The sequence below is a fragment of the Sander lucioperca genome, chromosome 3 (genome assembly GCF_008315115.2).
Source record: "Sander lucioperca isolate FBNREF2018 chromosome 3, SLUC_FBN_1.2, whole genome shotgun sequence".
Lineage (NCBI taxonomy): Eukaryota > Metazoa > Chordata > Actinopteri > Perciformes > Percidae > Sander > Sander lucioperca.
This window is the reverse complement of record NC_050175.1, coordinates 32033303-32105391: the sequence shown is the minus strand read 5'-3', so window position 1 is coordinate 32105391 and position 72089 is coordinate 32033303. Positions and strand designations below refer to the sequence as shown.

Here is a 72089-nt window from a genome sequence, read left to right as displayed (position 1 = left end):
CCCAATTTTTTATAAAGATCCGGCATGGTGCAGGAATACTTTAAGCCCTGCAAATATCTAGACTACTTAAACCTGTCTCCAATTAGTCTGATTGGGTGAGCTTAAATTGACCATCATGGAACCGCTTTAGACTGACTTTTAGGTACATTCAAGTCAGGTGTTGGACTTTAATCTCCACATTTCTCAGTACTATTTATGGAACATGACTCAGGTTTGCAGTGTAATCTACAGTGGCCCTGATAGCTCAACACACTGCAAATTAAGAAAACATCATCACCAATTTGACAACACATGTGAAGCAATTAGATTTAACGCTGCATATACAGAAAACACAACATACTACAGAAGAATACTGGATGTTGAAAATCTGATTCTAAACTGGATTGCTGGCTTAAAAAGTTTAATAATACCAAAACTGTATGAAAAATGTGGAATATTTTAAATATCATATTCATATTGGTAAAAAATGTATTAAATGAGACAAAGTTATATCTCTAACAGCAAAGCTGAGCTGTGTTTACCTGGACAACAGTAATGCTGAGTCGCCCTACAGTGCCTATTGAGCCTCCAAACTGCAGCTGCCTGGCTGTCTGGGCATCCAGCTGGACCTGCTGCTGCTGCTGGGTGGGAGTGATCCTCAGGAAGTCCTGGGGAAGCTCCCCAATGTACACCTGAATATATACAAACAGGGATTCAGACGGACATGCTATGCAAAGACAAAAAACACACACACCTGAGATAGGGCAACACTAAAACTTTATATACCTAGATAAATGCACATATTTACTAGGGGTAGGAATCACCAGTCCTCACGATACAATATTTTTTAAATTTATTTAACCTTTATTTAACCAGGTAGCCCGTTGAGAACAAGTTCTCATTTGCAATGGCGACCTGGCCAAGAAAAGCGTGGGTGTGCAGGACAACTACAGTTTCACATTCAATACAATACAAGAATACAGAATACAATAGGCTACATAAAGTACAGAATTAAGTGGGCAGAATTAAGTGGGCAGAATACAATATACGTGAATAGACAGTCTAAATAAATACTGAGATGTAGTAAAGAGTTAGTGTACAGTTAGTGTAGAGTGTGGTCTAGAATAGTGATGTAGAACAGTAATAACACAATGTACATGAGTAGGCAGACTATATAAATGCTGAAATGTAGTAAAAAGTCAGTATACAATTGGTGCAGAAAGTGGTCTAGATAGTGATGTAGGTCTGTAGATGTACAATAATTTTATAACAATAAAGGTGGGGAGAAAAGTTGAGCATGCCAGGGAAGATGATTAGTGCAAAGGAGCGTAAACAGATATACAAACAGATATAAAAACAGTGCGAGGATGTACAACTGTGCGAGGATGTACAAAAGGGCAAGACAGTGCAAAGGGGCAAGATAGAGATAATGGAATAAGGGTGTGCAAAACAGAGCTTGTATCATATCAATACTTATGTCACAATACAATACAATATTATTGCGATTTTAAACATATTGCAATATTATGCGATATATTTCAAATTATGTCCCCAAAAGGAAACTTTGTCAACATCTGTTTTATCTAAAAAGATACATTTCTCTGTTTGTTCATCTCACTTCAATTTTATTGCTGCAAAATGGGATTGTCAAGAAGACATACTGACCAACACATATATAATAAAAGATTGATACTTCGTATCGATACAGTATTGCCATGGAAAACATCGTGATACTATGCTGTATCGATGCTGTATCCCCCACCCCTAATATTTACCTCCGCCAAGGAGATGTTTTTGACTTGGTTTGTTTGTTTGTCTGTCAGCAGGATTAGGGAAAAACTACTGGACCCATTTTCATGAAACTTAGTGGAAGGGAGCAAGCATGGGCAAAGGAAGGACCCATTAAGGTTTGCAGCAGATCCAAAACTTTTTATTTAAACGTGATGAAACTACAGATTAATTTAGCTGAGGTGATCCCCGAGCCCTACAACTGACAACCCACATGCCAACAGGTGAGGACTCTGACATCTTGCCAACAGACCAAGAGTCAGGGAGAGACAGAGGTAAGTAGTGATGAGTTACATTTACTACGTTAGCCTACATGTACTAAGTAATTGTTTAAGTAGTTTTAATGCTGCATAATTTTAACTCTTACCTAAATAGATTTGAGAAAAAAAAACATTACTTTTCTCTGTTACATTACTTAAGATTTATTAATTGTTTTATTCATGTATGCATGTTATGCTGGCACTCTGTTATCCTACTGCAGAATAATAACTAACTAACTAACTACCACATACGTTCTGCAGACAGGAATTGTTCTGGTGTATCCGTTAGCAGATTATCGGATCAGGAGAGGATGACGTGACTTTTAATCACAAACTGACCATAAATACAGGAGACATATGTTCACTGCCTTACCTTTACCCGAGGAGGTAATCATCTGTGGCTGAAATGAGTCATAATAAAATAAAAGAGGTGGGGGGAAAGGCAGTAGTGTGCTCGTATTCTTAAATTACTCACTACTCAAGTCACTCCTCCAGTAACGTTAACGTTAATCCAAGTGTTTGCCTTGATGAGTACTTTGACATCTAACGTTACTTAAGTACAGTTTTTTGCGTCTCTAAGTTACCCACCACCTAGTCCTAAAACTACTAACAGGCAACGGTTTCAGTAGTTTGGTAACTTTTAGAACAAGGTTACTGTTGTTGTCTTAACAGCCAGCACTGAATCAGAGCGGTGTATTGACGTTATGCTAACGTTATAGCTAACCCTAACCTACCATTATAGCTCGTTATAATACCGCTAACGTTAGGTGGTAGTGTCAGTGTTATAGACGGCTCTATGTGGCTGTACAGACTAAAGGTAGTTAACTGTCAGACATGTTGATAAACTGCAGTCTAACAACACAGAGCCCACTGTGTAACGTTACCTGTCCCCGCTGAGTGCTAATGGTGGTCGCCATGTTGTGTCTTTGCGTTGATTATCACGAGTCCTCTTTAATCAAAGACGCGTTCTTAACAAATCAAATGTTTAGTTAGACCGATGCTCGGATTAGACTTGACCCATGGATGTATAATAAAAATAACTTGACCAAGGAACCTCTAAGTTTAGTTTCCTTGGACCTGACCCGGAAGGTTTTTTTTTTTTGGTTTTTTTAAGAAATCTTTATTAACCGAGTTCCACATTCATGAGGAATGTCACTGCCCGATGTGAGCAAGGGGGTAAGCTTCTCCTCGGACCGCGAACCTCCTATGGCGCCATTTTAATGCTACAAAGCGATCACCCCCCGTTAGCATTCCATTGACTGCCATTCATTTTGGCGCCACTTTGACAGAGAATAACTTTACATCTGAAACGTTTAAAGACTCTGTTTGTCCATTGTTTATTTCTAAAGAAACACGATAATGTATAAAAGGCTCAATTACCTTGTATCTCACGTTATGGCTCTGTAGCAGACGTTTTTGTAAAAATAGGCTAACAATTGTGTCATAACCACGCGACTTACTGTCGCATAGTAGAGGAATTACCGTATAGTACAGGAGAAGCGTGCAGGCAGTTTCGTCTCACATTAGCTGTTTAAGTGTAATTACTAATGTTAACTAGCATTTTAGTTAGCAATAATTAGCCTGTGCCTATGTTATCCACTTACATATACCTACGCTCTCCGTCTCTGCAAGATTGGGAATGATTGAGATTTCTCTTGGCACAGCTACCAGAAGACTTACAACTTTCAGACACGTTGCTCACGTCACATTTACGTCGTCTCTCTCAGTTGGAGGCTGCGCAGTAACGCTCAGCGCTCACCGGAAAAGTGCTTCTAACGGCCTTCATTGGTCTCCGTCCAGAGCAACGGGATCTGTTGGTTCATTCTTATATACAGTCTATGGATGTGAGTCGAGTGCAGATGTGAGTCGCGCATTTTCTTAAACACATGCTTTTGGCTTGGTCTTTAAACATAACTTCTCACCTCATCGGTATTACATTTGGCATAATAAGGACATTCTCTTCAAAAACAAATCTTTATTTTTTGAAAACTGGTACAGGAATAATATTTTACTTGTTGGCCAACTCTTTGACATGAATGGCAGACTGTACAGTTATTCCGATTTTTTGCGGAAATTTCAAATTCCTGTTTCGGTTAAGGAGTATGCAATTGTCTTTGATGCAATTCCCTCTGCAATCAGAATGCTGCTGGGAGGCATTCATTTCCCATGGCCACTGACTCACAATATGGATGTATCTATACTGCTGTGGGGAGTTTATGCTTTTCTGCAGTGTGTCGGACTAAAAATAAAACAATTAGGACTTTATACCAAAAAGATATTGTTACTATTCCTTATATACAGGGGCGTAGCAAGCTTTTCAAAAGTGAGGGGGATGGATGTGATTTGTTTATTAACAATAAAAACGATGGATAATCGTACTGTTTGTTAACATGGGCAAACGGAGCATAATCTAATTACGTATGTGCTAATTTGCATAAATACCACAACAGATCTAAACATTGGGTATAGCCAGGTGAAAATGTCTTGTTGACATATAACAGAAAAAGACTTAATATTAAGGTCTGAATGGAACCCATTTAGGCTACCCATGAGCATTAATACATAGAGGCAGGAATTCGTACTTTAAACCAGCCTTTATTAATTAGCCTATTATTGCAGAGATGGGGTTTGGGGCTGGGTCCGTGGGACTGTTTCTGGGGGTTCACTTTTTATTTTACCTACCTTTTGTCTTCTGCATTCTCCTTACCCTTGTTCTTCCCTCAGACTCATCCCCCAGAAACAGTCCCACTGACTCAGCCCCAAACCCCATCTCTGCAATAATAATACTGGTTTAATACACTCAATAATCAATACTGGTTTAAAGCACTTCTTCCTGCCTCTATGTATTAATGCTCATGGGTAGCCTAATTGGGTTCCATTCAGACCTTTACATTAAGTCTTTTACTGTTATATGTCAACAAGACATTTTCACCAGGCTATACCCAATGTTTAGATCTGTTGTGCTATTTATGCAAATTAGCACATACGTAATTATATTATGATCCGTTTATCCGTTTATTATGAATGCTATAAAGTAGCTAATGTTATGGAACGTTATACTTCTTACATGGGAAACTACTCGTACATATTAGCTTTCATTTAACGTTGCTAGTGAAGTTAAAAAGGTGCAGTTACCTCCCATCCTGTAGTTACAACTGATAAACACACCATTTTCTAAATCTTTGCTAACGTTACACATATAGCTACAGTAACGGCATATAAAAAGAGATGAAAATGCCACCGGACATTAAACTTTACGAACACAAATGGCAAAAGACAACCTAGCTAGCTAGCTAACAGCCTAATGTTAAATGATAGGTTCAGTTAGCTAACGTTAGCTCGGGTTGTATCTACCTAATTACGATAGCAATTTGTACCAGCAGCAAAAAAAACGAGCCGAATCGGAGCTGCTGCAGCTAATGCCGAGAGCTCCCACTTAGCTAAAACAGCAGTTTTGGGGGCATATCATAAAGAGTGCCTTTGTGCCTCTTAACAGACACAAAATGCAATTAAAATGTCTGTGCAACATGAACAGGGCCCTTACATGACAACAAGATGTGTTTTCAACTCAGACATTGTTTTAATTCACCTACCCTGTTAGCTGCTAGCTGCCATCTGGGATGACCCAGGTAACAATTTTTGGTTCCCAGAACGTTCTGGGAACATTCGTTTTTGGTTGCGGGAACGTTCCCTGAAGGTTAGTTTTTGGTTCCCATGGAAAGTTTTCCTGACGTTTAGGGAACGTTACATCGACCCTTCCCAGAACGTTCTCAGAACATTCCCAGAACGTTCCTAACTTTGCAACCTTTAGAGAACGTTCCCCTAACGTTCCCCTACCGTTGTAACCTTTAGAGAACGTTCCCCTAACGTTATTTTTTACATTCCCATAACCTTTAAATAACTAATGACTGTGGTACCAATTTTATTATTAGTTTAAACTGTCTATGCATGAGCAGGAATGAATTATTATATATTGGCAGGAATGAAAGAACAGGCAACAGGCAAACTTGATGGGATTTAAAACTTTAATATAAAATTAACAAAATACAAAAAATATAAAAGGCCTAAAAAAATATAACAATCAGAAACTATACAAATAAGAAAAAAAAAGCAATGGAGTGGGATGTAGAGTGCAAATGTAGTGTGTTAGAATGTCTAAAAATACACAACGTGTTCGTTTGATTCCTGAGGACAAAGGAGAAGGCTAGGGTCCAATTGAAAGTTAAGCAAAAGGTTTAATAAACAACATGGTGAAAATGACAAGACAAAAAGCAAATGTTACACTGCAGCTGACAGTGTACTGATCTACGTTTCTCCCTGATGGAGTCACATAAAAACAGTCATGTGACTTGACAAAACAATACAAAACAATACATCAATAAAACACTGTAAGCAGTGGACTGCAAAAACATGCCTCCCCTTCGGGAGACACATTCAAACAGTCTTGAATCATTGGGGCTCAATTTTTTTAACTTTGTAGGGGGCGCTAGCGAGCCATTTTTGTGCGCCTATTCCCGAAACCCTTAAAATACGTAGATTTCCACCAGACTTGATGTGACCGCCAATTTTGGTGAGTTTTTGAATATGTTAAGCCCCTCAAAAAGCCAATTCTTTTGGTGTAATAATAATAATTCCTTCAGTTTCAATAGGGCCTTCGCCGCTGTCGGCGCTCGGGCCCTAATAACTAGGACTGCAAGCAGTTATGAACGGGGTCCAAGCCTCCCCGGCGCCAGTCCCCTCTGGCGCGAGTCGCCCCTGACGACGCTAAGAGCCCACGGAAGCGGAGCCCGCGAAAGGAGAACCCAAAGCACGATGGCGGCGAGGCAAAAGTCAGGAAATTTGACCAAGTGCGAGGTCCAAAGTCTGTAGTGAAATGCAATTGCAAATTTCCTCTTCATTGCGTAAAAGGCCATAACACTCCTACCTCAATTATAGCGCCCCCTAAAGGGCAATCATCACCAAATCTGGTGGAGACCCACAGAGTGGCATGTCGAACAATAATCTCAAGTTTTGTGATGATAGCATTTACTGCAGCAGAGATATTTCCATTGCAAATTATTCCCATTTAAATGCATTGACTTATTTGCCAATAGGCCTCTACATTCATTATAGCGCCCCCTAACGGACGATTTTCACCAAATTTGGTAGGGAGGCTCCGAGTGGGATGTCGAACAACAGTACCGAGTTTTGCTCCGATACCTATTGATTTGCCCGAGATATGCTAACGTTCGTGTTTTGTGGCTAGCTACGAAAATTAGTTTGCTTGCAAATTGCGAATGGTGTAACGTAACCAAATTATTTTGATAACTTTAGGTCAGGTCCATATGGAGATGCTACCTACCAAGTTTTGTGCCAATAGCTCGCACGGCCTAGGAGGAGATAGAAAAAGTTTGTTTTGTGCATTGCGCGATATTGCGAAAAAACTTCTTAGCGCAAATGGGCGAGGCCTATATCATAAGACTCAGATGGATTCAAGGAACACGTGTATGTAAGGGTTTCTAATCTGCGATGTAGACTGTGGGAGTTATAGGCAAAAGCACGTTTTATGTCATTATAGCGCCACCTAGTGGTCCATGTGTGTAATTTTTGGTAGGTAAGGTCCATGAGCCACTGTAAATTTTAAGTTGCTCACATTAGTGTAGTGGTGAATCCAAACCTGGGTCCCATAGGCCATGCCCACTTTGACGAATCAGTACCCAACTGTAGGCATGGCGTCAGGAGTGGGCCGAGATGGTACACTCAAAATTTCGTAAAAATCGGATGAGCCGTTCATGAGATATAAACTTTTTGTATTTGTAGCGCCCCCTAATGGCTAATTTTTGTAAAATTAGTTGGGGAGCATTAGAGGGTCATGACAAACAAGAATCTAAAGATTCACGATGATACCATTTATTTTGGCCGAGATATGGCAACGTTTGTGTCTTCGTAGCTAGCTACACAAATTTGTTTGTGCGTAATTTATGCAATTTTCATCAAAAATTCTTTTGATAACTTTTTGTCAGGTCGGTCTGGAGATGCTACGTACCAAGTTTCATGCAGATCGGTTGCACGGTCTAGGAGAAGTAAGAAAAAGCAGGTTTACGATAAATTGCGATTTTTCACGCATAAAAGTCTAGGCGGAAATGGGCGTGGCCTATATCACGTGATTCACTTGGATCCAGGGAACGCGTAGATGTATGGTTTTTGAATGTCGGGTGTACAGTGTGAGTTATAAGGCCAAACGCGTTTTTTCTGCTACCTAGTAGTGTAAGTGGCTGAATTTTCCTGCAGGGATCTGGACCAGTCCTGAAAACCATGTAGCAACCAGGCTGTAGCATCTGTTTTATCGGCTGAAGAATAATAATAATTAAAGCTGCAAGCAGCGATGGACGGGCCCTCGCTCCTCTGCGCGCATCGGGGTCACCGGCGGTCGCCGCTCCTTGCGACCGTGCATTTGCGCGGCACTCAGACACCGCAAATCGTCACCAATGAAAAGGGAACTCCCTGCTGCGTTCAATGATACCTCACACAAGACTCTACCTTAGATGGGTCAGCATTTATGAAAAGGGGCGTGGCTTGAACATAGGGGGCGGGTCAACCCATCACCAATTAAAAAGGAAGTCTCTGCTGAGTTCAATGATACCTCACACAAGGGTCTACCTTAATCGGTTCAAATGTTATGAAAGGGGGCGTGGCTTAAGCATAGGGGGCGGGCCAAAACATCACCAATGAAGAAGGACCTCTGCTGAGTTCATTGATACCTCACACAATGGTCAACCTTAAATCGTTCAAATGTTATGAATGAATGAATGTGGCCTGAGTAAGTGGGCGTGGTTATATTATAGGGGCCGGCTCATTATCACATGTAGACCACACATTCTAAGTTTCATGTAAATCGGATGATGTTTGTCATATAAGGCGCATTTCCTGTTGCCAGCGGGGGGCGCTATGACCAAAAGTCAAATATGGTCTGTAGGTGTCCTCAGGCCTGGACCCTTGTCAATCTTGAGAATTTTCGGGCAGATACGACAACGTACACTCAAGTTACAACAATTTATTTGTTCATCACTCAACACTCAAAATGGCCGCCACGCCACACCCACACCGTCAGACGAAAAGTTTTTCTTTTAATAACTTTTCATCTTTAAGGTGTTGGGATGATAGAGACCAAGTTTGAAGTACATCGGATGAAATCTCTAGGAGGAGTTCGTTAAAGTATAGCACCTTGACTTTTAGGCCTACTTCCTGTTGCCACTAGGGGGCGCTATGACTTTAAGTAAATATCGGCCTTTATTTGTCCTCAGGGTTGGACTCTTGTGAATCCTGAAAAGTTTCGAGCCAATTGGACAATGTACACTCGAGTTACACCCACTTCCTGTTTCGGCGGCGAAACGCACAAAATGGCCGCCCGGCCACGCCTTATGACGAAAAGTTTTTCTTTTAACAACTTTTCATCTTTAATGTCTTAAGATGGTACAGACCGAATTTGAAGTTGATCAGATGAAATCTCTAGGAGGAGTTCGTTAAAGTACGACATGTGGAAATGGCCAAAATCGCACTAATTTCGAACTTTCAATTCAAAATGGCGGACTTCCTGTTGGGTTTAGGGTATGGCTCCAATGACGTTTTGTGTGCGTCTTGACATGATACATATGTGTACCAAGTTTCGTGAGTCTACGTTAAACGCACTGCAGGGGCTCAATTTTTTTAACTTTGTAGGGGGCGCTAGCGAGCCATTTTTGCGCGCCTATTCCCGAAACCCTTAAAATACGTAAATGTTCACCAGACTTGATGCGACCGCCAAATTTGGTGAGTTTTTGAATATGTTAAGCCCCTCAAAAAGCCAATTCATTTGCCGGGAAAAAGAATAATAATAATTAAAGCTGCAAGCAGCGATGGACGGGCCCTCGCTCCTCTGCGCGCGTCGGGGTTACCGGCGGTCGCTGCTCCTTGCGACCGTGCATTTGCGCGGCACTCAGACACCGCAAATCGTCACCAATAAAAAGGGAACTCCCTGCTGCGTTCAATGATACCTCACACAAGACTCTACGTTAGATGGGTCAGCATTTATGAAAGGGGGCGTGGCTTAAGCATAGGGGGCGGGCCAAACATCACCAATGAAGAAGCAACTCTCTGCTGAGTTCAATGACACCTCACACAAGACCCTACCTTAAACGGTTAAAATGTTATGAAAGGGGGCGTGGCTTAAGCATAGGGGGCGGGCCAAACGATCACCAATGAAGAAGGAACTCTCTGCTGAGTTTAATGACACCTCACACAAGACTCTACCTTAGATGGATCAGCATTCATGAAAGGGGGCGTGGCTTAAGCATAGGGGGCGGGCCAAACCATCACCAATGAAGAAGCAACTCTCTGCTGAGTTCAATGACACCTCACACAAGACACACCTTAAACGGTACAAATGTTATGAAAGGGGGCGTGGCCTGAGTAAGTGGGTGTGGTTATATTATAGGGGCCGGCTCATTATCACATGTAAATTGGATGATGTTTGTCATATAAGGCGCATTTCCTGTTGCCAGGGGGGGGCGCTATGACCAAAAGTCAATTTTGGCCTGTAGGTGTCCTCAGGCCTGGACCCTTGTCAATCGTGAGAATTTTCGTGCAGATACGACAACGTACACTCAAGTTACTACAACTTCTTTGTTCATCCCTAAACACTCAAAATGGCCGCCACGCCACGCCCACACCGTCAGACGAAAAGTTTTTCTTTTAATAACTTTTCATCTTTAAGGTGTTGGGAAGTACATCGGATGAAATCTCTAGGAGGAGTTCGTTAAAGTATAGCACCTTGACTTTTAGGCCTACTTCCTGTTGCCACTAGGGGGCGCTATGACTTTAAGTAAATATCGGCCTTTATTTGTCCTCAGGGTTGGACTCTTATGAATCCTGAAAAGTTTCGAGCCAATCGGACAATGTACACTCGAGTTACACCCACTTCCTGTTTTGGCGGCGAAACGCACAAAATGGCCGCCCCGCCACGGCCATGCCCTATGACGAAAAGTTTTTCTTTTAACAACTTTTCATCTTTAATGTCTTAAGATGGCACAGACCGAATTTGAAGTTGATCGGATGAAATCTCTAGGAGGAGTTCGTTAAAGTACGACGTGGAAATGGCCAAAATCGCACTAATTTCGAACTTTCAATTCAAAATGGCGGACGTCCTGTTGGGTTTAGGGTATGGCTCCAGTGAGCTTTTTTGTACATCCTGACATGATACATATGTGTACCATGTTTCGTTAGTCTATGTTAAAGGTACTGCAGGAGCTGACTTTTTTTTAACATTGTAGGGGGCTCTAGAGAGCCATGTTTGTGCGCCTATTCCCGAAACCCTTAAAATACGAACATTTTAACCAGGCGTGATGTGACCGCGAATTTTGGTGAGTTTTTGAGTATGTTAAGCCCCTCAAAAAGGTGATTCATTTGCTGGAAGAAAGAAAGAAGGAATTAAAGCTGCAAGCAGCGTTGGACGGGCCCTCGCTCCTCTGTGCGCGTCGGGGTTACTGGCAGACGCCGCTCCTTGCAACCATACATTTGCGCGGCACTCAGACACTGCAAATCATCACCAATGAAAAGGGAACTCCCTGCTGAGTTCAATGATACCTCACACAAAACTCTACGTCATACAGTTTATTAGCTGTGAAAGGGAGCGTGGCTTAAGCATAGGGTTCGGGCCAAACCATGACCAATAACAAACAAACTCTCTGCTGAGTTCAATGATACCTCACACAAGACTCTACATCAAACGGGTCATTAGTTATGAAAAGGGGCGTGGCTAACGCATAGGGGGCAGGTCAAACCATCACCAATAAAAAAGGAACTCTCTGCTGAGTTCAATGATACCTCACACAACTTTCTCCTTCATCGCTAAACATTCAAAATGGCCGCCACACACACACACACCCTTTGACGAAAAGTTTTTCTTTTAATAACTTTTCATCTTTAAGGTGTTGAGTACAAACCAAATTTGAAGTCCATCGGATGAAATCTCTAGGAGGAGTTCGTTAAAGTATAGCACCTTGACTTTTAGGTCTAGGTCCTGTTGCCACTTTGAGCCAAAATCGGCGTGTATATGTCGGGGTTGGACTCTTATGAATCCTTTAAAGTTTCGAGCCAACTGGACAATATACACTCAAGTTACACCCACCTCCTGTTTCGATGGCGAAACACACAATTGGCCGAATGAAGTCGATTGGATGTAATCTCTAGGAGAAGTTTGTTAAAGTACGACGTGGAAATGGCCAAAATCACACTAATTTCTAACTTTCACTCAAAATAGCGGACTTCCTGTTGGGTTTAGGGTATGGCTCCAATGACGTTTTTTGTACGTCTTGACATGCTACATATGTGTACCAAGTTTCGTTAGTGTAGGTTAAATGTACTGCAGGGGCTGAATTTTCTTTAACTTTTTAGGGGGCGCTAGCGAGCCATTTTTGTGCGCCTATTCCCGAAAACTTCAAAATACGTAAATTTTCACCAGACTTGATGCGACCGCCAATTTTGGTGAGTTTTTGAGTATGTTAAGCCCCTCGAAAAGGTGATTCATTTGCCGTAATAATAATTCCTTCAGTTTCAATAGGGCATTCACCGCTGTCGGCGCTTGGGCCCTAATAAATAAAGTATCACCAAATACTAAAGCAGGATGAGATCATGGCTGTTGTTCACAATGTTGGTCCACTGGTCAGGGAAACAGACAGACTGCAGCCTGTAGGGACCCTGTATTCAATGAATACACAAACAGTATGAGTAGGCCACTGGTGTTTGATATTGGTCTGTGAGCACCTTCCGTTTGTATAGGGTTTGGTATTGTTTTTTTTTCCCTTTCTGATACCGGTGCTAAAACGATACTTTTAAAACAGTGCCTAAACAATACTTGAAAAAAAAGAAGAGCACAAAACAGTTAGTGACATTAAAGAACGGCTTGCTTATTGCTAAGGCCATATGGTAAAATTTAAATGATTTATTTGAAATGCAACAATGACTTATTTCACCAGTCAATTGCTGTTAAACAACAAAAAGAACCACTAGATAGCAGAAGGGTACTTTACAACAACATTGAATGCAGCATAAGCTTACGAGATGCAATTAGAAGCAGTATAGCGTCCCGTCGGTGTTGTTTCTCCGGCAGTGTCCATGATGTCTCAAAGGTCTCTAGTCTCCTCTGTGTCTTCAGCTGCAGACTGTTGGACGTCCCGGTTGGAATCCTTTCCAGTGAAATACAGCCACACGGTAGACCGTATAGCTGTCCGCATTTTAACCGTGTTTAAGCTAGCTACTAGCTAACGGTAAGCTAACGTTACCTGCTGCCAAGAGTAATGTTAATAAGCTTTATGTGCAGTGATGCTTCCGTTGCCTGTAATGTCCATTTCGGAACACCAGAGGGCAGCGCAGGCATTTAAGTGGCACTGAAATGAGGCATCGAAATCTGCGTTGTCATTCGGTCCGGTAAAAAAAATGGTCGTTTAGGAACTGGTGCCAGGTTTCGGATCCCAACCCTAGGTCTCTATAGGTCCACACAGAATTAATGTAATGTTGCCTGCAGCCTGAGTCAGTTCTTCACATGCCACACTAACCAACCTCTGCTTCTACAACTAGTCTGACCAATAAAAGGGGAAAAGGCTGATTTGTGCAAAACATTTGGCACCAGTTTATTCATCATTTAACTTAACACAGACTAGATCACATTTTGCCAAGAATTTCAGTGCAGATATATTAAAAAAAAATCATGCATACTAAATACACTGTAACAAAAGTCTCTCCTCTGTGGATTGTGAGTCTGATTCTCCACACAAAAGAGCAGAACAGCATCATGTGAATGCGGTGGTCAGTCGATAGGCTTAAAGTAAAAACAGATTTTTTTACACTGACGATAAATGTTACCTCCTCATAACATCACTCAAATGGAAACTCCCAAAGATGAACCCTTAGCTAGCCTAATTACTAATATCTAACAACATGTGATCACTAAAAGTGTTTCTAATTCAGGACACACACACACACACACACACACACACACACACACACACACACACACACACACACAAAGACAGATTAGCTGCTTACACACAAAAAACACAACACCACCAGAGGACAGGGGCACTGGGAGGACTGCTCCACAACACAGGAGATCCAAACTAAGGGAAAGGTCAGACTTGTGTCAAACTGATTTTGCAAAAATCCACTGGTTATGTAAGTCAGTTCTAGAAAAATAGATTCTGTAACGTGTAATGTAACTTTCCAACATGTTCAGGGGCTGTCTTTCTAGTGCCCCTGTTGCAGCACAGAGGACGTATGGGAAACAACAAAACAAAACCTCTTGGTAATCAATGCCAAACATAAGGTCAATGGTGAAATTGGAAGCATCAGAGAAGCGCAGAAGACAAGGACTGGACGATGAACTGTGATGCCACATCAACATGCTAGGGCAAACAGGAAGAGATCTAGAAAACAAAACAAAAAGAAAAACACAACAGGGAGACAAACCTAGGTTAAACTGCAATGGAACACACACAGGAGAGAGTAGAGAAACCAAGAATGATCATCTGTGTGTTACTGTCTAAACAGTCAGGGACAGAGTGAAGACGAGCCACATGCTACCAGGAACTGAGCTGGATGACAACAAAAGCAACACACATATAGCAGCCTGAATAAAATGGCAGCAGCACAGTCAGTGACAACATGCAGGACACACAGAGGTCTGGAACAGCAGCTCTACACACATCATGGAGTTGTGACTTTGTTGTACTGATCTGTTCTTATCAATTATCAAGTGTTAACTGGCACTTGAATTATGCAATTAAAAAACTAAGTATAAAAGTAAAATGTTCCATACTGTCAATGGATTTGGAAAATTATTTTCAAAAAGGTATTTAAAGTACCATACCAGTATAGTTTTGCACTAATATTACAGATTGATTGGATAAATCTGCATTGCTTAACTGCACAACGGAAATGCAACTTTGACAACAAAGAGGAATGCACACCTGATATACAAACTGAGGGATTAGAGCATTTGAGCAGGTTTCAAGAAATGAATGAAAACCAATGGCTGCCTAGAACAGAAGGGTAAAATCCCTGAAACTATACATCATGCATTTGACAATGGTCAGTAAAATCTAAAGTATACATGATTTTAAGTTAAGAATTACTTTCCATTTACACATGGATGTTTTGCCTCTTGTTTTCCCTACAAATGAACGGATGAGTCTGGTGATATTCTCTATACTTGATAGTCAACAAATCCCATGTGCAGCTTCAAACCAACAATGACCAGATCCTCCTAACAAGTATTGTGTGTATCATAGCCTGGTACAGCATATAATAAAACACATCAATGAGCCCCACTGTTGCACTGGGTGACATGTTCCTTCATCACCATGACAACACAGACACAGTACTTTATTTTTATTTATCAATCCCACACACACACCATCTTGCTGCAACGAATACTCACTACTGTAGGGCACCAAATGTGGATTAATCCGCCACTGAAAATAGTCCCTGACAAATGCACATTTCCTCCTGTTTTTTTGAAATAAAAAACTACAGTGGTCAGTTGTTTAAGGAAATGGTAGACCTATTTTAAATAAAACTGAATGTTTGGGGGCCCTTTCTTTCATGACGTGCATCTTCAGTAGGAACCAATGGGCTGAGAGCCACAATCAGACAGAGTAGGGAAGTCAAGAGTATTAAGAGACAGACTAACACATTGTTGGTTTTGGTCTTTTCATAGATTTTTTTTTAATTTTTTGACTTGGGCCTTCAAAACATGTCTTTTATTTTCAAGACATGCAGCCAGTGTGCCACAGTAAAAATGAAACAAGGTCCAGCCCACAGAGAAGAAACAGGAACTGTACCTGGCCAAATGGTAACCTATGGAGTGAGTGAAAGGACATGTTATATGAAGAGGTAGGTTCCTAGGTTTAAACTACAAAAACTGTAGTTTAGGTGATCCTCATTAACTTTTAAAAGGTACCAACAGGAAGGTGGCCTCAAATGGCTGCTGTTTGATGTATTACGTCAACACATAACACACTTCAAAGGTTACATTAACAAATGTAATGATGCATTTGTCAATGTAACAGCCATTATAACACTGTGTGTGGTGATTAACAGCAGATCCTGTTCAGGCCAGTATGGAAAGCCACTTTAACATTTAATCGAAACACACTCCTATCTGTAATTACATTTTAGATATCCATAATAGCATTTGTCTCAGTTCAAATTATATTTTCACCAGTCAGAACAGTAATGAAAGATATCCACAATAACATTCTTACTAGTAGAAATTGTGTATTAAGATATCTACAACTTTGATTGATCCAGTCTAGATACTAAATGTTACAATGGCTTGCCATAGACAGGAATGGTTTACAAGCAACTCATTATAACCTTACCACTAGTAATTCAATTCAATTTTATTTATAGTGTCAAATCACAACAAAAGTTATCTCAGGACTCTTTACAGATAGATTAGGTCTAGCCCACACTCTATAATTTACAAAGACCCAAACATTTCCCCTTAAGAGCAACAACACTTGTTTCATTTTTACTTCAGGCATTACTTCTATCTGTCCACACACACACACACACACACACACACACACACAGTCCCTGATACATAATCTTCATTTTTGTGCAATAGCAAACATGCTTTGGTATACAACATACCAAGACCCTTCCAGTGTTGATATAAAAGTGAGTGAATGGGACAATACTACACACAGCAGGGTGATTTTGGTGTAAATGCCCCTGGAGCGACAATACTACACACAACTGGGTGATTTTGGTGTAAATGCCCCTCAAGTGACAATACTACACACAACAGGGTTATTTTGGTGTAAATGCTCCTGGAGCAGTGACAGATTCATACCTGCATCACACATGGTTGTACTCTGACTCAATCTTTGGACTTGGACCTGGGATCAGTTTTAAAACTAGTTGTAGTACTAGAAATATGCCCAGGACAACACATAAGGTCACTATTTATTCACATAGAAAGACAGGACAAACGGACACATTTTGAAATTGACTTCTAGAATAAACTATGCTCCCTGTGTTTTTGGAAAATGAGTGATTTATTCAGATGAAGGCATGTATGACAGGGAGGGGTTCTATGATGGATCCTACACACACAGCCATGCCACACAGACACGTAGTACACATCACCAAAACAGGCAAGGAGAGGACACACATCAGGAGATCAAATGGAGTTGTTGGACTTTACATTTGTCTTTCAAAATAATTTCAATTCAGATAAATAATTTAGGCAATAAATAGTTCCCCAACACACAGGGGAAGTATAAAACCTATATAAAAATAGAAAAGGCATAATAGTTTAAATATACATCTAGTTCTATAAAAAAAAAACATGATTTCTTGCAAGTCTAAGCAACTGACAGGTTTGCCTTGAGCAATTGACACGTATATGAATTGTCCAATCACAGAAGAGATTCAGTGAGCGACACAGTGGTGTAGCCCTCAAGAGATCAGCTAGCCGCTAGCTAGCAGGACAGTAGCTGAGGGATGTTGATGAATTTTTACCAAACACCTGGATTCAAGGTAGAAACCAGCTAAAACCATAACATGTATTATACAAAGCATTCTATCTGCATCAGGCAGATGAGTGAAACGAGCCTGTGGTGTTTGGTTTGTATTGATACTTCTTACAGCTGAAACATGCTGTGTTTAGTTCTCTAAAAATGCCTATACTTAATGCAATTTGAACTGCATTAGAAAATGTCTTACTAACCTCCACATAAAGAAAAATACAATAAATGACAGACGTATTATATTCATGTCATACAGAAATCAATTCCAGACAGTGTTTGTATACAACACAATCCATACCCAAATGTGCAGCCATCCACCTGAGGCCACTTGATAAGTGTAAGCCATGCAACAGCTGCAGCAGACAGACAAGTCCCATTTAAACAAGCATTAATGTGTCATCTTTAGATGTAGCTCAGAAACAGGTGGCAGACTCTGTTCTCCCTCTAGCAACAGGGAGGTTAAACCTGACTTCAGTGACTTTAGCTCAGAGTGGAAACACCAAGATGTTCACACAGTTGCTGATCTAGACTCTGCCCTCACAACACGCATGCACGCTCGCACAAACACACACACGCACTTTACAAATGCATGAGGACAAATAGTCTAGATGTAATGTGCATGTTTTAAGTGGAGCTCCTCCTGGTGGACAATAGAAGCTTCTGTACCTACAACTCATTTAGGTGTATATCACATGATTGGCTTCATTTCAAGAGTTAATACAAATATCTAATACGAAAGTAGGGACAACCACCTATTTGGTTTGTGAAAATGTAAAATAAAACCTGGTAATAATTTCTGCTGCCTAATCATATGTGGCTCTGTCTTTTCCAGCTGCTGTCTGATGGATGTGAGTGGTGGAGGGGAAAGGGGAACAAGAAGGATTTGGCACCTATGTGATCTGACTGTCAATGTGCGACATATCCTAACAATTAACTCATATGTGTATTATGTACCACAGCAAACATTTCAACTTAAATGAAAAGACACCTGTTTTCTTGTTTGTTCAAAGGAAAACAAAGTGCATAAACCACAACATAACATAGGAAGAACCCAGTCTAGCCTGGAAAATCTGGCATGTAGCTTTAAGCTCATGTGTTAAAATGAGCAGAAGAGGCAGCGCAGCAGACATCACCCTGTAATGCATAGACTAGTTTCTGAGTGGACCAGTCTTGGTTATTCATACTCCACTTACCATAACACCACCCTGCCTAACTAAGTCTGCAGTGCCTCAGCACCTTCAGTAAGGCTTGCTGTCATTCTTTGAGCGCTTCAGCTGCACCTTCAGCCTCTTCATCCCGATCTGGAAACCATTCATTGACTGGATGGCTGCCTGTGATGACACAGGGTTGTCATAGCTCACAAAGCCTGAAGGAGAAAAACAAACACTTTGAATGGCAATATAAGACAGCTTTAAATACTCCCTAAAGGAATTTGCAATCTTGTAACAGTAAGAATGATTGCAAATAAAAAGAACCACATGATTCACAAGAGCGTGAAATTCTCTCCAGTCCTCCTGACAATAACCACCCCTAACTCTCACTCCTGTATTAAATGATGGGTTAACATTTTTCAAGTCAGTCTCAAAACAATAGTCAGGTGCCTATATGTACAATTGAAATTGTTTTGCTTGCTGTACTCCTCCTTTCCACACTTGCCTTGAAGAGTATTCTTCCTAAAGAAATTTTAAAGCACAGTAAGTGATGGGGACAAAATCCACATTCTTCGTTCTGTGCAATAATACATTCAAAACTTTAGCTAATACTAATACAGAATGAGGCTTCATCAGTCTGAGTTAAGGCTCAAATGCACCAAAAGGGATAATTGGCGCTCCTATGGCACACTGCAGGCATCAGATTTGAAGTGCTAACACCACAGAACCAGTAGCATATTTAGGCAAATGTTTTGTATTTTACAGATACCCCTATCAGTGGTTGCATTAAACTTTGTCCTATGATGGACAGGGCCGTAAAACTTCCATCATATTCTAGCCTATTATTACCTGTCATTTTCATTTTTTTTGTTTGTTTTTTTAAAAGATTTTTTTTTGCATTTTAATTGGATTCGTGATGATATCGTATCGTGAGACCCCTGGTGATTCCCACCCATAGTTGCTTTTCCTTCATCCTCCACTGCATTAATCCCTCCTTTTGTCAACTCGTTTATGAACGGCATCACAATTATTCTTGGGCTTTTTAAAGAAACTTCCAGACACTGCCATGACATTTTGCAAAGGTATGTAGGCGCACCACCGCTGCAGAATTATGAGCTTGATTCACACAATCATAAATATCCTCTGCTCTCGTGTTTCACCATAAAACATATAAATAGAAGACTGTTTGTAGAGCGGATCTCCGTGGTGTATATGCACCACTAAGGCGCTACTCTCACACCTGGTGTGGCCAGTTTCATTGATTCACAACTCACACTGACCTCAGTTAGTCAGTGAGACAGAGAGGAGAGACATAGAGGCAGACCACAGCGAGAGTGCACAACAGTTTCGGGCAGTAAGGCGCCTGAATATAAATTAATTAATATAAATTTTGATTCCGATGACATCATTACAGTAACTCTTTCCAAACGTAGTGTGGCTGCAGTAAAAGGCGCTTTGGTTGCGCTGGGTCCTCATTTGATGCTCCAAAATCGAAACAAGGTCGTAGTAGGCTACGTGGCTCATAACGCTTTTGGTACGTGTTCAGCCATTTAAAACAATAGGTGTACTTCAAAACGCAAGTGTCAGACGCTTCCAGTGCGTTTGGTACTTTAGTCCAAAGTTACAGTTAGATGTGTAGAGTTGGTTTGGACACAGGTGTAAATAAACACAGAGAGACCCTTATTGAATTTCTGAAGGATTGTAAAAGCTGAGTGCTTACTGGGAGGTTAAACCCAGAAAATTATAACTTTACATCTATTTCTAAACAGGGAAAAGCTGCTGTGTCACACCACATGTTGATCTAAAAGCATGTCTTGAATTTAACATTTACACACCCTCTGATCCTGTCGACATTGTCAGATATGAAGGTATTAAGTTGTTGACAATCGTGGAAGACAATGCTGACGTGGAAAGATTGTGGAGCTCTACTGCTGTAATTTGAACATTTTGCAATTAGGTAAGAGAAAACTAGCTAGCAAGCAAGCACAGAAGTTAGTTAACAGATAGATAAATAGTTCAAATGATAAGTCATAAGTAATGTACTGGATACAGGTTAGTTAGCTAAAAGAAACGTTAGTAGATAAATGGTTGAAATATTCAACTTCACTCAAAGTAGTAGTAGCCTAGTAGGCTAGTAGTAGTATTGCTGACCAAACCAACCTTATTATTGACAGTTACATTTTATGAAAACTTGTTTTATATAATGAATAGTGTTATACATTTGGAACACACATTGGGAGTCGATGAAGGGGTACGTGAGTTCATCTGACAGGGCTGTGGGGGTACCTCGGACCAAAAAGGGTGAGAAGCACTGGTGTAGACTCTTGGCAGCCCACCAAGAGCCTGGTTCTGTCTGAGGTTTCTGCCTGTTTAAAGGAAGTTTTTTCTTGCCACTATCACACCAAAAGCTTGCTCTTGGAGGAATTGCTGGGTCTTTGTAAATTATAGAGTGTGGTCTAGACCCACTTTATCTGTAAAGTGTAATAACTCATGTTATGATATGACACTATAAATAAAATTAAAATTCAATTGAATAAAATTACATTACAGACATGGCAACAATCCCAGTTTGTTCAGTTGAGAACTGGCACCTTGCCACTGAGGTAGGCAGATTCAAAGGAATTCCCGAAGAGCAGCATTTATGTGCTTTCTGTGATCTTGGTGTTGTTGAGGATGCATTTCATTTTGTGTGTACATTGCCCCATGTACAGTGACTGGAGAAATTATTTACTTGAACAAAATGCAGTCGAGACACCCTGATTAGTTATCTGAAGGTAATATGTTTAGTTGGCTCCTTTAATTAAAGGTTTTTGCATGGAAGCAACGCTGTATGCAACATAATAAGACCTTGTTATGTAAACTAAACGTTTTGACATGTTTCTCCTTTTGAATTTGTAGAACTGTATGTTATGATCGGTCATGTGGCCATCCTGGTTGTTGTTGCTGTCCAGTGACTCATCACACATATGGGCTGGGCACCACATGGTGCCCAGCCCATATGTCACTCATATAAAAAAATCAATCGTACAGCCTTTTAGTTCCAAATTCCCTCTTTGTGGTTCTGTCCCTCCACCACAGCTCAGCACAGAAACATTGTCAGAAAAAAAAAAGATTTGTCTTTGACTGCTGATGCCTCATATTAGCTTCAGATATACTTTGGAATATACTTATACGTATAGAACGAGGACAGAAAGAATGACATATACACATATACTATACACAGTACATATACTGTGAGCACCTGACTATTGTTGAAAGATAGACTTCGTGAACCTTTAATAATAAAACTACGAATATCAAACCATCTTCCTTAAAAAAACATTGGCACTTGAAGTGAACCTTGAAGTCATTTTCTCAGTTTTTACTCCCAGGCTTAATGATACATATGTCAATGTAACACCAATGTGTCAAATGTGAGCAAACCTTCCTCAGCAACATGTCTAACTTTAACTATGCATTAGATGTATGCTTGTTGGGAGCAAATAACTTCACTAGCTTACTAAAGGTAATAACTTCTTTTGTCCGGATTAACATAACTTAAAGCATGCACCCTTCTACCTGTCACACAGACATAGAGGAGCCACAGCAGGGGAGAAAACTGTTAACACAATGTTAAAGACCCATTTTCCACCAAGATGCCAACAACTGGCTTTGTGCTGCCTAATCTGAATGAACTTTCCACCTGTTTGCATCTCTGTCGTGTGCTGCCACACAGACAAGCAAAGATAATTTCAAGGACAGGAAAACTATCAGAGGGCTGCTTGTGTTGGTTGTTCGGTCTTTAAACGTTTGAAGCTGCAGCAGAGTCAACTAAAATAGTTTCAACACAGCACTGGAAGGTTATGGGGACTGATTCAAATATTTTCTTGATCATAAGAAGTCCTATATGTACACAGTAGTTTGCGTGAACTCACCAAAACACTTGCTGAGGTTTGTCTGTTTGTCAATGAAGACTTTAGCAGAGATGACATTTCCAAAGGGCATAAACATCTGAAGCAGGTCCTGGTCTCCAAACTCCTGGGGCAGGTGGTAAATGAACAAGTTGGCACCTTCTGGACCTGCCAATCAGTTAGTCTGTTTTACTGATCATACAAACATGAAACACACAAATCAATAAATTCAACTATAACTATAACTATAAGTTCTGTGACAACAGATTATCAAACTGAAGGTCTGTAGTATCTTATAAGACATAAATTATCACAAATATTTAAATGAAAATAAGTCAGAGTATTAAAATGAACACACAAACAAGGACAAGCCTCCTGTTATGGAGGACGACATGATTATCTGAGGCCGTGTTAGAGAGAAGGTGGTGACATCTTACCGGAGCTGCGACTGTCGCTGGCTGACGCAGCAGATTTAAAACAAGACAGAATCCTTAGCAGAAGGTGAGATCAACACACAGCAAACACATCTCTACCAACCCGCCCACTACAGCACTTTAAATCAAGTTTGGAGGCAAGCATAGAGTATGCTTGCACACAGTTAGCTTTCTTTCTTTTATCTGCAAAGGGAGCCTATGGCAGCCTATTGAACAGGTCACTTTATATGAAAATAGGCATATTAGGAAAAGTACTTTAAACTCCAACCTAGATTTTAGCCTGGAGCTATTGATGTTTTTGTTTCCCTGAGTGTTTGGTCAATTTGATGAAACATGTTCATACAGAAGTTATATAGTAAAAACGCCCCAGCTCCAATCATTTCATCTGTACTGCCCCATGTCATCTCTTTTTTTTTTTTTTTTTACTCTCAGCCCAGAGAACCCACCTTCCTTTTGGCTGCCTGCAGCTGAGACGTTCTGCTGGGAGAGCAGGCTCTGGTTGTACAGGCTGGGAAGGGTGGCAGCAGCATACTGCTGGATGCCTGAGTAGGCCTGGCTCAGAGCCTCCATGGTGTTTCCTGAGCCATTAGACAGGCCTCCAGAGCCAAGGCTGCCATTCAGTGCCGCCATGCCTGCATCACAGTTGGGGTGAAAAGGTAAAATCTTATCATTCAAACTGAAAAAATACAGTAAGTACCAAGAGCCATTGCCAGGGTCACCGTTCATTCATATACAGACAAGGTGAACCAAGCCTTTGTCTCGAAGAAGTTAATTAACAATAATAAACTTTATTTTTTACTTTAAACTTCTTTATTAAGCACTGTTCAAGATACTCAAAGATGCTTTACATGACACTTTTTTTTTATTTTATTTTTTTAATAAAATAACCTAATATACTGTAATACATAACTGGGATTTAATTTCAGTACATTAGTATTGAAATCAGTTCTCACAGCGTATCAATTAATAAACAGTCCGTGCCACTAAGCAGCAGACAGTGTAAAGAACAGTCAAATCAAATTCAGTAGGAGCAGTGGTGTTCCCCCTAAATCTAAGTATCTGAGCCAAAATAACATCTCTTACAACTATCAGGTTACTTTTACTTTTATAATTATAAACAGCTATAGACGTTTGAGTGAGGCAATACTTTCAGCTCTGTATGATTTCTTGCTGTTGTACTGGCAGCATAAAACTAAGTGTGCCTCAACATCAACGCACATTAGATTACATTCACGACAATTATTTACATCTACATACTCAGTGGAAATGTACAGGTCCAGCTTTAGGTAAGTACCTGCCAGGGAGCCCATGTTGAGGCCTGCTCCAGCACCAGCAGCCAGAGACTGCAGGGCCCCGAGAGAAGCCATGGGGTTCACTGATGAGCTGCTGCTGGAGGTGGGAGAGGAGCCTGCTTGGGGAACATTTACTGTTAATGTTAATGTAAACACAACTGGGAAAATATTAGACAAAGCTGTGTTACAGTACTACAGTCTGTGTTAGAGCTCAGCAATGTCAACATTTTCACTTTATTTTGACCTCACAATTTGCAATTTATGATAGTGTGTCTATTGTCTATCTAAAGAAATCATAAAATAGGCAATCTGAAGAAAGTAAAGTTTGGAGAATTAATGTGTAAGTAATTGTTGTGGAATCTTCGCGGCTTTTTAAATAGTTTATTTATATATTATATAATAATAATAATAATAATAATAATAATAATAATAATAATACATTTTATTTAAAGGCGCCTTTCTTGGCACTCAAGGACACCGTACTATATATATATATATATATATATATATATATATATAGTGGTATATAACTGTACAGATAACAGTGAGAGTAGGATCTGTTAGAGGTGGACTCACATGGATGTCACAAGGGGTGTCACGTTTCTCAAAATTTACGGTTCGATTTGACTTTCGGTTTTAAGGTCACAATTCAATTAGATTTAAACTTTTCTTTTTCAGCAATGACAGCAATGCCACAATAAGAGCCACTAGATGGCAGTAGTGTACTTTACAACAACAGTTTGCGTTTTTCTAAATTACTGAAGCGCAATTGGAAGCACCTGTTGGAGCCCACATGCTTTACCTTGTTTATTTCCATAACTCACTCAGGGTGAAAGGGTGTTGTTTTTTCATTATCTCCGACTCCAGCAGTGGCCATGCCTGGAAAAAAGCAGTTGCAGGCTACTGCTAAGCTAACGTTACCCTTGCTATGACTCAAATCGCACACTTCTGTACGTACATTTGCTTTTTTTGGGTACATTGTGCGTTCACACTGACGAAGTGTGGTCAAATGCAGTGCATTACTAGTACCCGGATGCTGCACTTAAAGCGGTCAAACTGTTGGGTGTGGACGCTGGACACTACTCGCACACAACGGTCGCCATCTTTGCTACAGAGCGGAAGCTGCAGGACCACCAACGTATTTTCAAACTTGTGAATGTAGCGGGCGTAGGAGCTGCAGCGGTTACTTTGGAACGGCAAAAACTATACTATTCAAATGTAATTTATACATGTGTTTTTTTCGATATAACTATTATACTGCAGTCAGGTAGTGAGAAAACAAGCTGGTATATGTTTTAGTGGGCGACAATTGGTGGCGGTAATGTTCGGCCCGGCTGCAATTTGCCGTTAAACAGAAGAAGGGTAATTTTCTGTCACTGCATTACAGCCGTTCGCGATTTGAAACACTACCCCGTCAAAATGTAAGCACTACACAAGTGAGTACATAGTGTACACAGTTTACTACATGTAGGTATCGGAATTAAGAAACACTGCCTGTAGCTGCATAATACCAGCCATTAAGCTGCGCTGTGTCTCTTGTTTTTTTCCTCGGACATGCACAAGTAGAGAGGAGAGAGAAAGGAGAGAAAAAGGAAAGAAAAATACTTGGGGGAATTGCAGATCCTGTTTTGGATTTTGATAGTCGAAATCGAAAGCTCAGTTCGATCAATTCGATTCGATTTAAATCATAATCGTGACACCCCTAGATTACCATACCACTAAGCCCTACTGCTTGTACCTTCCCTATAAAACAGTACTGTAGTTGTAATTTTTTTTACCTGAGCTTGTTAGTGCACTTAGTGGGCTACTAGATGTTGTCATGGCGCTGGAGCCTGTGGGAGTGGCCTGTGTGGCAGTTGCAGCTGCTGCTAAAGCAGCCAGGTTCTGCATGGCATTAAGACCTGACAGACACACACACGGTTAAGTTCAAATTGTAAATAGAAACACTATATAGGGACGTGTCTCTCCTGAAGCTGAACAGGTTTAAAACCGGACATTGAAAACTTCCTCAGCATCCAGAGGGATGACATGAGCCTCTTCCAAACACAGAAGCCACGAGTGAGATGACTATATATATATTTACATATTCAAATATAATTCTAATATGACTGCATGATATTGTACAATGTCTGTTAAGGCATGAGTGTGAGTGTGTACCTGAAACAGGGTGCAAGTTGTTGAGTGCATTACCCGTGGAGGCTGACTGCTGCAGCAACTGTAAGTATAGCTAAAGCCAGGAGATATGAGAAACAATATGATAAAGTGGAAGTGACAGGAAAGTCTGAAATGGGGAATTGCTTTGTGAACAGTTTACTCATTACATTTTGCATAAACACACACACTCACTGCTAGGTACTGTGGCCCCAGGCTGTTGAGACCAGTGAGATTTCCCCACATGGAAGCAGCACTGAGTTGCTGCATTTGCTGCTGCAGTTGTTGGGCCATGCGTTTCTGCTCCTTGTCCTTCTGAGTGTCTGCAAACTTCACCACAATAGGCGATGAACAGCCCTAAACACGGACACAGGAAATGTTTTTTACTGTGGCAGCTTGATGTACTGATACTGATTAAAACATCATTAAATTGCAACTTAAGAGCTTGTCAAATAATTGAGACTATTTGAAAAAGCTCTGCTGCATTGAATGCTTTTTCTTCGTAATATTTCAACAGTGGAGAAACTATAATCCACCAGTTTTGAAATCAGGGTCACAATTTTACAACATTACATATTGTTTTTAGTGTGAAGTTGAAGTTCACCTCCATGGTCTGGGACTGGTGCATGGACTTGATGGCTGACTGGGCCATTTGTCTAGCTGTGAATGTCACAAATGCACAACCTGAAAGAGAGAAACAACGTAACATGACTCATCACAAAATTCTATTTTGTCAACATCCCAGTGCCTTTATCCAACAGTGTTGTTCAACTGTGCTTGTTCCTGTATTAGCCTGAGGCTGTTGTATACTGTGGACTTTTACTACTCCTTTTTTATTTTTTATTGTTGGTCTCTTTTTTCCCAGCTGTCAGCTGAGACACAACCCTGGCCCATACTAGTGCTGTTGGAACGAATTCCGAAAGTCAAATATAATTTGAATAGTAAAAAAAACAATTCTAGTCGAATGCTGAAATCGAGCTTTCGCTGGAAATCAGAAGAAGGATGGGAAATTGTTTTAACATGACTTTAAAATCGACATCCACCGAGCCAAAATGCTTATGTTATCATTAGTTAGCTCGTTCTTGTTTCTAACTAAGATGCGACTTATAGGAGCTTAGCTGAGAGCTTCATGGAGACAGCTAAAGTTTATGCTAGCTGCCCTACAGCTGTCAGAGTTAGCGTTGACTTCATATATTACCTTTTAATACCTGTATTCTCAGTAACGTGACAATCTGCAAGAAAAAGAGTCGTCTTTTATCCCACTCCGGTCACACTCACACCATGAGTTACAAGCATGCCCAAGGCTGTCCTCTGTGTTACTGCAGCACAGTAGGCTTACATGCAGATTACAGGGCCTGCCCTCCCTCCATGCTGCCAATGCCTGTTATCAGGTGGACATTTTGCTCTGGGTATGAAGGGAGGATATATCCAAATAAATACAATACAGCTTTGTTTTCTTCTTTTTTTTTTTTTTTAAAGCAAGCAGTAAGCAATTTGAGCAAGGGTAAAAAAGGACAGAGGGTATTGGATGCTGTACAGATTGTAAAGCCCCCTGTGGCAAATTTGTGCTTTATGATATTGGGCTATATAAATAAAATTGACTAAAAACGTGATTAAACAAACAAAATTAAACAATTTTCCTATATACAGTGCTGCTAATAAGTATTCATACCCATGCTAAAGTTGACTAAAAAAAGGAATAAAAAAATCATCTTTTGGAAATTGATCTTAATGCCTTAATTAAAAAAAATGAGGAAAAATCCGACCTTTTAAGGACACCAATTTGTTTTGTGAATGAATAATGTATCGTAAATAAATAAATGTTCTTCCTTAAAATACAGGGGCCATAATTATACATACCCCTATGTTAAATTCCCATAGAGGAAGGCAGATTTTTATTTTTAAAGGCCAGTTATTTCATGGATCCAGTATACTATGCATCCTGATAAAGTTCCCTTGGCCTTTGGAATTAAAATAGCCCCACATCATCGCATAGCCTTCACCATACCTAGAGATTGGCATGGTTTTATTTCAGTTAGCCTAATAGCTAACTGAGATAAGATCCATATCAATGTAAATCAAACCAGCTATTAGGCTAACTGAAATAAAACCATGCCAATCTCTAGGTATGGTGAGCCGAACTGTCGTTATTCAACTATGACAAGGTAAAATCGGTTTTGCATTCTATCACCCCTTTAAAGCTAAGGGGAGCTGCAAATTCAGCTGATAATTCTCTGAAAGTTCGTGACTGTGATTGACCTCTTTAACATTGTCATATTGTTTTTTTACATTGTCATTTGATACATTGTTATTTAACAACATATCAATTATAGCCACTCAAGTCTGTACACGTGGCCGGTTAGTTCAGTTGGTAGAGTGGGCGCACGTATGAGGTTTATTCCTCGACGCAGAAGGACCAGGGTTCGAGTCCGACCTATGACGGTTTTCCTGCATGTCTTCCCCCCTCTCTATATCTATATCTCAGCTTTCCTATCCAATAAAGGCAGAAATGCCCAGAAATAATAATAAAAAAAAAAGTCTGATGTACACTATTAACATAGACTTGACATGACAGTGCTGCTATTACCACTATCACACCACTTTCACTTTGCCTTGTAATTTTTGTCTCCAAATGCTCTTTTTTTCATTCTATTCTTTTCAAGTTTTATATACCTCATTATTTATTTATTTTACTTTCTCTATTAATCTGTATTGCTGTCTTGTGCTGCTGCAACAACCACATAAGTTATCTCAGGACACTTGAGGATTAGAGTAGGTCTAGAACACACTATAATTTATAGAGACCCAATAATTACCCCAAGAGCTTGCATTTGTGAGTGTAAGAACAGAATATGCCTTACCACGGCTGAGTCCATCAGGGCCTCGAAGTATCCGGCACTCCTCTATCTGTCCGTATGGTGAGAACATCAGTCGGATGTCATTCTCGTTACACTTTTTGGAGATCATTCCAATAAACAGCTTCCTGTCCTCCACTGCTGTATTCAACAAACCACAACATCAAACACACCTGCTTTGTGTCAAGGTAAATGGTGAAATATAACATCAACATACACATATATTTAATTGTGGGTCTTTTGCAACTTATGTTATCCTTCAATGTTCATGTAGGCACCTCATTATTGTTTTTACTTGACTGAAATTGTGACCCTATACTTACACCAACAAGGCACTTAACTTGTTTTCTCAGCAGTATGAATATGTTTACAGTCATGCCCACACGATAGCGTATCATTTGGATAATGCAGCTCTTTAGAGTGGATACATTTGACAAGGCCAGTCTTATATTGATAAGAACAAATTATATTTAAGATAAAAAGAAAATGGAACTACAGCATGTAGAAGAAAGCCCATTTGAAAGATATGTTTTCTGATGTAGCCATAGTATGGACACAGCTCAGATCTACTAAAGAAGAACAAATGAAAAAACATGCAATAACTAAAAGACATTTTTAAAAGAGAAAGATTATTCCTTGTCAATTTCAGCACAAGATAACTTTGAACTGCATCATACTCAGCTACAAACTCAGCTACAAGCACAGCTGAATGCACAGAAGCCATTTGTCCTATCTAGAGACAGAAATAGTACTTAATGTTTTCCCACTTGTCCAACAACCACCCACAGCCTCTGTCCCATTCAGATTACCACATATGCCTGCTGTAAATTACTCAATTGTGGCTTGAACAAGGAAATGATCTCAATGCAATGAAATACTGGCTGGTACAGACCAAGGTTATAATCGTTAACGAAAACGAACGAAATAACGAAAACTAGGTGGGAAAAAACATTGTCATTAACTGAAATAAAAATAAAAACGAGGCATTACAAAAAAAACGATAACTAAACTAAAACTGTAATGTCTGTTTGCAAAACTAACTAAATAAATAAAATGAAATTATCCAGTAAATGTCCTTAGTTTTCGTCTTTGTTGATGTCTCCCATAGAGCAAATAACGTTATATCTTTCCGACCATGACATTTCCCGTAGACATGTATAGTTTCCGACTGGGAACCCAGAAATTCCGACATTCCACGTCAAATTGAACACAACATAGTTCATGCCCCTCGCCTGGCATCATAGCGGTACCGAAAGTCAGAAGAAAGCGGCAGAGTCCTGTTGGATTATGACTGTGTCAGATAAAAGCAAGTGCCTTGCAGTGGAAGGATGGTAAAATATGTGGACAATTTATTACAGGGAAAAATCCCACGAATTTGAAAGTACATTTGAGAAGCGCACACAAGCTAGGAGGCTAACCTAGCTTACCTTAACAAGGTAAAGGAGAAAGCAAAGCCCCCTTTCCCCGAAACAGAAGCTAACCCCGGTAACGTATGGGAATGGATGTATGGATACAGGGCCAGGCAGCATGACAGAGACAACAGCAGGACAGAGAACACTATAGGAGGGCTTTCACCGGCGACCCGATAGCTGCTGGTTAGTACATAAGCAGGAACACCAAAAGTGGGAGGAAGCGTGGGTTAATATGTGGATTGATACTGGGATGTCTACACAACTGTGTGAGTCGACTGACTAAAAAAAGTTTGCCACTTTACTTGAACCAAAGTTCAAAACACCTGTTCATGTAGGCCTATATCTTCTTTAGTCTGTTGGCTATTTAGATTTTTTCCTGGCACACGTCACTTACACATTCTGCTCTTAATACGGCATCTTGTGTAGACTCTTTACATATTTATGACCAGGGTTCAAAATTAGCACCATCCACCAGCCAAATGCTGGTAAAATATGCAAGTGGCTGGTAGATTTGCTTCACTTACCAGCCAAAGAAACAATGGTAATCTATTGAATGGCTGGTAAAACATCCGTGGTGGATGAGATGGTAAAGAAGTATGGTCCTGCCTGTTTTTTTTTGTTTTTTTTTTAAATTATTGTTTTTAACTGATCTTTAATGTTTTATGTAAAGCACTTTGAATTGCCCTGTTGCTGAAATGTGCTATACAAATAAAGCTGCCTTGCCTAAAATTCGAACATTCACTTGCCATTTGGCTGGTGGACGAAAAAGTTAATTTTGAACCCTGTTTATGACCATATGTAGGCTACATTTTATGTACTGGTGTTATTGTTGAATACATTGTGAATACATATTTCTAAAATTGTATGATGTTTTTGTTGAGTTATTACTACACAATACTTTTCCTGATCTTGTTGAATCCCCTGACAAATAACCCATATTACAAAAAAAGACTAAAACTAAGACTAAAACTAATAAAAACTAAACTAAAACTAAGCATTTTCAAAAAATAAAAACTAAACTAAACTAGCAAACCCGCTTTAAATACTAATTAAAACCAAACTGAATTTGAAAACAAAAAGTCAAAATGAAATAAAAATAAAAACTAATGAAAAATGCAAAACTACAATAACCTTGGTACAGACAACCTGTGTCACAAACAAAAGGGATAGTAACTTAAGCCTATAGTGCGTAGTTTCTGTCACCCCCATGAGGAATTTTAAGTAATGACAACAATTCTGTCGATGCATCCACATGACGCAAGCCTTACATGATTGCACTTCACCCCCACCCCTCCTTCACACAGTTGCTAGTAGCCAAGGAGGACACGGAGGATTAAAAAAACATGATGAACTCTTCAGAAGAGGTAATTATCCATAGTTAGTTTATTTTCTTCAGTAGGCAGCAGCTAAACCGATTTTAGAGACCTAAAAACAAATATATGTTGCAGCTAAAATACGTTTAGCTACTGCCCTGTCCACAGCAGGACATTGCGTAGCTTTCGTGTCGGTACTCTTGCCTGCTGTTATGGTTTTAGGTTATTTCTGTTACCTGTTTGTTCATTTCTGTTGCCTTTATTTGTTTTATTGTGTATTACTCCTGTGTTCTGTGTTGTCAAGTTTCTGTGTTTAGTTGTGATTTCAGGTTTTTGTTAGTGTTCCTGTTTCATTTTGATAGTCTGTTTTCTGTCCTGTCATGTCTAGTTTTACTTTTTGCCTTTGTTGATTGTCCTGCCCCGCCCTGATGTGTTTCACCTGTTGTGTCACCTGTCCCTCATTTGTTCATTACCTCTTGTATTTAACCCCTGTGTTCCCTTTGTCTTTTGTCAGATCGTTTTGTGTCCTGGTGCCGTCTGTTTGTATCTCCTCCCGGTCAGTTTGTGTGTTCCTGTGTCTGTCTCGGCTCCCTGGATTCCCTGTTCTTGTTTTTTTTACTTTGGACCTTTTTGCCTGTTGCCTTCAGGACTTCCTTTGTTGTTTGCTCCCCTCTTTGTTGTCCAATAAATCTTTGAGTTTCAACGCTGCTCCTGCCTGCCTCCCTCTCTCTGCGTTTGGGTCCACCATTCCTCACTCTCACGACACCTGCTTCTCCAAACTGGGGGCGTGCCGACCGCCATCTATTGTAGCTAACACACTAACTATGGAGAAGTAGCTCATACAATTCCAATTCAACAGATCTGGGGCCTCATTTATGAAACTGTGTGGCGAATTTGCGTCAAAAGTGGCGTACAGATGAAACATAGGACATGCATATGCATGGAAATATTCTGATTTATAAAACCGTGCGTACGCACGTCCTACGCCAGTTTCACTTTAAAAAAAAAAAAAAAAAAAAATCACAATCCACACGCATTAATATTCATTCATACCGACATGAGCAGAGAGGAAAACGAAAAATACGGAATTTCACTCAATGTGAAGTTAAAGTTCTTGCTGGAGAGGTGGAAAAGAGGTGCCGGCTGTGGCCAAAATTAAAAAGAAATTGTCCAATATTAAAGCTGATGTAAAAAAGTGCCTAGCGCTACATCGAGAAGATGTTGCCACGGGACACCGGAGCCGACCCCTCCTGAAGTGGGACTGGCACAGCGGGGATTCTCCGAGTGCTCCTCTCTGTAACGCTGGGCCTAAAACAGCACAGGTCTCCAACAGGACAGCTCGAGGAAGTCAGAACTGCCTCATAAGCCACTCGTCCTCGTTTGCCAGCAAGTCTTCTTGCTGTCTGAAGATTCGGTACCTCCGAATCCTTCCATTTGCCACGTCTTCCAACAGTGCAAAATCAGCCATTGTGCGTCATTACGCATTGTGATGGCATGCCTTTTTATACCCATCTACTTGATTGTATCTAAAAAGCTACACGTGATCGGAATTAATCTAAATGTAAATGACAAATAGTTCTGCGCATGGAGCACATAGGCCATACAGTAATTAGTAAAATTGTATTTCTGTTGCACCTTTCAAAATTGTTAAAACATGTTTTACAATAAAAACAAACATTTAAAAGAAAAATAAAACAATCTTAAGCCATAAAAATAAACATTGTATAAAACACTATGATACAGTATATAATGCCCATATTAAAACGACGTGCTCCACCAGATGGAGGCCTCGAAAACAGCATCAGTGTAAACATTATTTGTCCTGTTTACTGTATTATTTATGGAAAGAGAAGACAGATGAAACTGCTAGAAAATCCTTACCATTGTTTTTCTCACTGTCAGCTGGCTTCATCTGGATTGGGTGGTGCATCTGAGAACGAGGCAACAAATAACACATTAACACTCATAATGCTGAAATAAGCACATCTATGTTGTGGATTTTTTTCAGTAATATTGGCAGAGATTCCACGTCCGTGGTAATAGTTTCATAAGCTAGAATCATGGTTGGGGAATAGAGTCATAGTAGAAGAGGGCCACTTATGATGCGTTATATGCAGCCTTGTTTGGCTTTCTACCAATTACTAACTTAGGTACTATGAGTTTTTTTTTTTTTTATTATATCAGTGCTTTCAATACATGAAAGCTATAGCCAGTAGCAAATTATAGGAACAAGTTCTTGTATTTTTATAATTGGATGTTAAGACTTAACATGGTTTTGAGTTTGTCATTTAATGCATAAACTGACCTGGGCCATAAGTAAGGCTTTACAGTTTTGGTCAAAAAGAGAACTTACTTACAACTTACTAGCCTACTATCCTTTATTCTATTCTTTAAACCTCTTTTGAAGGTGCAATGAAATGAAATGAAAGGAGCAATGAAACTATCTAGTGTTCCGTTCTAGTTCTAGAATAGTTCCTATTCAAATGCTTAACCACTCAATATGGGATCAAAATATGTACCAAGCAGGAGCTAGGCCAGTAACCAAGTGGATAAAGAGCAAGTCATCTAACCACTGTTAACCATAACCATAGTGAGAACATAGATCATCTTGACATGTGTCAATTAGCCTGATTGCGGAGGATAATCAACCTCACTGTCCCTGAGTCTCAGTACACATGACAAGTGGCTTTGAAGAAACACATATTTGTTAAACGCAGACACTCCGCCAGAGGGCAGCATGAAACCACCTTTTAGATTTTTATTTGTCATTTGGAGGATTTCTAAACCAGAAGAAATTATCTATCATTACATAATTGGAAAACTGCCACTGTTTGGCCGATTTGCATCAAATTTGACATGCTGAATCTGTTATGGGTTTGGTGTGTTTTATCTTATTTTGGTAGTCTGTTTCTGTTGTGTATTTTACTTAGTTTCCTGTTTTATTTTGATAGTTTGGGTTTCTGTCTTGTCTAGTCTGGTTTTTACTTTATGTCTTGTGTTTTCCTGCCTTTTTTGATTGTTCTGGCCAGCCCTAATGTGTTTCACCTGTTTCCCAGCCCTTGTGTCACCTGTCTTGTGTTACCTCGTTATCCTGTGTATTTAGTCTTTGTGTTCCCCTTGTCCTGTGTCAGATCATTGTGTTTTGTCTCCAGTTTGTTTGTCTTCCCGGTTCGTGTTAGAGTTTCTGTTTTACTTGTACTTTATTTTTGGATTCCCGTTTTTGCCTGCTTTTTTCCAGTACTCCTTTGGTTTTTGTGCATTTTTTAAGTTTATTAAATCATCAAAACTATCCTCAGTTTCCACCTCCGCTTTTTGGGTCTGCATTTCTCCAGCCTTCCATGACAGAATGATCTGACCACTTGGACCCAGCAGAGAGGCTTCTTTTTTCCGGTGGGTTCCCAGTTTTTGTTTTCTTTCTACTGGTTGCTGCTCAAACCTACCTGGACTATGGATCCTGCACACTCTTTGTCAGATGAACTATGTGAGCTAATGTGTGACCTGATTGAGCTGAAGACTATGTGGAAGGAGACTGACAGTGATTGCCAGAAAGAGGCGATTTTGTCGTTTGCTCGTGATAAGGTGTCAGAAAAGTCCTGGCTCAATGACTCTATTCCAGACTGGGTTAAACGCTTCATTTCCACTCCAGCTCATTCATCTGCTAAGGGTTTGTGTTTTTCCAAGTCTGTTTGCTCCACCAATGCTCCTCTTCAAATTCCCGACCTACCTCAGTGTCAGCTAGCTACCACCAGCCTGCCTGTCACCCAGCCTGCTCGTCTGCCTACTACTCCTAGTCCTGTCGTTTCTCCCCCAGGAGGAGAACCTTTTTTGACTGTTTTCCAGTATTTAGCTAGGTGTGCTAGATGGACTGAGGAGGCCAAAGCAGCCAGCCGTCAAGCTGGAAAACAAAGGTCCGGTACGCCTTCTAGCAGCTCCCCTGAACTCCTGTTTGTCATCTCAGTAGCTGTCTGTTCAGCAGATACCCCCGACTGCAAGCAATCTTTTGATGGTACTCGTCTAGCCATATTCCCTGGGAACCGTGGAAGCCATGCCCTGCTTCACCCTCTCTTCAGCCCAGAGTCTTCGCTATCCAGCGGCCTCGAGCCCGTGCTGTCCAGCGGCCCCGAGCCCGTGCTGTCCAGCGGCCCCGAGCCCGTGCTGTCCAGCGGCCCCGAGCCCGTGCTGTCCAGCGGCCCCGAGCCCGTGCTGTCCAGCGAGCCAGAGCCTGAGCAGACCAGTGTTACCAGTGTTCCAGAGCTGACCAGTGTTCCTGAGCTGACCAGTGTTACCAGTGTTCCAGAGCTGACCAGTGTTCCAGAGCTGACCAGTGTTCCTGAGCTGACCAGTGTTCCAGAGCTGTCCTGAGTCTTCCAGTTATCCAGAGTCTCCAATGACAGCTCTTCAAGAGTCTTCCAGTCGTCCAGAGTCTCCGATGACAGCTCTTCTAGAGTCTACGTCGACCGACCTCCCAGAGTCTACGTCGACCGACCTCCCAGAGTCCACGTCAACCGACGACCGACCTCCCAGAGTCCACGTCGACCGACCTCCCAGAGTCCACGTCAATCACTCTCCCAGAGTCCTCGCTTACAGGCAAGCCAGTGACTTTGCCGGTCTCCGGCGCCCCAGAGACTGCCCCAGGGACTGCCCCAGGGACTGCCCCTGAGGCTTTGCTGGTCTCCAGCGCCCCAGAGACCTCCCCAGTGACTGTCCCTGTGACTTTGCCGATCCCCGGCGCCCCTGAGACTGTCCTTGAGACTACCCCAGTAACTTTGCCCTTGTTCTGTCCCCGAGACCTTGCCTTTGTTTTCAGTCAGACCCACTCCTCCCTCTCGTGCCCTGTCGGCGCCCCTGTCGACCTCTGTTCCCGTTGCCTGTTTGGCGGACTTCAGCCCAGCTGACCCGTCGCCTGTCTTCAGCCCAGCTGACTCGTCACCTGTCTTCAGCACAGCTGCCCCTTCTCCTGCTCGGTCTGCCTGTCCTCCCGAGGGGATTCGCCTTCGCCGCCGGTCTTCAGAAGGGATTCGCCTTCGCCGCCGGCCTTCTGATGGGTTTCGCCTTCGCATCCGGCCTTGTGTTGGGTTTTGCCTTCGCAGCCGGCCTTGTGTTGGGTTTTGCCTTCGCCTCCGGCCTTCAGAGGGGATTCGCCTTCGCCACCGGCCTTCAGAGGGGATTCGCCTTCACCTCCGGCCTTCAGAAGGGATTTGCCTTCGCCGCCAGCCTTCAGAAGGGATTCGCCTTCGCCGCCGGCCTCCAGAGGGGTTTCGCCTTCACAGACGGCCTCCAGAGGGATATCGCCTTCGCCGCCGGCCTCCAGAAGGGATTCACCTTCGCAGACGGCCTCCAAAGGGGTTTCGCCTTCACAGACGGCCTCCAGAGGGATATCGTCTTCCCCGCCGGCCTCCAGAAGAATTATGCCTTCGCTGCCGCCCTCCAGAGGGGTTTCGCCTTCGCCTCCGGCCTTCAGAGAGGATTCGCCTTCAGAGGGGATTCGCCTTCGCCACCGGCCTTCAGAGGGGATTCGCCTTCGCCTCCGGCCTTCAGAAGGGATTTGCCTTCGCCGCCAGCCTTCAGAAGGGATTCGCTTTCGCCGCCGGCCTCCAGAGGGGTTTCGCCTTCACAGACGGCCTCCAGAGGGATATCGCCTTCGCCGCCGGCCTCCAGAAGGGATTCGCCTTCGCAGACGGCCTCCAAAGGGGTTTCGCCTTCACAGACGGCCTCCAGAGGGATATCGTCTTCGCCGCCGGCCTCCAGAAGGATTATGCCTTCGCCGCCGCCCTCCAGAGGGGTTTCGCCTTCACAGACGGCCTACAGAGGGATATCATCTTCGCCGCCGGCCTCCAGAAGGATTATGCCTTCGCCGCCGCCCTCCAGAGGGGTTTCGCCTTCACGGACGGCCTCCAGAGGAGTTTCGCCTTCACGGACGGCCTCCAGAGGAGTTTCGCCTTCGCAGACGGCCTCTAGAGGGGCCCCGCCCTGAGGGGCTCTACCTTCGTCGACGGCCGCCAGAGGGGTTTCGCCTTCGCCGACGGCCACCTCAGAGTCCTCAACGTCCTGCTTGGCCACCTGAGGGGCTCTACCTTCGCCGACCTGTTCAGCCACCTGAGAGGCTTCGCCTTCGCCGCCTCAGAGTCCTCGACGTCCTGCTTGGCCGCCTGAGGGGCTCTACCTTCGCCCACCTGTTCGGCCGCCTGAGGATCTTCGCCATCCTGCTCAACCTCCTGAAGGTCCTCGATGGCCTGTTCAGCCGCCCAAGGGATTCCGCCTTCGTTGCTGTCCGCAGCCCTGGACCCCAGGACTAGCTGGCCGCAGCACCTTGGTGCCCAGGCCCCTCTGTCCCAAGTTCCCTGGGTCCCGCTGTCCTCAATTTCCCTTGCCCCGAGTGACTCTTGTGCCTTCCCTCTCCCCTCCGGGGTTGATTTATTTTGACCATTTGGGTCGTCCCTCCTCCGGGCCCCCTCCGCCCTCCCTGGGTTGTTTGTTTGTCTTTTGTTTTGTTTTTTTGGACATCTGGGATCTGTCCCTGGGGGGGGGGGGGGTCCTGTTATGGGTTTGGTGTGTTTTATCTTATTTTGGTAGTCTGTTTCTGTGTTAGGTTTTGCATATTTTGCAAATTTGTAAAAAACAAAATTAACATTGCATATGCCAGATAATGCAGCTCCATACAAGGAATGTGTGGAGAATGTGGTTTTAAAACCATGTCAAAACAGAGCTCATGGCTTTATATCAACCAGCATGCATTGAAAGGACAGATTAAAGAGGCTGCCACCTACCCCTGGCAGAATCTTCATGTTGTGCAGAGCATTCTGTGCTTCCAAGGCTGATTTGCGAGTATAGTACGTTATAAAACAGCAGCCTGCCGGGGAATGAAAAAGACACCTGTGTCACACACCTGACTCAGTAGATGACCACTAGATGTGGTCTGTAAAGCTCATACATCTGCTATGTGGAGGGTATGCTGGGCCACCAACAGTTTGGCAGTACCACTAGGTCATAATGAGGTCCTCATCAATCCAAAAACTTTTAATAAAAAAAGAAAGAATATATTTTATATTTTTCCCTTTCCTCAAAGAACCACTGAACACAAAAAACATAAGCCTATTCTGAGTTGAATACAGGGGTTCTTTATAAAAAAGCAACAAGAAAAGTTTGGAAAGTTGTTTTCCATAGCAAGTTTTTGACATACCGATAATGTCATATTAGCCAAGTCCACCTAGTTTCTTTGTCGCTACCAAATATTTTTTTTAATGAAGAGAAACTGCAACCGAGTTCAATTATATACTGCACTGCAAATTTACAGGTTACATATTAGACTACTACAGATTTAAATGAAATACTTGTGTGCGCGAAAGTCATAAGTTATATACTACGGTCTGACCTTTGCTCTGTGGGGGATTCTGGCTGCGGTCTCTGAGAACATTTATCTCATACACTGCTCCATAAGGCTCAAACAGCTCACGAAGCTGCTCTTCAGACCAGGACCGTGGAATCTGTCCTACGAACATCTTAATGGCATCAACATCTGGTTGGTCGGGGTGGTCCAGAGAACCATTCATCTTCTTCCCACTACAAAGACAAATACCAGAGCATTAGATGGAGGCTAGAAACAAATCTTTATTTCCTAATACTTATAACACACACACACACGAATATATATATATATATATATATATATATATATATATATATATATATATATATATATATATATATATATATACGGAAGAGGATTAGGGCCACATGTAAAAAAATGTATTTGAGTTCTGAGTTTAAGGTCAAAATTTTGAGAATAAAGTCAGAATTCTGAGAATAAAGTCAGATTTCTGACTTCAGAATTTTTACTCTTTTTTTCACACTCCAAAAAAAAAAAACTAACTGCAACAATTCAACAACAGCGTGCTGGGTAAATTTGATAAGTCTCTGATTTTTCAGTGAACGAATGTGCAAGAGAACTAGATATAGGTATGGAGTAAATTAGGGGATGCTCTGATAGTGTTTAATTTTCTTTGTTTATGATGCTGATTATAAACGTCATGTAATATTATTACATATTCTACAGACTATTTCTATGAGTAATCATGTAAGATACTTATCACAATAAGGCAAGTATTTATTTAGACATACATACTTAAATAAGAGAAATTAAGGTCACGTTTCTTATATTGGACACACACACACACACACACAACACATATTTATTAATACATAAAAACTGTAAAATATATAAAATTTTGAATTGCTGTGAGCAAATTAGTAAATTAGTTTTTGTAGTATATGCCAGCAAGTACTGCCTTTTACTATTGCTGTTCAGCTTTCAAATTCTGTCAAAACTTTGCATGTTTGTTTTTTTTTTTTTACAGTGTTCTACTTTCAACTTGCAAGGATACACAGTGTTCACTCTCAGTGTGCACTTTCAGTTCAGTTCAGTCACTTTATTATCCCAAATGGGAAACTTGATATGCAGTCAGGAGTGAAAGCTAAAAAGAAACACATTCAAACAACATACAAATAGACAGGACAACAATACAAAGACATGAATATAAAAAGGATTTTATGATTTTATGATTTTGATTGAACAGCTTTGTTCCTATCAAATTCTATTACACTAACCCTTGTGTTGTCTTCCCGTCGCCCATGCACTTGTTGTCCTCCCGGGTCAAAATAGACATTTTTTTAACCCTTTTTTGATGTTTTTCACACATTTTCTAACGGTTTTGTCCATTTTTTCAGCACTTTTTTTTGATATTGTCACTTTCTTCAACGTTTGACACTATTTTTCACTATCATTACTAACACCAACTTATTACTACTAGTTTTACACTTATTTTTGGAATTCATGGTCAATAAATCTCATTTATAGGAAATTATACCTAATTTTGAAGTTTAATCTAAATGTAAGTAGATTAAAATTAAAAATTAAAGTTATTTTGACTAATATTAGAGGAACCTATGTGGATGGATAATCACAGACATGTGTATGTCAAAGTTTTGTCAAGAGACTGTTTAGAAAAACATTTCAATTTTTTCCAAATGCTATAAAATTAAATACCCCAAATTCAATGAAAGTAGTGAACAAGTATTTGCAATTGTACTTACTTTTTGGATAATTTGGTTAATAAGAAACCCATATTTGTGATATAGAAGTTTTGAAAACGGGTCAAATTTGACCCGAGGACAACAAGAGGGTCTGTGTCAGTGGGGATCCCGATCCATGTTCAGGCAGTCCCCACTGCAGATGGAAAAAAAACTGTTCCCCCCCCAGAATATTTTCTGCTCAATTCAGGGTCCTAGAGACGTACAGATCCTGAGGAACGGCAGATTCCATTCAATCACCTTCTCAGCGGAGCAGATGATACTCTGCAGTCTGCCCTTGGATGTGGCGGCAGCATACGAGTTGGTGATGGAGGACTTAATGATGGCAGTGTAGAAGTGCACCATCATTGTCTTTGGCAGGTTGAAATTCACCATCTACAACATGTTATATATAAAATAGCGATAAAATAGGCTCAAAATTTTGAGCCTTGTTAGTAGTATTAAATAGCGATTTATTTTTACTCTACCAGTGCCCCGAATACCTAGCGTTAAGCTAATCAGCGGTTCGCACTAGCTTGTTTCAAGCTACATACACATTCGATTACCATGAAAACATATCCCAGAAAAAGGTCAACTCGGTACACGTGTTATTAACCCCTAGGTTCATTTTGCGCCGGAATTGTCCTTTAAGCATCAGGTATGGCAGTACTTTGGCCACATGTGGGCAGCAGAACAAGTAATAGTTTTTTTCCACTAAAAACCTTGCACTATATATAAAAAGTCAAATTACACTGACATTGCACATACTTTGTGTATATATGTTTGAAGGTTTATGTACACATAGGCACTGACTTGGGTTTTACATTGGACAACACGTTTTCTGGGGCGCATTAGTACAATACAGAAGGCCTTTCCTTTACAGCCATCTGAAGGCAGCAAGTATCTGTTCCATCTGCAGTCTGCATAACTGGAGTGATGTCACTGCCAAGCCACAATAACGCACGGCAGATCCAGTGGTTACATTTTGTGCAACCAGCCTAAGATTGTTGTAAAGTAACCACAGAACCCCTGTGTTTATGTAGTTTATACATTAAACGTTATGTATTGATTAATTATTCTACACAGTTTCTTCTTCACATAAACAGGTGTTTGAGACATTCAGAACAGTGCACACTCCATGGTGAATCTTAAAATGTCTCGCTCCGAAGCCCCCCCGTATTTCAAAGGCCCACTTACAGAAGCCCACTGTGGAGGGTGGTTTAGGCCTGCCTGTTTTTCAGCATTACTACTGGGCCTGTAACGCCAGAGCATGGGTTTTCTGCAATCAGCCTACGGTTGGGGGTGTACCGGAGGGCAGACCCGGCCCTAGATGGCCTGAGATTGAGCTTAGTAGTGCTGTGTCACTTACTGGTGCCTCCTTGTCAGTCATTCTATTCTCAAATCCTGATTTTAAGATTAAATCGCTACGCAATAATTTCTTATTCTGCAACTCGATTAAAATTTTAAAGCAAATTAAGGGAATTCTGAACCTCCCAGAAAAGTCAATTCATGGCCCCATGTGTCAGAACCCCTGTTTCAAGCCTGGTTTGATGGATACTGTCTTTAAGCACTGGTCAGATAAAGGTTTAACTACTATTAGGGATCTCTACATTGATAATGATTTTGCATCTTTTGCCCAGCTCCAGGCTAAGTTCAAACTCCCTTCTAATCAATGTTTTCATTATCTACAAATTAGGAATTTTGTCAAGCATTCTTTTTCTCGCCTAGATGCGACCCCCATGCAACATGACTTTTTTGATATTATGACCAGACCTCCCACCTCCAAACATCTGATCTCTCGGTTTGTTAACCTCTTCGTTGTGGCAACCCCCTCTCTTCATATTAAAGAGGCGTGGATCAAGGACATCGGCAAAGTAATATCTGACGAGCTATGGGCGAAAGGGTTAAACAGGATAAAAACATGCTCTATTAATGCTCGACTTCAGCTCATTCAGTTTAAAGTAGTTCATAGGTTGCACTATTCCAAGACTAGACTGAACAAAATTGTTCCTGCTGTCTCCCCCACTTGTGATAAATGCAAATTAGCTGATGGAACTCTTGGGCATCTTTTCTGGTCCTGCTCTAAACTCTCAAGGTTCTGGGTTGACATTTTCAGTTTGTACAGTGCTGTTTATAATAGACAACTGGTTCCTGACTGTCTCTTAGTGATACTGGGCTGTTCCAACGGCTCTTTGGCTCTTCCATCCGCTTTACAACAAGCCCTCATGTTTGGTATGACCATTGCAAAACGGGTTATCCTAAAGGAGTGTAAGTCAGCTTCCCCTCCTTGCTTCAAGAGGTGGCTATATGATATGGTTTCCTGTTTACACCTTGAAGAAATTCGGTTTTCCATGTCTAACTCTCAAGATAAGTTCAAGAAGATTTGGGGCCCTTTCATAGAATACATCAGGAAGGATAGACCACAAACTGGGACCTAAATGCACAGCACTGTTTTTGTATTTTTTATTTTTTTAACTTTCGTTAGTTATCCATACTGAGACTTTGCCACTCCCCTCCGGCTCAGGCCTCCTTGACTCAATCTGTGTGATTGGACTCTCTGGGACATCTGTTCAGTGTATCGACATGTATATTTATACTTTTTCTTTTCTATATAATGAGTAAGTGCTGGCTGTGTGTTTTTTTTTTTTGTTTTTTTTTTAATTGTCTGGTTTTCTGTCTTTTTTTTTGTTTGTACTATGCGCCTGTATAGATAAAAATCTGCATAAATAAAATTTACAAAAAAAAAAAAATGTCTTGCTCCGCTTATAACTCTTTTATTCCTGCCAGTCTCTTTACCCGGCGCCGGAATCCTAAACACCTGCGCGTGTCATCTTTATTATTATATTTTTTTAATGGGTCTAGCCAAAATCCCGCTCGGAGCTCAATATTTTTAATTATAATACAGGTAGATGTGTGTCTGTGATGAGCAACATGTGATAGACATTTTTCGGGTTCAAAACTAAAGTTTAAAAATAATTTTCTTCCAAAGTCCCATTCAACAATACGTACAATACTCTGTTCACAGGATTTCCAAACTATCAGTACGTCGGAGGAGAGCTCTGTGACTAAAGGGGTTGGAAGTAGTGGATGTGATTGAATGCACACACCTATAATAATGCATTCTTTCTGATGCAAGTGCATCATAGGTGCCCTCATCCAACTATAAATCAGGGAATCTCTTTATGTATGTGTGTGTGTGTGTGTGTGTGTGTGTGTGTGTGTGTGTATATCTCATGAACCAGTCATCTGATCTACTTCACACTTGGTTTCCTGGGTACACAATGAACTTGGCTTTTTTAATATTGGACAGCAGTTTGGACAGTGTTGGATATTGATGAACTGTAAATAAAACTAAAGGATGTACAATAATGAGAAAAAAAGATTTGAGAAATAAAAGTGCTGCCATAACGCTGGCTCTTCCGTGTCTACTAGGGCTGAACGATTAATTGCATTTGTGATAATATCGCGATATGTTAAAACGCGATTTCCTAATCGCAAAGGCTGCGATTTGGTCACATGACTCGCGAGAGCAAATCAGTCTGCACTCCGCAGAGAAAGCATCAACTAGCACGCTAACGCTACACTGTACCTTGAGCTGATTTCTGTCATTCAAACAACTCTGAGTTGTAGTTTAAAACTTTTACAGCCATTTTAATAAAATGAAGGGTTTTATTCTGGTTCGAGTCCATACATGCAGTTAATGGATACAGACACGCAGAACTGAAGGCTCGGTTGGCAACTATTAGCTAGCTCCGGTTAGCGGTTAGCTCCGTTATAAAGATATGGAGTGGAGGAGCTGCCACTGAGAGGGGTAACAACCAGACTCTGATAAATGACGTTCGGGGAGCTTTCACAGCAGCGTGGCCGCGGAGTTTCAACAGTTTTATTAGTACAGTTAATCCCACGGCAAGAACACCAGCAACTAGCTAACGCAACGATAGCCTCTCTGCACTCGGCAGCACGCAACTTCACGAGGGGGAGGGGCTGGAGGCAGCTCCTCTCTGTGCACTGTAAAAAAAAATACACTGTTGTGTGTGTGTGTGTGTATATACTATATTTTTACTTTTTTAACTGTCTAGTGTGTAATTGTGTGTTGTTCATACTATAAAATGATTTATTGTTTGTCTTTGTTGAATAATACAGAAGACAAAGAGCTTAAAAAATAATCGAATCGCAATCGCAATATTTGGGAAAAAAATCGCAATTAGATTATTTTCAAAAATCGTTCAGCCCTAGTGTCTACTCTTCACAATAAGAGCCCAGCTTAAATTCACTCAGAGCATTTTGCTAAGAGGAAACTCTATAAAAAGGCATTTTTGCCGACATCAGACATCAAACAAAAGCCACTATAAAGACACTATATTGTATTAAGTTGCTGTGAACTGTAAATTCACAACTTCTAAGCAGACGGCAGAACATAACGTCATCTCGGAGCTTGACTGAGCAAAGAGAGCGGTCTTCCTCCGTCTCACTCACTTGTTTAAGTGTGCTGCTAACTTGTTACCCTAATAACATTACCGTCGGCAAAATACCCCCGCAAATCACAACCATACTTCAACGTTAACCGTAAGGCTAAGCCTGCTTGGAAATGAACACCTCTGCTGAAGTGTTAAATTTGTTAACTATATAAATGAGGAGATGAGACAGCACCACCGTCTGTGGCGATATTAACATGCATGCTTCCACCCCCTCTCTCTCAAGCAACACACACACACACACACACACACACACACACACACACACGCACTCCATGTGCTCGGTCCGGTTCTGGGGGTTGATTAACACAGATTTTTCTGATTGGCTCTCATAACGGGCCGGATTGGGTGGCAGATGGCGCACCGCCATGAGTCCATGAGGCAAATGTCTGTGATTACTCCACATCTTAATTGTGATATTTTGTGGGTAAAATCTTAATCTGCATCGTTCTCTGTCAGGTAATTGCAGGCTATACAGTGGAGTTGCATATAATGGTTCTAGAGAAAGCTACAAGCAGCAATACCACAGACCAAGCATCCAGCCTGTTACAAACAGGCACATTTTAAACGGGCACTGTACTAGTCATGTAAATTTAACATTAAGAATAATAAGGCCTGCTTTGCATCAGGAATAGGGGGGAAATGCCTCCCCCCCTCCCCCTCCCCCCATAGGTGGCGCCAGTGTATGTACAGTTGTGTTCAAAATAATAGCAGTCCAACATCACTAACCTCATAAATAAAATTTTTTGGTAGAAGTGATATGTCTACATGGCAAATTATTTACTAGTAAGTGTTGTAGAGTCATAGAAAACTAACAGACCAGTACAGTCATGACATGCATGCTGCTCATTCTGTGTAACTGAACCTGTAATTGAAAGGGGCATGTTCAAAATAATAGCAGTGTTGTGTTCAATTAGTGAGGTGATTGATTCTGCACATATTTAAGGAAGGAAGCAAATGTTGTGCATGCTGGTTATAGTGCATTTCACACTGAAATACTCAGCAAAATGGGTCGTTCCAGACATTGCTCTGAAGAGCAGCGGACTTTGATTAAAAAGTTGATTGGAGAGGGGAAAACATATAAAGAAGTGCAGAAAGTTATAGGCTGTTCAGCCAAAATGATTTCAAATGCCTTGAAATGGCATCCAAAGCCTGAACGACGTGGGAAAAAACGGTCAACTATCACGAATCAGAAGAAGGCTATGTGAAGCAAAGCTATCAGCTACAAGCCCCCGCAAAGTCCCATTGCTGAAAAAAGACGTGTACTGAATAGGTTGAAATTTGCCAAAGGACACATTGACTGGCCAAAAGAGAAATGGCGCAACATTCTGTGGATTGATGATGGCAAAATTGTTCTTTCTGGGTCTAGGGGCCGCAGACAGTTTGTCCGACGACCCCCATGCACTGAATTCAAGCCACAGTACACTGTGAAGACAGTAAAGCATGGTGGTGCAAAAATCATGTTATGGGGATGTTTCTCATACTGTGGTGTTGGGCCTATTTATCATATACCAGGGATCATGGATCAGTTTCAATACATCAAAATACTTGAAGAGGTCATGTTGCCTTATGCTGAAGAGGAAATGCCTTTGAAATTGGTCTTTCAACAAGACAATGACCCAAAACACACCAGTAAGCGAGCAAAGTCTTGGTTCCAGATGAACAAGATTGATGTTATGGAGTGGCCAGCCCAATCACCAGACCTCAATCCCATAGAAAACTTGTGCGGTGACATCAAAAATGCTGTTTCTGAGGCAAAACCCAGTAATGCAGAGGAATTGTGGAATGTAGTTCAATCGTCCTGGGCTGGAATATCTGTTCACAGGTGCCAGAAGTTGGTAGACTCCATGCAACACAGATGTGAAGCAGTTCTCAGAAATAATGGTTATGCAACTAAATATTAGTGGAGTGATTCAAAGTAAAGCAAACCCTTGAGACATTTTTCAGTTTATACAGTACATGTTTGAGTTTGTAAAGAAAAATGCAAATACTGCTATTTTTTTGAACAGCCTAATCATTTTTCTTCACTTTCTGTAAAGATATAACACAAACTTGATCCATTTTGGTCATGTTTTGATTTGGACTTGAATGTGCAGTGTTCCCAATGCATTGATATTATGGAATTAAAAGCTATTCTAAGGATTTTAAGCATTATTCAGTTTTTTAAACACACTGCTATTATTCTGAACACAACTGTATATACATTGTTTAATTTTGTTTGTAGAAATGTTCTCTGTGTGTGTAGCGTAAAGGGACAACAATTTTTGTAAACACATTTCACTGTGCAACACTGTTTTTTTTATACAGATTTAATTGCATCTACTGGTTGGAAGCTGTTTAATTAAAATTACTTACATTTAAAGCATTGCTCCGTCACTGCTGGAAGTAAATATATTTAACTCTTGTTTACAAAGTCACCAAGAAGCAGCAGAGTGATGTTACGCCAGAAATAGACATGCAATGTCTATTCTCAGCACAAGACCCATTTTCTAACAAATCACAAACAACTCGCTTTGCAATCGACACCAGTGCGATAACCAATAATATCAATGTTACAATGCAAAAACTCCGGCTACATTTTAATAAGCTACAAAGACCGGTTGATAGAGGAGGTTTGGGTCTACCAAAGATGTTGTATTACTACTATGCTTTTAACTTAAGGCATTTGGTCCACTGGTCACTTTCTCCTGAGAGAGCTCCACCCTGGTATTGTATTGAGCAATCTGTTCTTGCCCCATTATCACCCTCACAAAGCCTGTCTGTCAAACTGTATGGCGAGACAAAAACGCATCCGATAATCTCTCATTTAAAAGTAGTTTGGACCAAAGTGGCCCAGCTGTTTGAACTGGATCCATATCTAAATACTTCATCAAGTGTTTGGCGGAATCCACAGTTATGTATGTCCCTTTTTTGGAGGGATTGGTTGAAAAAGGTAATTGTTGCACTGGGGAATTTGTATCTTGGTGGCATTTTAAAATCCTTTAAGGATGTTGTACAGCAATTTGGAATCCCTAGGTCTCAATTTTCTGATATTTGCAACTTTGCCATCTGTTAATGTGGACTTTTGAATCCAGTTCTTTAGCCCTGAAAACACCAGAATGTTTAACTACGTGCTAATGAACTATGGGAAAGGTCACGAGGCTTCTGGGTATTATTCTATACTGATTTAGAACCTGGGGGATGGAGCTTGGTCAGCCCTTTAAGAAGACATGGGAAAGGGATCTGAACATTACACTGGATAATGACGAGAGGGACAGAATTTGGAAGAATATTAAAACTATGTCACACAATTTGAGGGTGCCACTTATTCAGTTCAAGATTATGCATCGCTTCTATTGGACTCCCTCCAGATTTTTTAGAGTTAGATTAAGAGACACACACAATTGTTGGAAATGTAAGACACGGCCAATTATTTCATGTCCTATGGTCCTGTGATAAGGTCCAGGAACTTTTCAGGAAGGGAGGGGATGTGTTCATGTTGTAAACTGTATGTTTTGTATGTTGTTTAAAGCAATAAAAGATGCTGTTCCAAAAAGCATTACAATAAGGGATACTTTTCTTGTTAAATCTACTATGAATTATTTGCTGCATTTTTCCTCTTCATTTCCCAAAATGGGATGTAATTGTAAATAGACTGTTTTTATATTTTTTATAGAGTACTCAAAGCACTTTTGCACAATACAGTACTATTCACCACTCACACACATTCATACACTGGTGGCGCAGCATCAGGACCAATTCGGGGTTCAGTGTCTTGCCCAAAGACACTTTGACATGGGACTGCAGGGCCAGGAATCAAACCACAGACCTTCCGATTGGTAGACAACCGTTCTACCACCAGAGCCACAGCCGCTCCCACCATTTCTTGTTTATATTTTGGCATTAATAAGTGGCACGAGGAGGGTGTACACGGCAATGTGTCTTGGTCAAACTACCATATTTTCTCAAATAAAGGCCGGGTCTCAAATAGTGACTGGGGGTGTGGCTGTGACGAACAAATAAAAGCCAGCATCAAATACAGACCAGTCGAAAAAAACAAGTATGGATACACTCCTGGGGCCTCGGTTGTGTACACCACTTTCTAGGCATAAATTGGGATTTATAGAAGAAAAAAAAACTGTGACAGTGCACAATCATTAAATCCTGATATCATAAATAAAATAAACTTAAATAAATAAGTTATGCTCCAAATGTGTTTTTTTCTCAACCAATCTTTACATTTTAACTCCACAGTGTTATCCCCACTTTCTAGGCATAAATTGGGATGTATAGGAGAAAAAAAACTGTGACAGTGACAGCTGTTGCACAATCATTAAATCCTGATATGATAAATAAAATAAATAAACTTAAATAAATAAGTTATCTTCCAAATGTGTTTTTTTCTCAACCAATCTTTTCATTTTAACTCCACAGTGTTATCCCCACCTCAGGAACATTGTCAAACTCTGTCCCACACACACTGTCACATGCTGAAAAACTTCCACGTCTTTGTTTTCTCAAGGCTGGACAACTGCAATGCTCTCCTCATCGGGACTCAAAAACTACAATACATCCAAAACAGAGCTGCTAGGATGCTAATGAAGATACGAAAATACGTCCATACCACCTCATCCTTCACTCACTCCACTGACTTCCTGTCTCATACAGGATCGAGTACAAAATCTCCTTAATCACCCATCAGTGCATCCACGGAAATGCCCCTCCCTACCTCAAAAAGCTACTTGCACCACAATCAAGAAGGGCCTAAAACCTTTCTTCTCTTGTAAATCTTAAATCTTGTTTTACTCTATAGCACTTCGGGATTGATTTCTCAATGAAAAGTCCTGTACAAATAAAATGTATCCATGCATTTAAAATGTATTTTCTTCTTATAAAATGTACTGATGATATACCAGTATAAACTTAAGCAACAGAGACATATCTCTCTCACACACACACACACACACACACACACACACACACACACACAACCACACACACACACACATTGATTTGTCTTTGTTCTCACAAAATCCTCTTATCTACCAATATTCTTTCTGATTTCATCAGTCAACTTATGAACCTCCTGTCCCTGTGTCTTCTCATTATCTAAGTTTTCCATGTCTAGGAATGTGAAACCAAGGCAACCAATGTACAGGCCTAAAAGTCAGCTCTACCAGTGGACAAGTCAGTATGGGGATGCACAATACTGACAAAATAATCAGTATTGATTACTGATGCAGTGCAACATTCTTCAGGGATGACAACAGAGGAAATTTGCTCAAAAGACTATTTTGGGAAAGAAAAATACTGATAATGTGGTTAGTATGACTTAAATGGGAGAGGCATTCGTTGTTAATATTAGTTCGTTTGAGCAGCCTACTCAGAACAGGACTTTGTGTCACTTTGATGTTTCTTGAACAGATAATATGCCAAGAATCCGAGACAGGTCTCCTAAGAAGAATACCATTTGATAACAATACCCAACCTTAAATAAAGCATATAGGAAGGTACCACACCACCTCTTAGTACACTGGAGTGCTATGTGGATAAAAATTGCCTATTATCACCCTGACACACACACAACACAGCTGCTCATGATTATTACTAATTCTATACAAAATCACAATAAAGATCTTAAAACAGACCAATCCATTCAAGTTGATTCTCAGAGACACAAGACAACTTTAGGAAACATATAATACTTACAAAGCTGGCCAGAGCAAGTTACTTACACAGGACTAGAATTCAAAGAGCAATGGTCCACCATCATTTCGGGGAGAAAATCCAACTTAAAAGAAGCCATGATGGAGAAAAGTTTTTCTTTCTTCTTCTTTGACCAGAACACAACAATGAAGCTAAATTGACACAGTGATCAGAGGCCGGTGGTAAAATCCAGATGGTACACTTGTTGGTAAGTCCCTGGCGAAGGGTAAAATAAGGCAGGCGACAGTGCACAAAAGGATGAGAAAAACAGTGTGCCGCAACAAACCAATGCACATGGAGAACCCGCGACTGAAACACAAATACAACAAACAAAATCTAACTGAGGTACTGCCTTCGTTTGAGATGGAAGAGCACAAATGACAGACACAAAGTGACAGGCCTTCAGGTTGGCTTTCCAGGTTCTGGGACTGGGAGTAACCACAGCATGGAGATCATGGAGAGCTGCTGGGATCACTGGGGCCAGAGAAAGTAATGGCCATTTGGGGTCCCACAATCAAAGTGCTGATGATCCATGGCCTTTGTGAACATTTCTCCTAGGCCAGCAGATCTGGCTGCAGCGTCAGATAAACATGGTGTCAGATTGATGGTGATAAGGCCCAGTGGGCAGAGGGAATGAAAGAGAGAGTGAATAGTACTCCCCAGCCAGTAGCTAATCCCTGGACTAGCCACACCAGTGGGCTAACAATTAGGTTCCGGCCTGAGGGGGGCTGTGTTTACCCTGTTGTTCTACAGGCTGCACTGGTTTGTGTGTGATTAATGTGTGTAAAAACCAAAGGGAGCCTTGGACAAACGACCCCGGCTTTGGTCTTTGTGCATCCGACAGTGCACACACACCTATGAAATGAGATAAACTCCAGGGATAACACTTGGGACTACAGTATCTGCCAAACTGCCTTCAGGTAGTTGTTGGCTGGACTCAACATAACCCTTAACTGCTGCACAATGTTTTTGATATGACAGTTTTAGTATATCAATTTTATTTTTGTTCCACAGACTGGTGCTTTTTAGTTTACCTCATGACAGCACTCAATCATTTCAGCAAAGCATATTTCTAATAACACACACAAGTTTATGATATAACAAAAACATCTTTCTAGAGGTGTTGTACCAAATCTCTTCAAAGAAATTTGGCATTCTGGATAGCTTTAAAGCAAATAACTACATTTACCCTGAATCCAACAATTTATGGGTAGACCTGGTGTGCTAACCACAGCTTAACCAGCTTTACATTACCATTTTAGCGCACATTATGGGATGGAACTTGAATATGACTTTTTTTTGCAAACTTGTCCTGTGTTTGAATCGCATACTTGAGCTAGTGTTGCACAATTCCTAAAATTGGCAGTAGTGGAATGGGAGCTGAAGAGGCCATAGGACAACACTGCTGTGATAGACAGACAATATGAGAAATACCAACACTGCAATTAGCGAAAGCCTGCTTTGCCCAATCTAAGCACTCTGAATCTAGCTACCCAGTAGGTGTTAGTTACCCGGAGTCGACCGTCTGTTAGGTGTACAAAGACTGACCTCCTTCTTCCACAAGTGCTCTACAGCTGTCACACTTTCAGTATCTAAACTGAAAAAATGGGTCTAAACTAAGCTTAAACTAAATCTTTGTGAGTGTAAATGGTTTGGATAGAAATCAATAATATATATAGAACAGAGGGTTTTTTAATACTAAAAAAAAGTACCCATTGTGTTTCCCCTTTATTCATTCTGCAGTGAGTCCATGAACAAGGTAACTGTCTGTGCTTAGTTCACGTCTGTAACAGCAGGACAATTGAGTGTCTGTTATCGAAACGGCTAAAGTCAGTTGAAGTAAAGATAGAATTGTCAGTAGCCTAACGGTTACAAACAGGCTCAGCAGTGAACAACGGATTTGGTGCGTTATATATTAATATTTAAAAAATATTAAAAAATGTATATTAAAATTAATATTGGGTTCAAACAGATGTATGTAAGCAGTGATGCTGTATTTACCCTATAGTTCTCCGTCAAGTTTGCCTGAAGGGAGTGAGCACTTCAGCAGACTACGTGTAAAAAATAGTGACAGGTAACTGTAATCAGATTACATTTTTCTGATAACTTCAGTAATTGTGTAAGTGGTTTTTGCATAACGGGAGGAGAGAAAACAAATCAAACGTCCCTTTTTGTGCATGTTTGCGTAACACAATACAAAAATGACAAGGCCACCACTAAAGATGTCTTTTGGGGGGTGGAGGTATGCCCATTATTTATGTCATCATGTGACATGTCATTAGGGATGTAACGATTACCGGTGTAACGGTAAACCACGGTAAAAATGTTGAAGATAACAATTACCTTTTTCATTTAAAATATCATTATTATCTCGGTGGATTACCACAGTATGGAAACCGCGTGTTCACAGCTTAATCCGAGGCTCCTGAAATTGCTGCACGGGCGCACTGCGTAGCCTACAGTGTGTTTCTTGAAGTTGGAATCATGGTGTGAGGAGGAGATGACAGCGCTCAGGACATTTATCAGCCTTGTAAAAAAGGCCATAGTAACACTTGTTCTCTCTCTCCTGAAATGATTGACCAATCATTGACGAGAGTCATCACTTTGCTCTCTTGCCAATCACTCGCGCTCAGACAGGTGAAATGGGACAGAACAGCTGTAAACGTCTTTTTCTTTATCATTCTTTTCCCGTTTTCTGACTTGTTGAAGTGATGTGTGTAGCCCAGAACGTAAGTTTAAACTATTCTGTAGCTTGCTAAACTGTCATGGGTTTTACTGCCTCGTTATCTGTGTAAACGTTAAAGCTACTTTCATATTTCAATAAGTGTTCTGCTACGATGTGGATTAAGTTTTGCCCGTGTTACGACATGACATTTATTTGGAGAGAGAGAGAGATATAATATTGTCTTGATAATATTGCTGTTGCTGTGTTTCTTATTGCATAGTTGATAGATGTGCAGATTGTTTAATATTACTTGTGCAGCCACTTGTTAATATTCAGGTAGTGTTTGCTAGCAAGGTGCAATCGCCAGTAAACAGACTAGCCTGTGGAGCCATGTGCTTAGCTATTACAGGTGTATTACACTGTTTGCGCCGTTGTGAATATGTGTGCTGTAATAGATGTATGTATGTAGAATAGTGGCTTATTCTCAGTTTGTGTTACTGAGCAATACGTTACATTTATGTTAATTATTACAGAGAAATTAATGTAATTCTTAGTATTGTTTCTTGTTATATGCTGGTGGCTATAACATTTAGTTTTTGGTAAATAATGTTCATAGTAAGTCAGATTAATGTGCATTATTATTTGCTTATATTTCAGAACCACATCCAACTTCATATGTAACGTCAAATACAACTTCATAGTTTCAACTTCATGTTCGAGTTGTAAATAAATCTTCCTGGATCTCAAAGTCAGACATCTCTGGTTCAAGTTCTTACCCGACACCCTACAGCCAGCCAGTGTTTCAGTAGCCAGTTTTCAATAGTTTTTACAAACCTATTGCCTATATTTTTGTAATATAATAAACACTGTTACACTTTTTGAAACTATTTCAGCTTGTGTAGGCCTATCAGTGCTTTCTGAACATATTGAACACACTTTAAAAAATACCGTGATAATACTGAAAACTTGAGATGCACCGATTAGAACTTTCTAGGCCGATTCCGATTTCTCATTGAGTTTGAACTGCCGATACCGATTTTAGCCAATTCCGATTTCATATTTTCATTTCAACATTTTACATTTTGCATAGAACATTTTTTGAACAGATAATCAATCGCTATAAAATAGAACTATATAAGGGAAATTCACACACATCTAAAGTGCAATGTTATGGAAGAACCATTTCCTTCTTTTCACATCCAATATCCAACTAAAAAATGTGATATATTTAGCAAACTAAGCTTCTGTATGTATGAAAACAGGGAAAACAGGTAATGGCAATACAATAATATATAAATAACTAGGGCTGTCAAAATAACGCGTTAATTTCGATTAATTAATCTGAGAAAAAAATAACAGATTAATCTATTCCATATTAACGTTTGACCCGGAGCCGTTCTAGCCACCATTCGACTGTAAAATGAAGGAGGGAGACGAGAATGTGCTTCCTGGATCATTAATTGGAACATTTACTTGTAAAAATCTTCTTCCTGCCAACCCTGGCTACCGAAATCTGGTGCCACTGATATGTCTGCGCTTCTCTCTGATGCTCTGAAACAGACGATACAGGCAACACAAACACCGCTGCACGTGACGCTAGTTAACACTATACTCAACAGCAGCTAACGTTAGCCTACCGCTAGCTAGTTAACACTATACTCAACAGCAGCTAACATTAGCCTACCGCTAGCTAGTAGCTGGATTAAAAACGGTTAAAATGCTGACAGCTAACGCTAAACGGTGTAAAGTTTGACTGTGTTTTACTGTATAGGATTCAACACCGGTATGTAACAATCTGCAGCTGCTGTCGGAGAAACAACACAGACGATGCGTTCAATGAAACTGGTAAACTACAGCCTCGTGGTACATTTGAAGTTATTGTAAATTTCCTTTTCCAATCTGGTGGTTGTTTTTGTCGTTCAACAGCAATTTACTAGTGAAATAAGTTATTGTTATTGTTATACATTATTATTAAATCCTTTAATTTTGACCATATGGCCTTAGCAATAAACAAGCCGTTCTTTAATGTCACCGACTGTTGTTTAGTACCCTTTTTTTTTTTTCTTTTCTTTTTTTACTTTCTTAAAAAGTATCGGTTCAGGCACCGTTAATTATGTATGCGATTAATTTTAATTAATTAATCACAGAGTATGTAATTAATTAGATTACATTTTTTAATCGATTGACAGCCCTATAAATAACAAATAAAAATTAAATAAATATAGCCTTGCAGTATAAAGATATTTCTCAAAACACACACACAGGCCTGTTAACAGTAACGTTACCTGAAAACAGCGTGTAGTTCCTTTTTTAGCAAGTTTGCTTTAAGTGTCATATTTATTGTGCATAAATATGAACACTACCGTTGCCGTCAACAGGCTTATCTGCTAACGTTAGCTACCGACGGTTATCTCGGAACAATCCAGCAAATAGACGGTACCCTAGGATGCTGTTACCTGAAACAGATGATTTAACGTCATCGCTCATTTTACACACAGTTTAGCAACAAAACTAAACGCTGAGGGAGGATTACTACGTTTTTAATGTTGGTTTTGAGCGGTATGCATCCCCACTAATCTGGAAAGCGTTTTAAACAGTAACGTTAATACAGCGTGTCAGAGGAATACACACAGTGTCTCCTGCAGCGGGAAGTCCGAGGCAGAGGGACCATCACCGCAGCGTTCGCTAACGTTAGCTTCTTGTCTCATCTGGGGTCTGATAAACAGTAAATTCATCAAAGTCAGTGTGCCCAACGCTATTTTCCGATAAACTGTAGCTGTGAGTGCGGTTTTCTTGTTCCAGTTGTTCAGCCTCAGAGGGGAGAGAGAGCGGCTGACCGTTTGCCTGAGATCAGTAGAGCAGATGGTTCTGCAGAGCCGTGTATAAGTACGACTTTATGACATTTCATAAACAGCTGATGGAGTGGCGGTGCATATGCACGTGTGATGCTGATGTTGCGTGATGTTAATCATGCTGTGCCCGAGTGCATTTGACCGGCATAAAATTGGTATATGTCAGACTGACCTGCTGGTCGCCTGTCATGGCCGGTCACGTTAAAACTGGGCAATTCCGGTCATCGGCCGGTCAATCGGTGCATCTCTACCGAAAACCGTGATCATTTTGGTCACTATAACCGTGAGGTTAAATTTTCATACCGTTACATCCCTACATGTCATCATACAGTAGCTGTGGTAGGCAACACACATACAGTATGTGCGTGGGTGCAGGGATTTTCCCTGATCAATCAGTCAAAAGCAGTTAAAACTGTGGTCTGTCGTGTTTGTATCCTACTGCATTTAGTTTGGCAGATCATTAAGTATTGCTGTACAAGACACCTCTTTTTCATACCGTCTTTACTCTTTTATCATCACTTATAATATGCGGTCGATTAGTAGTCTAATAATACTAATAATGTTTATAATTATCTATTTGTGAGCTCTTTGTGACACCAGAGAGCATAAATATACATGAGAATTAAAAGTGCTGCAAAACTGCATAACTGACTGACAGCAGCAGTCACCAGAATTTGACTTCCACATGTGAGTCCTGATGATGCAGGATGTCACTGAAACTGTCAGATCAGTGTCAGTCTGTATAACTTTGTTTACTTCTCTTGGTTCGTCAGTGTGAACATGAAAAGGACCAAAACTAAAACACACCTAATGTATAATTTTTAACCTTGGTCCGGACCAAATGAATTAAACAGGTGTAAAAGCACCCTAAGCTCAAAAGAAACTATTGATATAAAAACAAATAGCAAAGAATTAAGGTTGTGCATGCAATGGGAGGAGTTCCAGAAAAGGTGTCAATGATGTAAGTATATATACACAAATCTGGACATTCACACAAGTACTTCAACTGGTCATTTCTGTCTACTTTCAAGTCACACAAGCTATTCAAAGCATCACGCTTAAATATGGCACCATGAGGTTTAAAAATAGAAAACAAAAACACCTTTGTAGCATCAACCTTTATCTTGCACTGCCCAACAAATTAGGTGAAAACTTGTGAAGTTATTAAGGATTCACAATGAAGAATGTCTAAATCAGTGATTCTCGTTATATCGTTTTTGGTCTGAGGTTTCCCCACAGCATTGTCAGATAAACTCACGTACCACTTCCGAATGTGTTCAAAATGTAAAACACCATTCTTTATATACAAGTGAATATTGTTCATTTTTGTTATACAATTGAACTGTCAATATTTAGGTTGGTTTAGTCAGAAATAATACTACTATTACTACTTGGAGTGAAGCTGAATGTTTCAGCCGCTTATGCAATACTTTGCTACCTATTTCTACCATGTATTCATTACTTTTAGCTACCTGTTTACAGCTGATATATTAATCAAATAATTTTTTTTATGAATTGAGTTGCTCTACAATCTTTCCAAATACCCCCTGGCAACAGCAGAAGTACAAGTACAAGTACCCCTGGTTGGGAATCACTGGTGTAAATATCAAACACTGGAAAGAACACGGGTAAAAGTATGTTCTGCTGATCTGACAGAGCTATGATCGAGAGTATTCTCTCCTATTGTATTGTATGCTGGTATGGACATTCAAAAATCACCCATAGGAACAAATTGGGGAAGATTGTTAAAACCTGTGGAAAAATCATTGGTAAGCAACAGGTAGACCTATACCAACTATATCTGACCAGATTGGCACAGAAGGCAGACAAGATTCACTGGATACAACCCATCCCTTCTGGTCATGGAACATCAGAACCAACCGAGCAAAAAACTCATTCATTCCCACGGCAATAACCCAATTAAATAAGATGTGGGGAGGGGAATGACTGGAGGAATATATGTGAAGTAATGTGCAGTAGTTTTATTTATTTATGACATTGTGCAATATACTCCTTTTTACTGTATTCTATTTATTGATGTGTGTATGTTATGTGTTAGATAAACAGTGCTGTAGATGTCTGGTTCAATGTTTGTGTTGTGGATTATGTGTCAATATGCCTGTACTGTACAACAAATTGCCTCTCGGGGACATTAAAGTTAAAGTCTAAGACTCTGACTAAACGTGTTAACTCGTTCGGCAAACTGTTTTAATACGACTACGAGTCTGTGTATGCTATACGTGTGTCCTATACCTTAGCATTCACAGATACACACATCTGCAGGTAAGCCAGGCTTAGAGGATGTTCAGTTATTGTGGTTTTCAAGCAATCACTACAACCAATTTCTAATATAGCAGATGAGTTGTATTTAGAGTCTAGGTCGTCATGATATGTTTTGAAACCATGGAGCCATGGTAACAACAGGTAGTAACTACGACAGATTGATTGACTGTGTGAGAAAGAAATATGGCTGCATGGTATTGACAGATATTCTATAACCCCTTGTTGTCCCCCAAACTGCTATTAAAGCTTCTTACCCCCCGAGTGCCAAGTTGGAGACTTCTGAGGAAGGAAGGGGAAGCGTGGGCTGTCCAGTCTGCTCTGGAGACACATACAGGGTTTCAGGGTCCAGGTTATCCATCAGGGACTTGTAATACAACTAGTAACATAAAAAACAGGACACACAACACACCAGAACCAGACACACAAAAACAATTACAAATAAATACACACAACAAATATTTACACATGTAACACTCAACACATGAATCAAGCTAAAGTGGAACACAGACAGGTGGAAAAAAACAGGAACTATCTAACTACTACAAGACTGATGAAGAACTACCGCTAAGATCATGGGCCCACATCACAACAGAGTTCAACTTATACGGTCTTTCCATGCCAAGCAAAGCCAAGATGACATGCGTTTTCAATAGTGGTCCCGCCTCCATAGGCTGTGTTATGCTTGTGCTGGGGATTACAGAGAAAGCTCTGTTTTAAGTAAACGGACTGCGTTTATATAGCGTTTTTCTAGTCTTAACGACTACTCAAAGTGCTTTACACATTGGTGGCTGAGGCTGCCATACAGGTGCCACCTGTTTATCAGATAAACATTCACACCTGATAGCACAAAATCTCTGTGGTTTTGGATTTTAGTTTAACTACTATGTTCTTGTTCGCACTTTCAGATATAAGCATTGTTTTATTGTTTACTGATTGCTTTCAGATGTGTCAGAAGTTCAGAACTGTATAGTAAATGCTGTATATAAAATGCTGATATAAACGTTTTCTGCTGCTGCTGCCTCACATTATAGGCTTTCCACTGGCAAACCAGTGGGAGGTTTTAATTGTGAAGTTACAGGAAATGTAATGTGTTTATCATATACCCCTTGTGGCTTTGTCTTAGAGGTAAAGTGAGTCGCCCCTCAACAACAAGATTGGCAGTTCGATCCTATCCTCCGGCTACATGTCAAAGTGTCCTTGAGCAAGATACTAAACCCCGAGTTGCTCACCGGACGCTAAATGTAGCAGTTCACTGCTCCTAATACTTAGAATGGGTTCAATGCAGTAATTGCATTTCACTACATAGTACTGTACGATTGTATGTGAGGAATAATAAAGAGTTTCTTTTAAGTTACTTCACACAGAGGGTTCAACCAGAGTTGAATGTGTATTTGAAAGGGTTAACCCTTGTCGATCAACTCGGCTTCGCGACTCAGGTCGAGGGGAATGTGAATTGCACACGACTAGGGTCTCTAACAACCGGGACGGGACAAATTATGTGATTGGTTGGAAATGCAAGGTGGGAGGGGGGGGCACAGTCGTCACAGGTCACCACACACACAAAAAACAACAACATAGATTTTGCTTTACGCTGGGTATTCACAGGCATCTCAACAACAGTGGGAAGCTGACAGCGAAGCCTAACTTTACATTTAATTAAATCAAAGAAAGAGAAATGTTCTTCCCTCGTCTTAAAATGGTCATAAAATGGACTTGCAATTTTGACCAATCACCGCAACTTTTCCACAAATTTAACCAATAACCGGAGTTTCCCGCGACTTCAACCAATCCCAGTAGTCCAACGTGCCAGACTTTAAGTGAGTATAATGTGACTGAGTGCCACTGACCAAGCGGGAGTGAGAGAGAGCTTGTTTCCGATATGAAGACGAGACTCGAACATCTCACATTTATCAACAAAACGTACAGCAAAACATTTCAGACCGTCCTGCCAACCCGTATACATTTTAACATCAATGTACGCTGTAACATTTTGTCACTATAAAGTCGCTGAAGCGGCTGCGGTTTCAATCCTGTCGGCTGTCTGCAGCGGGCAGGGGCGGGGCTGCTGCTCATACAGTTCCCCCCGATACTGACCCGCACACACAAACACACACACGGTGGATGCAGGAAAAACCGGAGATGAGACGTACAGAATGACCTAAATTGAGGACAGCTACGCTCGTTATTGTAAGTGTAATGATAAGTTAAAGTCCAATAAGTACTTTATCAAACCGTATGAATGTGTGTCCCAGGCCAGGTTAGGAAATGAACTAACAATGTAAAGATCAATAAGCCACTGACAGATATGTTCAAATTTGATTCATTCAATAAATTATTATTTTTTGTCTTAAATCCACCAGCCATTTTCATATTATACCAACATTTGCGGGTACTCTGTAACCGATTTACCCCTGCCGTCCATAGCTTTATTATTAGTATATGTCAACAATGTGCACAGAATGGTCGATGCACTTTCACCTGCATCCATCAGGAAATGGGAGAAAGGTTTGAAGTGGGACATATCAAGTTACGTCCACAACTATGAGGGTGAGTAACATAAATTAAGCACATAGCATATGGCGCTAGCATATAGCCTAGCTCGATGTCCGTAAATAGTTTAGCTAGATTGAATGACATATGACGGACAGTATGTGTGTATTTAATGACCCCACTTTGTATTTTTTCCTCGTTTGGTTAACCATGTTCCTGAGGATTTGGCTAATTTCAGACATGTTAGAGCCAATAGTAAAACCTAAACCATAATATAACTTAAAAGAACACAAGAAACTGGATTGTTTGTCAGTTTTTGCATCAATGTTATGTGTTGTTCATCAGAATTTAGTCTTCTTTCCTTCATATAATATTAGTCTGAAAATGATGGATTCATATCAGTCTGTATAAAACGTTGTAATGTTGAGTACAATTTCACCACTATAATAAAAACAGATCTAGAAATGATATGCCTTCTTATTTGCTCCTTAAATAGTGGTTATTTTTTTAATTAATACAAAGCAAACTGCACAGAAAAAACAAGTATTTTGTTTTACTTTCTTTTCTTCCAGGTGGGGCTGTAATTCCCATCACTTGATGCAGTTTTTTGTTTGCCAACTGAAAGGGCTGAATGGGCTGTTTTTATGTTTTTCAGGTGGTCAATGTGGACATACACAGGGCTCTACATGACCTAGAAATACAATTGTGGATGCAAAACGTTTTAAACAGCGTTTTAAAATGAATAGTAAGCCCCCTTTTCACACAGCCTGTTCAAGGATGGAATGTTAAGCTGCTATTCCACCCTAACACGACAGTGTTGGCGTCTAGTGTGTGTATGTGCATATATTCCTGCCCTGCCGGCTGTCCTTTTTACACGGATGTTGATTTAGCTCTGTTACTACCTCCGCTACCGTCCGTCTCTGTACCTTTTCAGAACGACAAGGCCCAATAGCTGTGCAACTAGTATCGCTTTGCCAGATCTATCTCCACAGCGCTGTGGAGTAAGGTCTGGCTACACCACACATGTATTCTGGGATGAAAGAAAATAAATGCTCTGGATTGTTTGCATTTCTTTAAACCAATCACAATTGTCTTGGGCAGCGCTTAGCTCCGGACACAGCGACGGTGGCTCCACTAAATAGTCTCAGGAAGGAACTTGTTTTGATGGAAAATTTGCACCCCGCAAAAGAAAATGCCACAAACCATATTAAATGAAGTTTTAACTGTTCATGTATGGTGATGTACTAGAGTGAAGACGTGCGGCTGCAGTCTTCTCTCCTCGGCCCAACACAAATCAAGAGAGACTTCACTAACGAGTTGGTGCAAGTTATATGTATACTGCTTATGTATGATAAGTAAATATAGCACTGTGGAGACCTGAGGCCTGTACTACGAAGCAAGATTTGGCGTTAACGAGGTAACTTCAGGTTCAACCCAGGGTTTTGTGTATCACGACGGTGGATCACTTGTTATCGGGTTAAATCGCTGTGGTAACTGCTCGGGAGCAGGTTTTGTTCGAAATTAGAGATCAACTGGTGTAAAAGCACCGCCTCGCCTACTGACCAATCAATACTCGTTTGATAATGGCGTCACCGTTCTTAGAAGATCCGGTAGAGCTCGGTGCACGGAGAGAGAGAGGTGCGCTCATAAAAGTTAAAACATTTAGAGACCGACAACCCAGTTAACATTCCCTGATGGGTATTGTTATGAAAGATTTTCAGCGGAGGGAATTACATATAGGTTATTTGTTGGCTTCTTGAGCCATGCGTTGCCAATGTGCACATCAGTTTTATTATGTTTTTATATTTTTAATTTTCTCTCACGATCGCTTACCACTGCCAGGGTTGCAACTGAAATAATAGGCTAAAGCAACGACAGTTTATGGAAAGCACAAGTGTAATTATGGTCAGATCTTGTGCCCGACTGATGGGGAAGTGCTACTGATAAGCATTGTGATTTACGCATTTACAGCGTTGGCTATTTTTTGCCAGCTTTCCTTCCTGTTTTAGGAAGCAGCGACTGTATTGCGTTTTGCCTGTAAAACCATGTCTGTGTTCTTGATATTTATGTAGAATTATAGTTTGCTCTTCTTATGTAAAATATGCGGCTCTGGTAGATGTTTGCGATTGGTCATGCTGTGCAAGCACCGCCTCTTTTATATGAACGTGCGCGTCGCTGGATTGGGAAACCCTGGGTTGATTGAACTAGTTGTTAACCACCGTCGTGACACAGCTTATGTGGAACCGCGGTTGTTAGGTTAAGTGAAGCAAACGCATACATGTTCGTGTTCGCTCATATAATAAAATGGTTATTTCTTGTTGTGCGGTGGGCTTCTGTAGGCTTTGTGTTATGTCTGGTTTGTGTCATTGTGTTAACAAGGGCAACGCAATTCTAAGGTTCCTTCGATATTTAATGTATCACAAACTGGCCCATATTAAATCACTCTTAACGTAGAGCTAGCTAACTATTAGCCACGTAATGCTAGCGCGTTAGCCTGCCTAAACCGCTTCTTTTTAGTTAGGTTAGTTAAGTTTAATTATCTTAAAATGATAACAACAGACCACACCGACTCTGTTTGTCTTCGTATTTGAATGGTGCACATCTTCTCTTCAGTTTCACTTTTTGTGGCTTTTTTGGGAGTTTGTCTTTGCTGCTGGCTGCAGACTTTGCATGGAGCTCAACAGGTGATTGCTAGCTAACGTTAGCTTTCAAGATAACTTGTGTTATTTATACCCGAAGTCAGCTGTTGAAATACAGTAGCCTGTTCAGAGGTTGCTTTTAATACAAAGGGAAATTCAAATGTTAGTACAAGTTATTCACATTTACAGTTTGATCGTGATCTGTCGTGTGAGTCAAAGCTGTGTTATACAGTAGTTGGCTTGGCTCAGAAGGCAGCTAACTGTCTCGGTGTTATGAAACGCCATAATCCTCGATGTGTTTAAAAGCTTTGAGATCAGCACCAGTGTATGGGGATACCCCGTTTACCACATAGTGGTACAGATCGTGTGGACTGAAGTTGGACAGACTCAGCGATTGAATGAGGTCCGTGAAAACGGAGGGAAGGTAACTGTCGGTATCCAATCCTGCGATCTGCAACTACCAGATGTCCTACCTCGCCCGATAACGGCACGACAACTTGTTGCTCAATAGAAGAAGCCATAAAGAAGAAGATATATTTAGATATTATTATTACAGTTTATTTAGTGTTATTTATTTTAAACTGATTGAAATAAACTGTTTAGCTTGTGCTTCCAGTGATTCTCGTCGTCCGTCATGGCGTCGTCACGTAGTCGTGGTCACGTGTTTGCAAAGGGTCTATGGGCGGATCTTCTGTACAGCAGTATTGCAGAATCTGTGTGTAAAAGGCTGTAGTTTTACTGTTGAGTCCTTTACTCCTTATGCGGCTGTGCTGTCGGGCACATTATGGTCCTATTTCAAAGTGGATTTGTCCACCTCTAAAAAAACTGATTTGTTCTAATACTTCTTTTGTTTACATGTTAATTAGATAATTATGTGCTTGCTTAACATTAAATACACATACACTTTAAAGCACCACTTCTCTTTAGACTTTGGCACCAATAACTTTTGCCAGAAGTCTTTTGATTCAGCTTTTACCAGCAAGGCTTTTTTATGCGAGTGATGACAGATCCTCCTATATGTGGGAGGAGTGACAGTGACATAATATTCTCTTTTTGGGCATGATATACAGGGTAAACAGCAAACCGTTCAAAAGCACAGCTCGTACCGTTGCTGGTTAACGGTGGCACCAGAAACATGCATAGCTTAACGTTACTTAACCAGAGAAACTATCATGACGTAATTTCATAAACACATCACTGTCAGTAGGCTATCTAAACTGTCCTATTATTAAACTGCCGTTCAGCCCACATTGAGACTGGACAAGCACTAGTGCTAGCTAAATGATCGACCACACCGTGGGTACGTTATGGTATGGTAATGTTAGCTAGCTAGAATAGCGTTTGATAACTTCAAATGACCAACTTACCCGTGTTTTTACGCCACTGTTAATTTGACTTGTGCTTAAAACAAAATGTCGTTTTGGATGTTTGCTTAGGATATAACGTTAATCATGCTGTACTTTTGGAGACAAGCCGACTACATAGGTGAGTAACTTGTGGTCTGTGGTCACTTCAGACATTTAGCTAGCTGTGTAAAATGGCAGTCTCTCTCTCCTGTTGAACCAAAGCTGGGGCCAGGGGGTGGAGGGGCCAGGGGGCTGGAAAAGAGACAACATTGTATGTGCTATTTGCTTCAAGATAGATTGTAATAGCTGTATGAAGATTATTTATCAATAGAAAAACATGAGCGATCATTTGTGTTTAGTGTTCTTTGAGTCGTCATTGAAAGTGCACGTGACAATTCCCTGAGTTAAAGTGTAACGTGGTACAGTCCATACCTTCCTTAGACTGTAAAAAAAAAAAAAAAAAAAGACCATAATGCACAATTATTTCCTAATTTCCAACAAGCTCTTGATGTGGTTTATGTGTTATTGCTAAAAGCCTTTATTGATGCTTAGAGGGAAAATTCGTATATTGCAGCAGAACAAGGACAGACATAAGTACACATACATAATAAAAGATAACTTAAATGCTGCCATGTCATTTATTATTAAATAAATACATACATAATTAAATAAATATGCCTTTCAAATAAATAAATATGGAATAAATCCCTAAATGAATAAACGAGGCAATAAATGTGGAAATGAGTCAATATCGTTCAATAAATAGGTTTTTATTTTAAAAAATTATGTTTTTCAAAGGACTACATTTATTTATTTCAGGGGACCTTTATTTCCTTAGGCCATTTTATTTCAGGGGACTTTATTTCTAAATTCCACAATTATTTCAGGGGAATTCTATATTATTAGGTCATTTTTATTTATTTCAGGGGATTTTTTTTTCTTAATTCACATTTATTTCAGGGGAATTCTATATTATTAGGTAATTTATATTTTTTTCAGGGGAGTTTTATTTCATAATGCCACATTTATTTCACTCTTTTTATTTCCATTTCTTATGTAAGGGTTAATGCCCAACGAGGTGTCTATTGTCAGGTATTAATGGAAGACGGTGAGGCGTGAACCGTCCGACACCGAAGTCCATTAATACCTGACGATAGACACCTCAAAGGGCATTAACCCGCTTATACCATGGTCACTTGCCAAATAACATATTTTTAAAACATTAGTTTATATTTTAATTTGTTTTACAATCGAAATCTAAAGTTTTTACAAACAATAACTCTGTTTCCCTGGTTATGCCTGACGGTTTCACTAATCCTGGAACAATCATTCCCATCCTATAAGGTTCTTATGCAATGCAAACGTTGTTCACTCCTCCAGGAAATAGGAAGGACCTTAGATACGACTTGCCTCCCTTAGCAACGGGAGATATTTATAGTCCGCTCAGCTACGAGCCAGAAAGCTAACGCTATGCTAGCAAGATCCAAAGTCAATAACATTGTGTACAGTTGGCAATCAGTAAACATAATTTGACAGTACGTTGAACAACAAGACAAGCTAGCTATCCAGCCATGTCATTGTCCCCAAAACAATATAATGACTTTTACAAACAATTTTATCCGCGATGTGTCGGCCGCAGCCTGAAGTAGCGACCTGAACAGTGAATGGAATGTGAGATAACGTTATTCGCTGTGAAACAAAGTCAGTTCAGGGGGCAGTATAACTTACTGCTTGCAGCTTGTGTGTTAGCGCCATCCTGGGCTGTTCAGATGACAAGTTGGAAATAACAGATTCACATTTACTTTTTGTTTTAATGTAGCGCATTCATTTAGAACAGTAAACAGTCAGTTTCACCAAAACTCCTTTAGTAGGTATCCTACATCACTTTTTTATGGACAACCTGCAGCCAATCAGAATCGAGTATGTATACCATGGTCTGGGTCAATTCAGTTATATTCCTATCTTTATTCAAGAGCGCATTCTTTCAATTTGAGAGCATTTTTCACTGATATTACGCTCTGCTTGTGCTCAAACTTTCTGCTTGGAGTCAGATATGTTGTTGCTTTGACAGATTTCTTGCTCTCAGCTTTGGCCCTTCTCCTTGCACTGATTCTGTGTGCTTGCAAATCTTCTCCTCTTGGATTGTTTGTGTTAAAACCCTATCAAAATTCCCCAATCAATAGAATGTCAGGTGTAGTGTTGACCAATGAAATTATCCCTGCCCCGTTGAGGGTGCGTTCGTTTTACTTTAGAACATCCCTTGCGGGTGGGTACTCTGTAACCGATTTACCCCCGCCATCCATTGCTTTATCATTAGTATATGTCAACAATGTGCACAGAATGGTCGACGCACTTTCACCTGCACCCATCAGGAAAACGGGAGAAAGGTTTGAAGTGGGACATATCAAGTTACGTCCACAACTACGAGGGTGAGTAACATAAATTAAGCACATAGCATATGGCGTAGCATATAGCCTAGCTTGATGTCTGTAAACAGATTTTCTTTATAGTTTAGCTAGATTGAACGACATATGACGGACAGTATGTGTGTATTTAATGACCCCACTTTGTATTTTTTCCTCGTTTGGTTAACCATGTTCCTGGGGATTTGGCTAATTTAAGACATGTTAGAGCCAATAGTAAAACCTAAACCGTAATATAACTGAAAAACAAAAGAAACTGTATTGTTTATATCCGTTTTTACATCACTGTTGTATGTTTTTGAGATATTGTTCTAAATTCTTATAACATTAGTATAAAAATAATAAAATTCATATCAGTCTGTATAGAAAGTTGCAAACTGAACAAAAAAGAACTATTTTTGTTTCAGTTTCTCTTCTTCCAGGTGTGACTGATGAGCTGCATCACTGTGTGCATGGACCAGTGTTGTATAACCGCACTACAGTGTTGTTCCAATCAGCACATTACTCCCAACTCAAAATCCCATTGGTTCCCCCTGTACTCACCTGTGTGCAAAGGGCAGGCAACAGTGGCACAAACCAAGAACGTTGGCAAGTCTGATAATAATGTAATTCAAATACTACAACTACACACACATCGTGTTACATACACTTATCATTTCTTTATCTTGCTTAAATTCACAGGGTGCACAACAAGACCAGGGAGAGAAAATTACTGTGATGTCCACAAAACCAAATCAGAGAAGGTAAAGTAAGAGATTAGTAATTATATTAAAGAAAGCTATGTACACCTAATATCTTATGTGTTGATGTCTATGAATTTGTCTTAAATACGAGCACACTATACAAAGACAACAGTGGAGAGTTGCTGGATCTGTCTGTCCTCAAAGTGCCAGAGATCTACAAGGACTTCACCCCTATGTCTTCACCATGGATAGCACCTGCATAATCCAAGTGATAAAAGAGAGAACTATTGTTTTCTCTGCTTACATGAATAGGTGCCTGTAATGTCTGCCGACATATACATCAATTCAATAAATGTTGATAAGTATCACTGATATTTCTTAAATCATTGTAGTTTTTCAGAGCAATAAAATAGATTATTAAAGCCAAGTTCATATTTGCAACAAATTAAAACCCTGTTCAAGGCAAATAGGTTTTTCATGTTCTGTAACCTTTATAAAAAAACAGTACAATTAAATTTACACTTGCAGGTTGTTAAATGGCTTTAATTTACCTTGTCAAAACAATGAGTAATTCATAACAAACTGCACAATATTTGATACAAAACCTAAAAAGCGTATGGTTCATACTACTGTGAAGCAGTACACTTTGCCTGTAGGATTTACTGTAGCAGGAACATTGATATTAGCAAACAGATGGCCCAGGTACAGGTGAGTTTGTGAGCAGGGTTATGATATGAACTAAAATAAAGATAAGATAAGCCCAGTGTTCACAAGAGGGATCATTCAGGTATTGCAACACAAATTAAGAATAACTCAATTAAATAAGAGGTATATACAACTAGTAGAAGATAAATTAACTATACAAGAGCAATTAAGGTAGAGTTATGAGGTAGTAGCAAGCATAAAGTGATGTATAATCAATAGCAGGGAGTCAACAGTGTACACTAGAATACTACATACTGTGATTAAGTAATGATACTTAGTGTTGTCTGTACTAATATAACAAAACAGAAAATAATATAGTGTATGATGCAGTATGGAGAACAACTGAGTCCCATATGACCCCAAGAGACTTTAAGTGCAGCTGTTGATGATGTTCACTACAAACAAAACTTGCAGATGGTTGTAGTCTGTAGCCAGCCATACAGTAGGTAGATCTGGAGCAGCAGGGTGACTTCTAGCTTTCATGGGTTGGTGATATGACACTGTGCAGCTATGATGCAGCAGCTCAACAGTGGTCGAGCCCTTCAGCCCCACCTGGAAGAAAAGAAAGTAAAACAAAATACTTGTTTTTTCTGTGCAGTTTGCTTTGTATTAATTAAAAAAATAACCACTATTTAAGGAGCAAATAAGAAGGCATATCATTTCTAGATCTGTTTTTATTATAGTGGTGAAATTGTACTCAACATTACAACGTTTTATACAGACTGATATGAATCCATCATTTTCAGACTAATATTATATGAAGGAAAGAAGACTAAATTCTGATGAACAACACATAACATTGATGCAAAAACTGACAAACAATCCAGTTTCTTGTGTTCTTTTAAGTTATATTATGGTTTAGGTTTTACTATTGGCTCTAACATGTCTGAAATTAGCCAAATCCTCAGGAACATGGTTAACCAAACAAGGAAAAAATACAAAGTGAGGTCATTAAATACACACATACTGTCCGTCATATGTCATTCAATCTAGCTAAACTATTTACGGACATCGAGCTAGGCTATATGCTAGCGCCATATGCTATGTGCTTAATTTATGTTACTCACCCTCATAGTTGTGGACGTAACTTGATATGTCCCACTTCAAACCTTTCTCCCATTTCCTGATGGATGCAGGTGAAAGTGCATCGACCATTCTGTGCACATTGTTGACATATACTAATAATAAAGCTATGGACGGCAGGGGTAAATCGGTTACAGAGTACCCGCCCGCAAGGGATGTTCTAAAGTAAAATGAACACACCCTCAACGGGGCAGGGATCATTTCATTGGTCAACCCTACACCTGACATTCTATTGGTTGGGGAATTTTGATAGGGTTTTAACACAAACAATCCGAGAGGAGAAGATTTGCAAGCGATCATCAGCCTGAGTGTGAGGAGAAGGGCCAAAGCTGGAAATCTGTCCAAGCAACAACATATCTGAGTCCAAGCAGAAAGTTTGAGCACAAGCAGAGCAAACGCAAGCGCGAGCAGTGACTATTTGAGTGTGAGAGCAAGGTTTTGAGGGAAATTATTACAAAATCTGAATGTAATATCAGTGAGAAATGCTCTCAAATTGAAAGAATGCGCTCTTGAATAAAGATTGGAATAAAACTCCATAAGGAATTAAAGCTGCAAGCAGGTTTGGACGGGCCCTCCCTCCTCTGCGTGCATTGGGGTTACTGGCGGACGCCACTCCTTGCATTTACTCACTCAGACACTACAAATCGTCACCAATAAAAAGGGAACTCCCTGCTGAGTTCAATGATACCTCACACAAGACTCTACGTCATACAGCATTCATTAGCTGTGAAAGGGGGCGTAGCCAAAGCATAGGGGTCGGGGCAAACCTTTACCAATAAAAAAGGAAGTCTCTACTGAGTTCATTGATACCTCACCTAAGACTCTACCTTAAACGGGTCACCAGTTATGAAAGGGGGCGTGGCTTAGCCATAGGAGGTAGGCCAAACCGTCACCAATGAAGAAGGAACTCTCTGCTGAGTTCATAGGCACCTCACACAAGACTCTATTTTAAACAGGTCACCAGTTATGAAAAGGGGCGTGGCTTAAGCATATGGGGCGGGCCAAACCATCACCAATGAAGAAGGAACTCTCTACGGAGTTCAATGATACCTCACACAAGACTCTTGAACCTTAAACGGTTCAAAAGCCATAGAAGGGGGCGTGGCCTAAGTACATGGGCGTGGTTAAAGTATAGGGGGCAGCTCAGTATCACATGTAGACCACACATTCTAAGTTTCATGTAAATCGGATGTTGTTTGTCATATAAGGCGGATTTCCTGTTGCCAGCAGGGGGCAAAGTCAATTTTGGCCTGTAGGTGTCCTCAGGCCTGGACCCTTGTCAAACGTGAGAAATTTCGGGCAGATATGACAGTGTACACTAAAGTTACAATAACTTCTTCGTTCATCGATAAATGCTCAAAATGGCCGCCACGCCCACACCGTTTGACGAAAAGTTTTTCTTTTAATAACTTTTCATCTTTAAGGTGTTGAGATGGTACAGTCCATGGAATGAAATCTCTAGGAGTTCGTTAAAGTATAGTACCTTGACTTTTAGGCCTACTTCCTGTTGCCACTAGGGGACGCTATGACTTTGAGTAAATATCGGCCTTTAGATGTCCTCAGGGTTGGACTCTTATGAATCCTGAAAGGTTTCGAGCCAACTGGACAATGTACACTCAAG

The 72089-nt window shown here is 40.5% G+C and overlaps 2 protein-coding genes across 19 annotated transcripts in view; both read right to left on the bottom strand.

Moving 5' to 3' along the window:
* The window catches only part of LOC116041089 (toll interacting protein), a 57809-nt gene extending 54686 nt beyond the window's left edge, over positions 1-3123 (bottom strand). The window contains exons 1-2 of the mRNA XM_031286953.2: positions 2912-3123; positions 522-671 (exon numbers count right to left, since the gene is read on the bottom strand). Of these exons, the coding sequence (XP_031142813.1) occupies positions 522-671; positions 2912-2944 (183 nt within the window). The 5' untranslated portion in view covers positions 2945-3123. The remainder of the gene's footprint in view (positions 1-521; positions 672-2911) is intronic.
* A 10918-nt stretch (positions 3124-14041) lies between these two features.
* celf1 (cugbp, Elav-like family member 1) lies at positions 14042-65796 on the bottom strand. Of its 18 annotated transcripts, none has more exons than XM_031286735.2 (16): positions 65596-65796; positions 59354-59475; positions 39446-39633; positions 38841-38923; positions 33955-34003; positions 29355-29489; positions 27098-27177; positions 26689-26850; positions 26500-26569; positions 26121-26243; positions 24345-24461; positions 23497-23682; positions 23054-23074; positions 22641-22784; positions 18769-18941; positions 14042-14464 (listed from the first exon to the last, which is right to left on the bottom strand). In XM_031286735.2, the coding sequence occupies exons 2-15, from the start codon at positions 59455-59457 to the stop codon at positions 18814-18816; spliced, it is 1590 nt and encodes a 529-aa protein (XP_031142595.1). In that variant the 5' UTR covers positions 59458-59475; positions 65596-65796; the 3' UTR covers positions 14042-14464; positions 18769-18813. The 18 variants fall into 18 exon arrangements, with proteins under 18 accessions (XP_031142595.1, XP_031142604.1, XP_031142612.1 ...); XM_031286744.2 differs by having other exon boundaries at positions 24345-24458; XM_031286752.2 differs by having other exon boundaries at positions 29355-29486.
* Positions 65797-72089: the final 6293 nt, after the last annotated feature.

What these genes read in the sequence shown, in the direction of transcription:
- celf1 (XM_031286735.2), bottom strand. Translation starts at nt 59,457, where the DNA reads ATGGATAACCTGGACCCTGAAACCCTGTATGTGTCTCCAGAGCAGACT. An exon ending in GAATCCCCCACAGAGCAAAG is followed by an intron (nt 38,924 to 39,445) that starts GTCAGACCGTAG and finishes ATTCCCCGGCAG; the next exon opens with GCTGCTGTTTTATAACGTAC. An exon ending in CAACTTGCACCCTGTTTCAG is followed by an intron (nt 26,244 to 26,499) that starts GTACACACTCAC and finishes TGTGTCTGTCAG; the next exon opens with GTCTTAATGCCATGCAGAAC.